General features: G+C 32.5%; 5 protein-coding genes and 1 long non-coding RNA gene across 6 annotated transcripts in view; 1 reads left to right on the plus strand and 5 right to left on the minus strand.

Annotated features, from left to right (window-relative positions):
* Positions 1-199, minus strand: part of LOC133778617 (phosphatidylinositol 4-kinase gamma 2) — a 3,202-nt gene extending 3,003 nt beyond the window's left edge. Inside the window, exon 1 of the mRNA XM_062218602.1 lies at positions 1-199. This exon is cut by the window's left edge and continues 1,731 nt beyond it. The gene's annotated coding sequence lies outside the window, so the exon portion shown is untranslated.
* Positions 200-14,297: 14,098 nt separating this feature from the next.
* On the minus strand, positions 14,298-15,519 carry LOC133834112 (uncharacterized). Its single transcript, XR_009893308.1, has 3 exons — positions 15,057-15,519; positions 14,647-14,702; positions 14,298-14,403 (listed from the first exon to the last, which is right to left on the minus strand). It is a non-coding gene; the product is annotated as an uncharacterized LOC133834112 (long non-coding RNA).
* A 14,602-nt stretch (positions 15,520-30,121) lies between these two features.
* Positions 30,122-34,028, plus strand: LOC133778618 (pre-mRNA-splicing factor SLU7-A). Its single transcript, XM_062218603.1, has 10 exons — positions 30,122-30,276; positions 30,598-30,761; positions 30,835-30,947; positions 31,287-31,712; positions 31,820-31,955; positions 32,060-32,359; positions 32,803-33,019; positions 33,213-33,316; positions 33,429-33,497; positions 33,586-34,028. The coding sequence occupies exons 1-10, from the start codon at positions 30,261-30,263 to the stop codon at positions 33,658-33,660; spliced, it is 1,620 nt and encodes a 539-aa protein (XP_062074587.1). The 5' UTR covers positions 30,122-30,260; the 3' UTR covers positions 33,661-34,028.
* Positions 34,029-35,253: 1,225 nt separating this feature from the next.
* LOC133834113 (cation/H(+) antiporter 15-like) lies at positions 35,254-39,256 on the minus strand. Its single transcript, XM_062263618.1, has 2 exons — positions 37,476-39,256; positions 35,254-36,621 (listed from the first exon to the last, which is right to left on the minus strand). The coding sequence occupies exons 1-2, from the start codon at positions 38,766-38,768 to the stop codon at positions 35,260-35,262; spliced, it is 2,655 nt and encodes an 884-aa protein (XP_062119602.1). The 5' UTR covers positions 38,769-39,256; the 3' UTR covers positions 35,254-35,259.
* A 1,101-nt stretch (positions 39,257-40,357) lies between these two features.
* Positions 40,358-43,581, minus strand: LOC133778619 (GDSL esterase/lipase 1-like). Its single transcript, XM_062218604.1, has 5 exons — positions 42,169-43,581; positions 41,944-42,065; positions 41,153-41,383; positions 40,808-41,063; positions 40,358-40,701 (listed from the first exon to the last, which is right to left on the minus strand). The coding sequence occupies exons 1-5, from the start codon at positions 42,512-42,514 to the stop codon at positions 40,463-40,465; spliced, it is 1,194 nt and encodes a 397-aa protein (XP_062074588.1). The 5' UTR covers positions 42,515-43,581; the 3' UTR covers positions 40,358-40,462.
* Positions 43,582-45,056: 1,475 nt separating this feature from the next.
* LOC133834114 (GDSL esterase/lipase 1-like) lies at positions 45,057-47,945 on the minus strand. Its single transcript, XM_062263619.1, has 5 exons — positions 47,656-47,945; positions 46,678-46,799; positions 45,885-46,115; positions 45,540-45,795; positions 45,057-45,357 (listed from the first exon to the last, which is right to left on the minus strand). The coding sequence occupies exons 1-5, from the start codon at positions 47,924-47,926 to the stop codon at positions 45,119-45,121; spliced, it is 1,119 nt and encodes a 372-aa protein (XP_062119603.1). The 5' UTR covers positions 47,927-47,945; the 3' UTR covers positions 45,057-45,118.
* Between the last annotated feature and the right edge of the window lie 24,144 nt (positions 47,946-72,089).

The raw sequence follows: 72,089 nt of genomic DNA on the forward strand, positions 1-72,089 counted from the left end.
GGAGATGGAAGGTGAGCTTAAATTACAAGAGTTGGCAAGGAAAGCTGGCATTGCGATCAGGTGCCGATGAATTGAGAAGTACTTTCCCAGATTGGACGGTCAGAGGTCTCCGCAGTCTTCTCGGCGAGTTTTTCTCCTCCGAGAAAATTGTACTCGATTAAAAGGGTAGTAAGCGTAAGAGAGAGAAAGAAAGAGAAGGGAGAAACTGAATTATAGCCGTTGGCTTTATATAAAGACCTTTTGACCCAACGACTATTACCGGAAAATATCGAAAATCTTTTTTTTTTAATTTGATAAATAAAAAATAAATTAAAATCGAAACGACATCGTTTAGTTTCGTAACGGCAGTTTACTTGGCTTTTATAGCGTGGCCCCTGTCTCCCTGTCGGACTAACTGTCAGGTGTTATTTTACCAAAATGCCATTGTTTTCAAAGAAAGTTTTTGAAAGTGATTTTTTTTCTTTTTGAATATTGTTATTGTACTATTAATTTAGACATTTAAAATTTAATTATTCTTTTAAAAAAGGGTATTTTTTTATTTTAAATAAATAAAATTTTTAAATGATTAGGGGACAATTAGGAGCACAAAAGAGGATTATGTATGATTAATCATTATTAACTTTAAGATACTTCCAAATAAATAAGCACAACCGTATAATCTTGCACATGTACACCGTCCACACGTGTATCCATTCAAACCTTTGTCAGAACTGTCACATAGTTAGGATAGAATGGAATCAATTTAAGCTAATAAAATGTATTTAGCTCATTACAAATACAATCAATGATCCAAGACTAATATTTATATTTTTGGATAATTATTTGGTAAGGGCATTTTTTATTTATGACATTTTGAAAAATTATAAATTTTTTTTATGATCGTGTATATTATAATTACAGTAGACATTTTACTAATTTTTAAGAAATTCTGAATAATTTACCGTGTTCAAATTCAAATTCAAATAATCAATTGTACGAATAACTAAGTTTTTTTATACGCGTAGAAAATAAATTGTTTGAATTCTGATTTGTTCACAACAAATTATTCAAAATTTCTTAAAATTTGTGGAATGTCTAATATAACTATAATATACAATGTCATGGAAAAATAATTGACTTATAATTTTTCCAAATGCCAAAAATAGAAATTGACCATACGGGGACTTTGTGTTTTGTTTCATTACCTGTTTGGACCCTGTATTTTGACAAAAAAAATTTTGGACCCTGTGTTTTGTAAAATAGTCAAATAAACTCATAAACCTAATTTTGATAAAGAAAAAAATTGAATACAACAACACAATTATTAGAAAAAATGCTTTTATTTTTGTTAGTTTGGTGAATTATTTCTAATTTTAGCTCAGAAAACTTTGATCAAAATTAAGTTTAGGGTTCTATTTGAACTATTTTACAAAATACAGGGTCCAAAAAAATCATTTATCAAAATACAATATCCAAACAAGTAATTGTACAAAACATAGGATCAAAAAAAATATAAACCCTTACAAAAATGATATCTTCAAAGTACTAAACCATGTGTTTAAGTACAATTTGTAAAGAGACCCTCTTTTTTATTTTTTATTTTTTATTTTTTTGGTTCAATAAATAGCCAATTTAATCGCCGTTGCACTAGAAAAGGGTCCCCAAATCCACATTACATATCTGCAAAAGCACCCACCATTGTCTTCTCATTGAGAAAATCAACTTCTTTGGTACTTTTTTCAAAGAAGGCCCTCATTTTTATTTATTTTATAAAAAAGACCCTTTTTCTTAAAAAAATAAAATAAATCGTCAATTCATAAAGAAAGAAATAATCAAGCTCCCCTAACCATCATTGGAACCATTTGAAGCAAATAAAAAAACATCAATAGTACATGCAATGAATCTTGTAGTGCTATTATAACGTATTAAAGTTTTTTAAAGTGATAATGTTATCGTTAGATCATTTTAATGAACGGTGGAGATTTGTTAATCTAATTAGATGATATACTACTATCTAGTCATATACACTGAACATGCATAGTGTCTAATTCATCTAACTCATTATTATTAAAGGGATGGAATTGGCTTGGCTTTATTAAAAGTTGTGTACATAAATATACTTAATAAAAAAACAGCATTATTGATTTGCTAAAAAATAAAAAATAATAAAAAGGTTGGGTACGTGGGGGTTACAAGTTAAGAACACGTAGGTTACATTATTTATTTATTAATAATGATATGTGCACTAAAATTATGCACAAAAATATTAAATTAACTAACGGTACATTATTTTTAAAAATAATAAAGGGTTTATACTTTTTTGGATTATGTGTTTTGTCTCGTTACTTGTTTGAATCTTGTGTTTTGATAAATTATTTTTTGGACCCTATATTTTATAAAATTGTTAAAATAGAACCTTAAACTCAATTTTGATGAAGAAAAAATTGAATATAACAACACAGTTTTTAAGCAGAATAATTTTATTTTTATTCTGAATTGTTAGTTTGGTAATCAGGTTTAGGGTTCTATTTTAACAATTTTACAAAATATAGAGTTCAAAAAGTAATTTGTCAAAACACAGAGTACAAATAGGTAATAGGAAAAAACACAGAGTCCAAAAAGATATAAACCTAATAATAAATCTCGTCTGAAATAAATATGATTGGCTAAAAAAATCTACTACGCCAGTTAATATAATATTTTAGTGTACATATCGTTACTTATTTATTCATTCGATCAATTTTGAAACCCTTTATAAAGAAAAGTTAGTGATTGCTCATCATATGCTTTCTAATGGGTTTTTTATAACATGGCTGGTCATGTGACAATTGACCCTACATCCCATACTTCAATCCATGGTTAGTAGAATTATAGATATCATGTTGTAATCATTTTAGACCTAAAGAAGATGAACATGTGGATTGCTATATAGGTTGACCGAGTTCAACAAAGTGATTTGTTCGGGTGGGGGCGGACCCAGGATTTTACTTAACCAGGGACGTACATGAATGATATATGAATTAATGAGTAAAAATACAAAAAAATGAACATAGTAATATAAAAATACACAAAAATGGCTAAATAATCAATTAATTTACATTAAAAAATGAGGGTGGGCAACTACCCCTCGAGGACCTAAGTAAGTTCGCCTATGTGCTCGGGTTCCTTATATGAAGACCAGCTCGGGTGATTCTTACTAAATATTCAACAATTAGGAAAACGACCATATAAGGAAGCTAGTGTTCATAGAAAGTCATTAAAATGCCTTAACTAATTACCCCAACTCGTGAAAATTCTAAATAGTTGGCCATACATTTAGAAAAGAATCGTCTTGATTTTATTTATTTTTATTTAAGTTATATGAATATTTTATATTAGACGAGTATAATGTACATTGAATGAGTTTATCCCTAATTGAGGAAAGTTTACCCTATTTGGTGGGATTTTAATTGCAAATGGTCACTAAAAAAAAAGTGAAAGTCATACATTCAATGGATGACACCTAATTGATCCTAAGAGAAACCCTTGCCCATTTGTACTCTCAAAAAGCTTACAAAAAAACTCAAACTTAGTATAATGATGTTGATTTGTAGACGTAAAATTCACTAATAAAAATCTTATTATCTTATTTCATCATTTTATAAGTTTTTGTTTTAAATATATTTATGTCTATATAAATGGAAATTTGGTGAATGAAGTTTGATTATATCATTGATTTTCATCAAATTCGTAGCAAAATAATTGAAGTTCTAAGCAAATTCAAATGAAACTTTACGTGAATCTTCTATTAATCATTGATAAGAATAAGTATTATTTAGGCTGATTAGCAATGAAGAAAACATATATATAAACATATAAAAGTGTGGACCAAGAAAGAATTGCTCATTGATGCTCCCATGTTAGTGTTCCTATCACAATTATGATGAGATAAATACTATGCATTTTGTTGGTAGGTAGAACTACATATATTTTTTTTACTCAATCAATTTACTTCTAAGACTACAATTTTTTTTTGGTCCCTTAGCAAAATTACCTATTTTAAATGTTATTTTGTATTCTAGCCTAGTTTTAATAATTATTTGCAAAATGGTCTCACAAAATTTAGATAGCTAGTCGAAAATTTAGATAGCGGTTGAAAAATTCAAACAGCTGGTCGAAAAATTTAGATAAATAGTCAAATTTTAGACAAATATCATTTTGCAAAATAATATCAAAAGTAAGCCAGAATACAAAATCACTTAAAAAAATAGGTCATTCTCACCAATTTCTCCAATTTTTTAATCCATAAGAAAAAATTTATTATCTTTTTTTTTTTTGTAAGATCAATAATGCTTGGGGACATATATATTTTGTTACATTTAAATATATTGATCTACAATAGTCTTAATTATATACAAAAAAAAATTATATAATCCTATCTGAAATAAAAGAAAAGTAGGTAACAAATTCTAATATGTATAAAATAAGAGCATCTCCAATATAGTACTATAAAAGTTGTGTATAATCATTTTTTAGCCTATTTTTATAAAATTGAACTCCAATAGTGGTCTAAAATATGTGACAAATTTGGCACATGCTAAAAGTTGTGCCAAATTTGGTACAAAATATAACATGAATCAAATTTGGACCACAATAAATATCACATTTTTAATTATTTCTTTGTCACTCATTAATATAAATTATTAAATTTTTAATTTTTAATTTATCTTTTAATAAAAAAATTAATTGTTTTTGTATATTTTTAATAAATTATATTGACATTTTTTTTAACTAGTTTGCACATTGTGCATTAGAGTACAAATATAAAAACTGGGCAAAATACATCATTGACACATATTTTGGCCAAATTTAGTATAAATTGTACATCAACCATTAGAGATAGTCTAAGCTTACAAACAAAATACATACAGTAGTAATCACAATAAAAACGCTTCATGCATTTGCTCGTTGCACACGTATAATTAACAAATTATGAGGTTGTATTCTTCTGGTATATATTTGATAATGTGTGCGAATTTGTAATATCATTGCTAGATTAAAAATTAGATTATTTAGTTGGAAGAGATTTTCACTTTAAATATACCAGTTTAGCTTTTGTATTTTTTTCGAATATGTGATCGACCCATACGTTGTGTTAAATGATAATTTGATCATGTGTTTGACAAAATATATCAATATATTACTCTATATCTGATTTTGATCAAAGTATTTTCAAATATAATATTTCATTCTTATCTCATCGACTATATTTGACCCAATAATTGATCTTAAACGTATTTTGACCGAAATTGGATTTATGATACTATTTTGATCTATTATGTATAACACATGTTCTGAATTAACTGATTGTGTTATCAAAAAACACAATGCACAAAATAATATTTTTTATACAAGCATTTGCTTAAAAAAAAATTCCTACCACTTTCGGTGTGCTCAACGATTTATTTCATAACAAATTTGTGCACTCACTCAAAAATAAAAAATAAAAAAGTAAAAATATTGCTACCAAACTCAATTATTAGAAAAAAAGACTCTTTGGTTTGTTATATATTATATTGTTTTGGAAGAAATGAATACGTGCCAGGTTCTGGCGCTCCTAAAGTGGAGTAACCGTTGGAATGGCAATTTAACAATACCAAATACTTTTAATTTTCAAATGGGCGGTGGGGGCACTTGTCAATATAGCTAGTAGCTTCTCTTCCTTCCATTATTATAATTATTGTTGCGGATATTTGCGCCAAAAGTATCCATGTTATTTTTTTGGCGACACAGTATCTAGGTTATATTTTTGGCGTCAAAAATACTTTTCGTTTATGTTTTGGTGCAGTTGTCTGTTTCGTCTTTAAGTCTGCGTACATAGTGTGAAATTTGCTTATAACTTGGGTACTTTCACCGCAAACATCAGTACTTTTCCTGCAAATATATTTTAAATTTAGTACTTTCGCCGTAAATATCTCTTTAATTAAGTATTTTTGTCTATGTTTTACAGACGAACTTAATGGTGAGAATTGAGAGTTGTACCAAACTGTACCAAAATATAAACAGAATGTACTTTCGCTGCCAAAATAACAATTTAGATACTTAATGCTACAAACGTAATAATTTAAATATTTTCGTCGCAAATAACTATTATTAGTATTAGTAGTAGTAATGATATGTGCACTAAAACATTACACCAGATGCATATACACATATCACTATTTTATTATTATTGCTTTACTTAATTAACTCTTAACATACATTTTCTCTCTCATTGCCACTCTAAAACTCAACCATCAAATTTGCCATATCCATATTCAAATTCATGCAACTAAATGGAAAAATGGGCCTTAATAAAAGATAAGGATGAAAAAGGGTGTTAGTTAAGTTGTAGTTATTAGTATTACTAACTGTGTTTTTTTAGAATTGATATACCACTAACAATTAGGTTAGGTGTTTAAAAGCTCATAAATTGGGTTATGTGAATTTGGGGCCTCACAACATTAGAAGCTATAGTCAAAGTTCAAAAAAAGTGCGACATATGACACACTACAAGATGGTCATGGTTATGTTCTTAGTATATTGTACAGTTAATGAGTCATAATCTTATGACCATCATCATCATCATAATAAGTTTAACTATGTAAGTGTTCTCATGCTTAAGTAGTCACAAGTGACCATTATCATTGATGAAAAATAATTATGTTTAATTATGTTCCATAATCAGGGTTTAAGATATCTTCAAAATCATTATCTTTATGGATGTTTGTTTTGAGTAGTTGAGTTGTCTTGGAAAGTATAAAAGAACTTAAAATGAATGTAATATTAAACTCTTGTGTACAAAAGAGTTCACTTTACCCTTAAAATATATGTGTGACTCACACAAATTATTAACTTTATCCCTTTAAAATTTGAACTAAACGTAGAAATAGATTTAGATTCTCATTCCCACATTTACTTAATTATAATAATTAAACCTAGTATAATCTATGTTCATTAAACATTCTCATACTTAATCCTCCGCATAGCTTTTTTCCTTGTTTCCAAGGCTTTATATGGTTTCAACCAAAACTAAGTAATATTTGCAAAAGTAATAAATCTAGATTTCTCATAATTGAATTAGTCAGTTTGCAAATTAATGTTTAAAAATACAAATATAATGAGCTCACCAATGTTCTATGAACATATAATTTTATATTCGTTTTTTACATCGTTAAATTAAGTTGATTTAATAAAATAAAAAATGCGTATTCATTAAGCCTGTGCTATATATACATTAGTATTTGTCCAAAAAAAAAATAGAATTTTTCATTTAATTTGGTAAGCCTAATCATATTTGATCACACATTATGTTATACGTACATATTATATTTAATATGTATTTTTTTTTATATTTACATTTACAATAATCTTTTTATTAAGAATTTTGTTTAAGTGATGTATTGAAAACTTTAATTCAACCTATCCAAATAAATGTAAAAATGGGTCTTAATCTTGAAACAAATATGGGTGAAAGTTAAGATGTAATTATCATTATTACTATTCTATTCTATTTTATATTTTGAAAAATTGATATACCACTAACAATTAGGTGTTTAAAAGCAATAAAATGGGAAATTTGAATATGGGGTCTTAACATTTAGAATCTAATTAATTAAGTTAAAAGGTTTGACATATGACTACAAAGATTATTATGTTATGTTCTTAGTATACAATTCAGTGAGTCAGTCTCTTATGACCTTATCATCATACTAATATGCGACCATTATCATTAATATAAAATAATTATTTTCTGAATAAGATATCTTTAAAATCATTATCTTTAGTTTGAGTACTTAATTATAATAATTAAACCTAGTATAATCTTAGTATATCAAAGGTTCTCACATTTTGGAGTGTTCATTGGATCACATCCATTATTTTTAGGTCTATCCGATCCGATCAAATTATCTAATGGATGTTGAATTTTTACAATCGATCCAATCCAATTAACTTGTCTCAACCGATCCAATCCAATCCAATTATCCATTGGATTGTATCGGTTTTATCTATTGGATGTGTTCCCTTGATTATGTATTTGATGGGACTGGATCCATCCAATATTTTTTAACATTTATTTAGCTCAAACAATTCATAATATTATAAATAGAAAGACTAATTTGTTCAAAATGATACAACAATAGACAAATACAACATAAATTATAAGAATAATTAGATATATTTTCGAAATATATATACAATTGGATTGATTTTATTTTATTAGATTTTTGCATATATCATCCAACAACTGATTCGATCTAATTTGGATCTTCAAAATCTGATCCGATTCGATCTAATCAAAATTAGATATCCAATTTTTGGCCGTTGATTTTAATTAAATTAGATAATTTTTTGCAGTTTTTAAGGCTATATATAGTTTCAACCAAAACTACTATGTAATCGAGAAAGAAAACTAATGGCAAAATATTTGTAAATGACTAAAGTTGTGAGATAACTAGTTTCTTTTTAGTATAAAGTAAAATACAGTGTGATTTTAAACACATAACAAACAAATATATAAATAAAAGCTCTGAAATAAAAAGGAAAGGAGTGGAATTTTCTCATACTGGAAAAAACTTTCAAGAAACTAATAACTCACCTCTCAAACTTAACACCAAGAAGAAACTACATATATTGAATAAATGTACTTATTTGCAATAGTTGGTGAGCTGAAATATTATACATTATTATAACTGTAGAGTCCAAGAACTTTACTTAGCAAATTGTTTAGTAGTATTATAGTATGTTTAGTGTTATCATTGTTACTTTGGATTTTTTGTTCAGACCGAGAATTATTTGGACACTCATAGTAGTACTTATAGATTTTCTAAGTTTAACCTATAGTTTAAGAATATTAAGTATAACCTAAGGTTTGATTAATGTGACTGATATTAAGGATTATATTATTATATTATAAGGTTTAGACATCAACCAATAGGATTTTAAGCACATGTTTTGAATGGTAATTAAGGATTAAGTATTTTTTAGGATTAAATTAAATAAGGGTAAAGTTTGAATGGTATAGGGTCAGTCAGCAGCTTTGAGTACGTTGAGGGCTTAGTCAAGGCTGTTTACTCCATTCAAACTTAGCTAAAAATGTGTAATTTCGTGTTTAAATATTCAGCGTGTGCCGATATATCGCAGCTATAGGGGGCGATATATCGCAGCACGTAGATACGGAAAACACGAGACGATGCACGGTCGCCTCGGGCATACTGGCCCAGGCGATATATCGCCTACAGGGGGCGATATATCGCCTCCTTCAGCATGGATTCAAACTCTTTTGAATTCATTTCCTTTCAGCCATTCAAACTCCTTCAACAGTCCAGCATCTTGTGAACGAGTCTTCAGCCTCTGCTGAACGATTATTCAAATGATTTTCACCTAAAAAGCCATTATTTTTATTCAAGTAAAATCAAGATATTTTCATTCCCAAACTCTATAAATAGGACCTAGTACCCAGCCATTATTCACCATTTGCTCTAAGTTCAGAGGCTGCTAGTGTTAAGTGAGTGTGAGAGTGTAAACACTTGGTTTGGGGAAAAACTATAAGCTTAAACATCATAAGCTTATCAAACACTTTGGGAAGTGAGTGCTATAGTATTTCGGTGGATGTTAGATTGATCTTGCAATCTTTGAGGTAAACCCAAAACTCTAGTTCTTTTCTGTATTTTTATGTTATTTCCTTTCTCAAAACCTTCTACTCAGTCCCCTAACCTTATTCTTATTTTGGTTAGGGAATCCAAGCTTTTAAGCATAGAAGTCGGTAAGTATGTTTTCTATGGTTTAGTCTTCCTATTCTCTTTCATTTCATCTCCTTTCTTAGACTCACTCTTTCTTATGATTTTAGGAGTGTTCCAAAAGTCCCAACTCAGTCCATAATCCCGGTAACTTTGGTAAGGAAAATAGGCTAGAATATATATGTTTATGTTTATGTTATCTTTTGTGTTATGATATGATATGGGTATGTTATGAATATGTTGTGCATGTGTATGTTGTAGGCTTGGGCATATGCCCTATTTGACTAACAAGACCCCAAAAAGATTGTGGGCATAAGCCTATTTAGCTGGTAGGACCCCACTAATCTCATGGGCATAAGCTTGTTTAGTCTATGGGACCCCAAGTAATAATGGCCATTATAATAAGTGAATTATGTGTTATGATATGTCTTTACGTTATTATGAAATTATGTTTATGTTTATGACTATGTGTTAGATTTTCCTTGCTGGGCATTAGGCTCACTCCTTTCTGTTTATGTGCAGGAAATAAGCTTTAGAGGTGGAAAGATTCGTGACGCTTAGAGGATGTGTATCGATGGTGAATGGAGTCAAGGGGCCGAGCGTTATTCGATTCGAGGATGTAGTCTTGTTTATGCTTTTATGGTTTTAAATGTATTTTCCGCATTTTCTATGTAACTCTTTTTAGTTTTTAAGTTATTTTTGTTTTAAAGACAATGGGTACCCATATCCTACGTATTTTATGAAAGTAACCTTTGTTTCCATAAGTTTTCAATAAAATTATGGTATTTCCGCAAAAATGTAAGTTTTATGTATAGATTCGTTAATGGTCCAAGTAGTCTTGATTAGTGGGTCGTTACAATAACATACTTGTATAATATGTCAGCTCACCAATTATTGCAAATAAGTACGATCGATTCTCACTAATTGTAATGAGGTTTAAATTATACCTTTCACTCGGGTTTGCCATTCTTAGGTTAAAGTAGTCTCTGATATTCAGTGAACTCCCCTATTAGAAAAACATGAGACATATCTCTTTTTATTCCACTTGTGGCTCTTGTAGATTCTTAAAATGGTATTGTTCTTGGAGCGAGACAATACTTACAATTTTCTTTTTATTTTGTATGAAAAAAGTACAATATTGAGTTAGCAATCGTCCTTGAGAGAATATCTCAGCTCACAAATTAACCATGGCAATAAAACATGATAATTGTCTAACGAGCAATTGATTAGTGTTTGAAAATATCATTTTATTAATCTTAAAGTTAAAAATAAATTAAGTTTTAATTAGTATTTTTATGAATTTTATATGATATATTTTTATATTGAAAATATTTGATTTTAATTTAGTTTGTGTTATTTTATAGGAAATAGAATGTATTTTGGTACTTCGAAAATGAAGAGAAGAGAAAAGAACTAATTTTGAAAAGAAGAAATAAAATATGACATTTTTTAAAAGAAAAGGCCCAAAATTAAAGCCCAGATAGGCGGCCCAGTCCTCTGCCACTCTTCTCACCAGCGCGCCAGGTGGCGGCATGTCCTCGCGCCACGCGTCCTCCAATAGCCCAGCCAGCCCGGACCGACCCGCCAGCCCGACCCGCGCCTGCAAGCCCTCCCCTGCAGCTGCGCCACGTGGAACTCAACAATTGGTTGCCCGCCTGCCAGCCGTCTCTGCCACCTGCCACTGAATTAATAATAACACTAAGACTAATATTAATTATAATAATTTTGATTTCTAAATCAATTTTATTATTAATATTTTAGTTTTTTTTAAACCTCAAATTTAATTTAAATTATATTTAACCATTTTTTAAATTCTCTAAATAGAAATTCATTTTAGCTATTTGATGTATAATTTTTAGATAGAGAAACTATATTAAAATTTATTCTCATTTTTTTTCCAATATTTCTTTAAAGAATTTTTGTAAGAATAATGTACATAGTGATCTATTCTTACTTGAAAATTTATGAATGATTATGCAAACTGATGTTATTTATATTTTTTATTCAATATATGTATTTTTAAAATTTAAATATTTGAATAATTGAATAATTTTTTTTCTATCATCTTCTTTATTATATAGAATTAGTCATGTTCTTTTTATGTATTTAACATTTTTATAAAATAATATTGATACTTATTTTTTATGTTCAATCTATTATTGCATGAAATATCCATTTTCTCGGAAGGGTAGTTTCATAATTTTGCCACTGAGGGTATTTTGTTATTTTACATATTTATGGATTTAGATATGTATGGATTTCAATGATAATAAAAATGTTTGATTTCTTATGTTTGAGAATCTGGAATGATATTTAAATCTCGACATGTGCATAATGTCTAATAAATAATTAATTACATGGATTAATTTAATTATTTATTTATATTATGAATATTATAATTATTATGAGCATAATAATATGATATGAGTTTATTTTATTTTATTATATGGTCTATTGCATTATTATTTAAATTGATTAAATAATGGTAATTAGATGTAATTATGAAATGACCATAATGTCCCCATGCTTGAATTTGGTCGAGGGCCATTTAGAGGGCTTTATAATGTGATTTAAAATTCAATTAACTGATTAAATTCAAAATTTAAAAGGATATTGGCGGCGATAATACCCAATTTTTTTCAAAAGCTACACTTTAATACCCAAATCTTTTTTTTGGTAATAATACATAAATCTACAATTTTGGTGCAGCTGTTAATACTCATCGTTAACTGCCAGCTAAGTATCAAGTGTAACTTTATAAATGATTTTGGTATTATCGCTGTCATTATCCCTAAATTCTATAAATACTATAAAAATCATTTAAAATTTTAAAAAATCTGAAAAAATTATTAGAAACTAATTAATAAAACTAAAACTTACAAATTCGAAACAACCCAAATTAAAATTGAAACTCAAAATCATCCCAAAATCCACATTATTAATTAGTTTTTAATAATTTTTTAGATTTTTTAAAATTTAAAAGTCTAAAATAATCCAAAAATCCATATGTGTCACGTAGATACTTAACGGGAAGTTAACAGTAAATACTAACAGTTGCACAAAAAGTGTAGATTTAGGTATTACTAAAAAAAATTGAATATTAAAGTGTAGCTTTTTAAAAGATTTGGGTATTATCGCCGCCAATTAGACTAATAAAATGTGTCGTGTGGATACTTAATAGACAGTTAACAATGAATACTAACAGATCCACCAAAATTATAGATTTAGGTATTATTTCCACCAAAAAAAATATATGCGTATTAAAGGACAACTTTTTAAAAATTTGGGTATTATCGCTGCCAATATCCCAAATTTAAATCAGTTACAATAAGATCTCCATTTCTTTAATTCAATTTTAAAAAGAAATAAAATAAATTCCTTAACCATAGGCTTAGAATTGGTCAACAACAACTAAGTGATTAAGGATTCATTTCTTTTTGTTTAAGCACAAATTAGAGGGCCTCTGAATAGTTCAAAATGGTGTTCAACAACCCTATATAGCAACATATAAAACAACATGTTCAACAATTCACGATTCTTATAAGCAACATATACATCATCCTTTAAAACTATTTTAGCAACCCCTTGAGCAACCTATTCAACAATCCATATTCTTTATAAGCAACATATACACCGACCTTCAAAACTACTTTAGTAACTCTTAAAGCAACCCTAGAAATTCTCTGCAACCCTTAAGCAACTTGTTCAATAACTCACAATTTTTATAAGCAACATATACATCAACAATTAAAATTACTTCAGTAACTCAGAATCCTTATAAGTGACACATACACCGACCTTTAAAACTACTTTAGCAACCCTCAAAGTAATCCTTGAAATCCCTCAGTAACCCTAATTATCAACATGTTACGAAACTCATTAAACTCCAAAGCAACCCTATATAACAATATATAAAAGAATCATTAAGCAACTTTTTCGGCAAATCACAATCCTTATAAGCAACATATTCATCAACCTTTAAAACTATTTTAGCCACCCCTTAAGCAATATGTTCAACAACTCATAATCTTTATAAGCAACATACACACCAACCTTTAAAACAACTTTTGCAGCCCCTCAAACCCTCTACAACCCTTAAGCAACATGTTCAATAACTCACAATCCTTATGATCAACAGATACATCAACGTTTAAAACTACTTTAGCAACCCCTTAAGCAACATGTTCAGCAACTTATAATCTTTATAAGCAACATATACACAATAGGGGTGGGCATGGGTTGGGTTGGTCGGGTTTAGAATGTTTTAATGAGTCAACCCAACTACATCGGCCAAGAGAAATAATAACCCATTCAAAATATATTCATTGTGCAATCCAACCCAACTCAACCTAACAAGATTGGGTTGGGTTGGGTTGGTTTGGGTAGAACCCAATTTTTAAATTCATGTTAAATTTAATTTTGAAAATCTATAAATCATATTCTGTCATCCTTCAACCTAATTAAGAAATTAAAACTTGTAAACATACATTCAATGAAACCTATCAAACATAAGTCATAACAAACATATTAAGCACAAGTACAGAAGATATTACAATCATCCATAATATTGGACATAAAAAAAAGTTGAAGTGAAATAAAAAAAAAAGTTTAGAATTTATCAATCAATAATTGTCTTGGTCTTCTCCTTTGTCTCTTTGTTCAGCCTCTACAATTAAAGAAACAAACATTATTAAATTTATTGAAGAAAAAAATAGAAACAATTATCAACTAAATCTACCATAGAGGATATAAAATACAAAAGTTATCAACAAATATCAACTAATAGAGTATATAGCATATCATATAGAGTATCAATAAGATACAAAAATATTTGTTTATCACATTAAAAATGGCTTATAACAACCAAAATAAAGAAACAAAAGGATGCATCATATTTGATGGAACCAACCCAAAATTTTAAAGAAGCACAGTCTGCAAAAGCAAAACCATACACGATTGACCCATCTGCAAATCAAAATTGCCAAAACAGAGTAAGACTTAGTGATCTTTGAAAACATAGAAAGAAAAAAAAAAATCCCATAACATGTATCATGCAATGAACATAACCAATATTACAGTATAAGGACAGAGCAACATTCTGTCCACTATTCGACAATATGACTAACTCATCCAGATGAAAAGATTAAGAAAGAGAAGACAGTGCACCCTTCAAGAATTAAAAACAAACCAGCAAAAGTTTATAATCTTACTTTATATTACTGCATTTCAAGCTTATTTTGTATAAAGATTAGAATCGGTGACTACTACAAACAAAACTTGATCAATGATAACCATTCATAAAAGGAAACTACATATTACCTCATTTAGCTTCTCCCAACCAAGTCAGGTTGATTAATGCACCCTTGGTCTGTAGCCAAAAGATAAGGCTCCCCCTTGAACTAGAAAAAAGTATGAAAACAATAAATACTTTTCTTAAGACATTTAGAGGCAATATATCACAAAAGCTAAGGACCAAAGGAAGTTTTTCTCATCTAATTCATAAATAGATACAATCAGTTTTCAATATATGAGAACACATATACAAAAAGAAAAGTGCAACTACTGACCTTAAACATGGTATTGAAGTGATTATTACGGAAAAAGACACAACTCATGCTCTTTAAGACCATCTTGTAAGCAAAAAAATCAGCATAAACATTTTTTTATAAAAAAAGGTAAATTAAAAAAGGAAAAGGTTGGGAACTTCTTGGACCCCAACATAGAAAAACAGTGGAACTCTTGCCTTTTCCATCTCCGTCGATTGCTTGGTGCCGCAGCCTGAAGCCTTGAACGCTTGGTTCCCGACCCTCTCCACCTCCGTCGCCTAGAGCCTCAACTACCTGGAGCTTTGCCTACAGATGGAGTTGCCTCCGTCTAGTAGTGGTCAAGACTCAATCGAGAGTGCAGAGAAGAGAGATGGTAGAGAAAGACATAGGTAGGCAGCGACACATATTTAGGGTTAGGTTAGAGAGATATCAGTAAATCAAAGTATATATTATATATGCATTAGGCCGGCCCGGGTTGGGTCAAATGGGTTGGGATTTGTTTGGGCCGGGCCAACCCATTCAAATGTGGGTTGTAGCTAAAATGGCCCAATCAGATTCAGGCTGCTCAAATTCGGCCTCTTCGGCCCATTTTGCGGGTTGGGTTGGTTAGTTTGGTCGGCCCAATGACATTAATGCCCGGCCCTAATACACAAACCTTTAAAAATACTTTAGCAACCCTTGAAATCCCTCAACAACCCTATATATCAACTTGTTAAGAAATCAATGAAACTCCTCCAAACCAACCCTATATAGTAAAATCCAAAGCAACCCTTAAGCAGCATGTTCAGCAACTCACAATCCTTATAAACAACTGTTGACGCGATTCTTCGCCAACAGGTAATTAAGAAAATAAGAGGAAGGGATTAGTGCTTAACAATGAACCGAAATAGATGAATACGTTTTTTAAATGGACTGGTGACACAAATACGTTTTTTAGGTGGTTCAAAAGTTAAAATTATTCTACCCCACCAGCCAATATTATTGCTATATGCTTGGTATTCTTTTACAGGGTGTTTCCTTACATAATAGAATCCAACCCTTTGCAACTCCCAGGGTCTCCATATTTATAGGAGAGGGCACCTGGGAGTTGGTAAGGGGGGTCATCCAGTGACCTTCTTACCTATCATGTCAATTCTGTGACATTCATGATTAATTCCAAAAACCTGACACATGAAGTGTGGTCTAATCAATAGGTAAGGGGGATAATGGGCCGCACGGCCCAACCCAGTCGTGGGTGCCTGAATACGCACGTTCATGCTGCGTGTCCGAGAAGTCAGGGATATATCAGACACGTGATGTCTGATATATGCACGAGCTGGATGCCTACTCGACCTGTGGCCTTTACAGACCTGACTTGATCCTTGAGTAATCCTGGCAAACCTCTTGATATCCCCGAGCTAGCGAGGTAGGACCTAACGACAACAACTCCGGTCATGGGGGATCCACGTGGCTGATATAATTAGGTCGTATCTCAGCTCGCTAATAGCCCATTGGAAAATTAGGGCGTACAACAACATATACAATAACCCTTAAAACTACTTTAAACGTTAAAACAACCTTTGAAACCCCTAAGCAACCATGTATAACAACTTAAGAAACCCATGTAACTCCAAAGCAACTTAAAACAATCTCCTTGAGAATAATTATTTTGAAAGTAATGCTTTGTTAGTTGTTTTAGGAAATTTACAAAGAAAAGCAAGGGTAGGATAAGAATAAATATATAGTTCATTGCATTTGCATAAAATTTTATGTCTACAAAAAGTTTATATTTTTGAATGAAGATGCCGTGCATCATGAGGTTTAAAGGTAGCCCAATTATTTGAAATCACATTCACATAACATGGTTAAAAATTCAATATTAATATTGGTTGCAAAACTTGCAACAATTTGTGACTTTTGGCAACGATTACAGCAAGAGCTACGGTGATGAATGATCTTGTTGCTTATAAAGAAAAAATGGTTAAATAATTTTCTAATTGGTGATGTAAAAATATATTTTTTTACCTAAATGAATAGTATTTATCTATATGTAGTGAAATATTATTCATCAAGTTATAAATATATATATTTTTATAAATTTTTGTATATATATGAGCGTAATACTATTATATTTAATTATTTTATTTCTTAAAATGAATAAAATATTTTCAAAAAATATAATATTTAAATGATGTAGATAAAAAATAGAGAAGCCTATGGTATAATGTAGGTAAATTATAAAAAATTATATTTTGGCGATGTATTTTGTAATATACTTTCTCTATAATATTTAACTAAAACTCACAAAAACATCTTTCATCAGCTCTTTTATACATATATTTATAATAGCTATGCACAAACTCTAATTAATCCATATCTACATTTACATATCATTTATATAATATTTTAATATTATTATTTTTCTTTATAAGTTTTCTCTCTCCCATTTAGTATATATTTATTATTTCTTTTTTCTTTTTCAATTATTTTATTTTACTTTAATTAATAAAATATGTTTAAAGATATAATAATTAAATAATGTAGAGAAATATATAGAAAAGCTGATGTATGGTATAATGATCCTGTTTGGCATAGCTTTGGAAGAGCTTTTGAAGTCTTAAAGTTATTTTTAGGTGCATTTGGATGAAGTCTAGAAAGAGCTTTTTGAATTTAGAAGAGCTTCTAAGAAAAGCAGTAACTCACCAGCTTCTTCACGAAGGACTTCCAAAAAAACACGGGAATTTATTTTCTTATTTTAATGAATCTTTCATACTACCTACTTTGCCCTTATTTTTTATAAAATATTTTTTTTACATATTTTCTTATTTTAATGAATCTTTCATAATACTTATTTTGCCCCTGTTTTTTATAAAAGAAAAAACAAATTACATCTTTATCATAAATTGTTCAGATAACATTTATAGAATACGATTTTTTTTTCTTAAAAAATATTCTATCTAATTTTTCTAAAAAAAACTAAGTACAATTCCTTTTAGTTTTTATTTTTCTTATTATTGTTTTATATATAGAATCTATTTCTCTAACTACATTTAGATTTTTATATTTGAACATTCAATTTAAATTCTAGATTTTTTGTTAATTACGTTTAGATTTTTATAATTTATTTATTTATTAATTAATATGAATTCATATATGTTTGCAGTTATATTTTTTTTCTTTGAAATAACGATTAATTTTCAAATGAGTTCAAACATAATATATACTATTGTTATTATTATAAACATATATTTATAAATAAATTTAATATTTATTTTATAAGATATTTTATGCAGTATATACCAAACACTCTAAAAAGCTCTTCAACAAAGAAATTAATTATTTCAAAATATAAATCCAAACATGAATTGAAAGCTTAAACTTTTACTTCTCTTTTTCTTATGTCGAAAAGTAAAAGTAAAAGTAAAAGTTATGCCAAACAGGTCAAATGTAAAACTTAGAGGTAAAATAGAAAAATGTGTGTTTTTGTATTTTAAAGGAATGAGTAGATCACCCATTGGGAGTGCTCTAAGTATTAAGTATATGTATTAGGAAAAAAACCCTTTATTTTTTACTAAAAAAATATGAACTAAAAAATTTTCTTTTCCCTAAATCATTATTTACTATATTTACCTAACCATTAGAAATATATTTTCCTTCGCTCAAAAGAAAATAAACTTTCATTTATTATTGATCTTTAGGTATTGTAAAAGGGACTAGATTTGGTAAAAAAAATATCATTATTAGTTTTCAAAATGGTTTTTTTCCTTACAAAAATGGATTTTTTTTTGAAAAATTTTCAAAATAGTATTTTAATATTAAAATTATAATTTTTATACTATCAATGTGCAAAAATATAAGAACTATACTTTTCTTAATTTGTATGGGAAAATTTATTAAAGACAAAATTAAAATATGAGAAACACAATTAGGAGCTAACTAAAATATGTAAATGCCACGTTTTTTTATAATAGTTATATTTTCTTTGATTTTCAAGGTGATTTTATTTTTAGTTTTTTAATTTTTTAATTTTTTTCCTTCGTTTTTTTAATTATTTTTTCAGTTGTTTTTTCTTTATTTTTTTCCTTACTTATTTGTTCTTCCATTTTTTTTTTCTACCAATCTTTTCCTTTATCATTTTTTTTCTCTCTATTTTTTCATTCTTCTTATTTTGTTCATTTTTATTCATTTATCTATTTTTTTATTTTATTTATATTGTTTTTTTTTTCCATATTTTTTCAGTTTTCTTTTTTTAATTCATTTTTGTATTTATTATTTTCTCCTTCCATTTTTTTTTTGTTTTTTTTCACACATAAGAGTTTTTTTCTCTTTCTTTTTTTCTTCTTCCATTTTTTCATTTTTTTTCTACCAATTTTTTCTTTCCATTTTTCCATTATCTTACTTCTTTTTCTTTTCATTTTTATTTATTCATCTATTTTTTTTCCTTCATCATTTCTTTTATTTTGTTTTTTTCATATATTTTTAGTTTTTTTCCCTTCTTTTTGCTTCCTTTTTTGTACTTATTCTTTTCTCATTCCATTTTATTTTTCCTATTTTTCACACATATTTTAACATTACATAATTATTTTAATATTTTATTTATTTATTATATTTTATTATTGTAATTTTTTTATAGTTTTTTCTACTATATGTAAAAAAAATCAAATCAATTTTTTAAGCATTTTCTTTTTACTGTAGCCTTTATAGGAACACCAAAATTTGGAAAGAAAACTAATAAAAATATAAAAATATGAATGGGTAACTAGTTACCCTGATGAGAATATTCAAATCTAGAAAAAAAAAATTATATGAAGATGGGAGAGAAGGGAAAGGGGGTGGATTTGATTTTTTTTTTTCTATCTTCAGATTTGTGGAAACTTGTATCTTCCTGTTCTTTGTATGTATATTTCTGAGGATAACTGATTACGTTCACGTTTTTTGTGTGTATATTTCTAGGGGTAAATGGTTATCTTTACGTTATGATGTGTGTGTATATTTTTGGGTTCTTTATGGTAACTGGTTACCTATGTTACTAAAATCATAGTTACTTCTTTCTTTTTTAATGAAGTGTTCTTCCTTTTTTTCATTCATATTTTATGTTTCTTTCCATATTTAATATGAGTAACTCGTCACCCTTCTTACGGTAACTGGTTATCCCTCTTATGGCAGAAGGTTACTCATCTTAGGGTAACTGATTACTCTTCCTGGTACATATTATTTAACCGAGCTTTAGGATTTTTTTTTACATAATTGTCAAAGATCAATCAAGTTACTCATTACCTTACACAAGATTTGAAAAAAGAAATATACAATATAAAAATAAAGAAAAAATGTTTATAATAACTAAAAAAATAATAAACACAATTCATATCAAAAAAAAAATATTTTGCAAAACAACCAATGAAAAATTTAATATAAAATTAGTTATATAAAAATAATATAGAAAAACAAATAAGCTAAGAAAATAATAATCAAATTATAAATATAACTTTTCAAATTAATAAAATTTAATTAAGAATAAAACAATAACATAAACTAACTTTTATACAAAAATATGAGAAAATAAACCTGTGAAAAATCATAAAAAAAGTCATAGATTAACCTTTTTTTTTTTAAAAAAACAATATTTTTGCAATCCCTATTAAAAATTTGCCCTTTATCCGACTCTTTCTTATCCTTTATTTATTTGTATACATTTTAATATAAAGCATATAAATCATAGTCGTCAACCTCTTTCATTCACAGTTCATAAATCATCAACCCAAATCGTATCGTAGGCACCTTAGAACTCAGCTCGAGACTTTTTTTGTGAAGACAAACCATGGCTACTGCAGCTGGTTCGTTTCAATTCCCTTTCTCATGCAATATAATTAATTTTGAATTAATTTATTTTTGGGATTTTTGTTATTTAAATAAGGGATATTTGCGGCGAAAATACCTAAGTTGTTGGTTTTATAACACTTAAATACCTAACTCTTGTTTTTTGCGGTAAATATACCTTCCGTCAACAATCCTTGGCATCCGTTGGTACCTGACCGTCAAGTGCCATGAAGAGGTAAATCTGGCGATTTGTAATTGGTCCACGTAATTTTAAATATTACAGGTCACCTAAATCCTTTTTTTTAAAAAAGTTTCTGATATAATAAATTAAAACTAATAAATAAAACTAAAAACTAATATAACTAAAAACTTAACCATCTTTAATTAAAAAAAAAAAAACTTAACCATCTGAATGAAAAAAAACTAAAAACTGGAAAAACTAAGTTGAAGACGAAAAGCATTCTTCTGAATGAGGAAGAAGGAAACGATTTCAAGTGAAGAAATGATTTCAAGCATTCGGACGAAGGAGGAAGACGAACTGAGTTGCAGACGTTGACGGCGATCATTATGGCGAAACGTAGGGGACTAACGACCCACCACCGGCGTACGGTAAGTTTGCTAGAACCCATTTCAATTTTTTTGTCGGTGTTTTGGGGGTTGTGTTTTGGGGGTTCGGTTTTGGGGGTTATAAATGAGTTAATTTTTTTTACATTTTTTATATCAAGTTTGTTGGGGTTCTAGTTGGTGGAGATGCTTTAAAGCATATTTAAGATTATACAGTGGGGTCCATACGTATGGATTTTTGTGGGAATCTCTATGTGACCATTTTGGGGTTTTGACATTTTTTGTGGAGTAAAATAGTGCATCTGATTCTTTGTTGACTATTTTATTCACTAGTACTACTTTTGACTTGGTTTGCTTCTGTGTACTGCTGTTTTGGTGTATATTGTACTTTAATTTACACAGGTGAAAATTGTGAGAAGTTTACAGTCAAATTGCATCATAGGGGGCATTGGTTCACGCCCTTTGGTAATAAAAGATATGAGAAAGGGCAAATAGACTACTTTGACAATGTTTCGAAGAGAAAATTCAGCAGGCTTGTGCTAGAGGATATTGCTAGCAAATTAGGTTATTCTATGCCTTTCAGGTTTCTATATAAGCCACATGGGAAGCATCTTAATGCTGGGAAGATGGTTGTTGGGCCTAAGGAAGCTTCAGAAATACTTAATGAACTGGATGTCAAGAGAATTTCAGAGGTTGAAGTGTATTTGGTCCTACCTGAGGCTACATTTGGTTTGGAATGGAGGGAAGACCCCACTGCAGTACCCCATATACCTGACCCTCCCCCTAAAATATTAAGGAGATGTGTGATTGAGGAGTTACCATCCGATACTGATGTGGTGCCTGATGTGGTGGGTATACCTGTAGTGGAATTGTCATCAGATAGTGAGAAAACTAAGTATGGTGATGATGATGAGTATGGTGATGATGATGAGGCAGAACAAGGGAATGGGAATGAGGATGATTTTTATGCCCATTTTGCTTCGGATAGTGAGGAAGCAGCTGTTGAAATGGATGCTGGGGATGATGCACCCATACCTCAAGCTAACACACAAAATGAGGAGGTCCTGCCAGATGAAGTGAATGATGCAAGACATGAGATGCCTGAAAGTTCTAATCAGAGGCAGTCAAGAGGGTGTTTGCAAGAGGAAGACTTTGAGTTAAACGATGAGGAGTATGAGCAAGAGGTTGAGGCAGAAAAAGAGATGGGTAGGCTATCTGATCCAACTAAATGGTGGGGCAGTGTGACAAACTTGTGCAGCCAAGGTGTTCAGGGAGATGAGTCGGATGGGGTGGACACTGAAGAAGACTTGAAAAGTCTTGGAAGTGATGGTGAAGAGGTTGGGCCTAGGAAGTCAAAAATACATTACAACCCTAGGTCCAACTTTAAGGATTTCAAATTTGTATTGGGAATGGAATTTGGGACTGCAAAACTACTGAGGACTGCTATTAAAGAGTACTTTATTGAAAGTAATAGAGAGTTTAAACATGTAAGCAATGACATGAGAAGAATTAGGGTCAAATGCAAAGCTAAACAATGTCCTTGGTTGTTGTATGCAAGTGTTTCAAGAGCTGACAACACTACTTTCAAAGTGTAGACTTTAGTAGATAACCACAACTGTGGTTTGGTCCTTAATAATAGTCATGCTGATGCTCCCTGGTTGTCTAAGTATTTTTTAGAGCAATTCAGAATCAATCCAGATATGAAGTATAAGACTTTTAGAGAGATGACAACTAAAACCAAGTACTCACATGTTTCTAATTGGGTATTCTACAGGGCAAAGGCTAGGGCAAAAATATTGCTTGAAGGTAGTGTCTCTGAGCAGTATGCTATCTTGGAAGAGTACTACAAAATGATATTGGCTACAAACCCAGGTAGCACTGCCATCATCAAATCAAATATGGTAGAAGGAAAAAGGATATTTGAGAGGGTATATATCTGCTTAAAAGCTTGTAAGAAAGGTTTCAGATCTGGCTGTAGACCACTCATTGGTCTTGATGGGTGCTTCCTCAAAGGGTATTGTAAAGGATTGCTTTTGGTTGCAGTAGGAATAGATGCAACAAACTCAATGTATCCTATTGCTTATGCAGTTTGTGAGAAAGAAAACACTAACACTTGGTCTTGGTTTTTAGAATTGTTGAAGGAAGATCTAGATATTGACAGGCCTTCTCAGTTTGCTATGATGAGCGATAGGCAGAAAGGGTTGGAGAATGCTATTGCTTCTGTTTTTGAGGGTGCAGAGGTGAGAAATTGTGTTAGGCACTTGCATTCCAACTTCAAGAAAGACCACCCAGGTTTGTTAGTGAAACAACAACTATGGGCAGCAGCAGAGGCAACCACTATTCCAGAGTTTCAAAAGAGGATGAGAGAGTTAAGGGAAACTAGTGAAAATGCTTACAACTGGTTGGCACTAAAGACTCCATCCGAGTGGTCTAGGTCACATTTTAGTGAAATGGTGAAATGTGATATGTTGTTAAACAACCTTTGTGAATCTTTTAATGCTGCAATAGTTGATGCTAGAGACAAGCCGATACTTACTTTGCTAGAAAAGATTCGTTATTGGCTAATGAGTTGGTTTTTCAATAAGAGGGAAAGTCTGAAGAAGTGGATACATCCCGTGGGGAAAAGAATATTGCAAGTAGTGGAGAAGAATAAGAGTATTGCCAAGAATTGTCTGACTACTAGGGCTGCAACTTATCAGTTTCAAGTTGACTGCCCAAATAATGAGTCATTTGATGTTGATTTGCAAAAAAGGACTTGCAGTTGCCGAAGATTTCAACTCACTGGTATCCCGTGTGGTCACGCACTGGCTGCCATATGGACAAGTGGGGCAGAGATAATGGACTATATCCATGAATGTTATAAGAAAGAGGCATTTCTGAAAGCTTATCCAAGAATCATATACCATATGCCAAGCCCAGAGCAGTGGTCAGAGACTGGTTTGAACCCTATATACCCACCTTTTGAAACTAATCTGCCAGGGAGACCAAAAAAGGCCAGAAGAAGAGAGTCTGATGAACCACTCCCAAGTTCAACAAAAACTCGAAGGTTTGGTCAGATCCACTTGTGCAAAAAGTGCAAACAGCCAGGCCACACAAGCAAAACATGCCCCAACCCAACAAATTCTCAGGTAATGCATTATTATAACAAATGCTCAGGTAATGCATTGATGAAAGATTACACCAGATTAACTCCATGAATTTTTTATTTGTTAGGTTCCTGCTAAAAAGAAAAGGGGTAGGCCACCGGCTGCAAATCCCACTGAAGCAACAAAGAAAAGAAAAGAACGATTTACAAAGCAAAAACAAAGCTTTTCTCAGCAAGGGGGTCCCAAAACTCGAGCCAGACACATGACCTTTCTCAACAAGGTGGTCCTTCGACTAGGTCCACATAACATGCCTAGACAACCTGCTAGAAGAATGTTCACACTTTTGACAAAGCTTTTGAAGATAGAGAATGAACTAATTTATGTCTAGTTAGAGACTTTTGATGTTTTTGTAAATACTTGACTTCACTAGATCTTATGTTTTTGATAGCTATGGGCAACATGGCCTTTGCACTTGATGTAAACCAAATAGGCATTAGATCTTAGTTTGTTTGCTAGTTATGGACAACATGACCTTTAAACTTGATGTCAATACTATCTGGTTCTGGTATTTTAATGAAGTACACTTGTTTATTTTTTTACTTTAGGAATTGCACAATACAAATATAAAACTTAAAACCACCAGATTAAAAATAAACCATCAAATTCAATTTGAACAAATAACACTTACAAAAGGGTCCAACAAATTGGATCATAATTTACAACAAAACATTACAATGATATCCCATAACTTAAAACCATTTGTTGATACATATTAAAACTACTACAATGGCTATAACCCATAATTTTTTATTACTTTTTACCACCCTAACTTCATCTTCATGCTGTACTCCATCCTTGCAATCAGCATCAGATACAAAAATCATATCCTCTCCCACAGATTGATCACTCAAAGCTTGTTGTGTGCTCCAATTGGCATGTGTGTTTCCAGAAACAAGTTCATCCTCCAACTGTTTAATTTTTCTCAACAGCCCAGGTATGACTACCTTGCTTCGGGCACACATATGAGGGTCTAACCAGGAGAAATACCCACAACCACCATTACTCTGTAAACACAAGAAATCATCAAACCAGTAGAAGTTAAGAAGAGATGAACAAACCCAAAATTTTCAAAAAAAAAACTACAAATTAACCACACTCGACCCACAACCACCATTACTCTGTAAACACAAGAAATCATCAAACCAGTAGAATTCAAGAAGAGATGAACAAACCCAAAATTTTCAAAAAAAAAAAACTACAAATTAACCACACCCGATACTTATGGCAGCACTTGAATCTTCTTCCAGGATTATCGTTGGTCCAAGAAGTCTTGATGACGACTGCTTTCGATGGCCGACAATTGCAGCTCCATTGTTCCATGGTCACATTCAAATTTTTATGCCCTAGACCTTCGTTTTCTTCAAATTGTACACGAAGGATGGGGTTTATAATTTTTAAGTTTTTTATTCAGATGGTTAAGTTTTTAATTCAGATGGTTAAGTTTTTAGTTATATTAGTTTTTAGTTTTATTTATTAGTTTTAATTTATTATATCAGAAACCTTTTTTAAAAAAAGGATTTAGGTGACCTGTAATATTTAAAATTACGTGGACCAATTACAAATCGCCAGATTTGCCTCTACATGGCACTTGACGGTCAGGTACCAACGGATGCCAAGGATTGTTGACGGAAGGCATTTTTACCGCAAAAAACAAGAGTTAGGTATTTAAGTGTTATAAAACTAACAACTTAGGTATTTTCGCCGCAAATATCCCTTTAAATAATAATAAAAATTGGGAAAAATCACATGCCATCACAGGCATGTGGTACACGTGTGGCACAGTGCACAGGCACTGTGCTACACGCATAAGAGAGTGTACTCAGTCTCTTGATTCCACAATTTTAGTTATTTAAATATTAAATAAATAATGAGATATTTTAATATGTTTAAAATATTATTATTTAAACAAAAATCTGATAACTGATCAATTATTTTGAATTTGTTTAAAATAACAAATATTTTAATATATAGGATATCTGTTTTTCACAAAACGTAACTTTTCAGGGATAGAAAAATATGTAGGAATCTCTCTCAGAGAAAGAGAACAGTGACATAAACAAAAGTCATTGTTCTTCACAAAACCTAGGTCCAAAACTTTATCAGATCTCATGTGTTAAGAACATCTGATAAATAGTTTATTGCCTATTATTTGTATAGCGAGCCCACACTCGTTCTTTGTGTGCCTGAGAACATTTTGGAAGATCTTGGTGTAAGATCTCGAGGATTTAGCTATACGAAAAGATAGCAGCTAGGAAGGACCTGAGGTAATTTTTCTGTTCATGTCCTTGATTCAATATATATATGCATTTGAAGAAGTAGATCTAGAAATCTTATGGGATTAATCTAACAATTTGATTGTTGTTCCGCTGCGCACAATCTCTGATTTGATCAATAAAAATCAACAGCAAATACTCACCGTTAACTGCCGGTTAAGTATCAATGTGTCACATTTTTATACTCGTAAATTTAGATATTAAAGTGTAACTTTATAAATGATTTGAATATTATCGCTGTCATTATTCCTAAATTCTATAAATACTATGAAAATCATTTAAAATTTTAAAAATTCTAAAAAAATTATTATAAACGAATTAATAAAACTAAAATTTACAAATTCGAAACAACCCAAATTAAAATTGAAACTCAAAATCATCCCAAAATCCACATTATTAATTAGTTTTTAATAATTTTTTAGATTTTTTAAAATTTAAAAGTCTAAAATAATCCCAAAATCCATATGTGTCACGTGGATACTTAACGAGAAATTAACGGTAAATACTAACGGTTGCACCAAAATTGTAGATTTAGGTATTACTACAAAAAAAATTGAATATTAAAGTCTAACTTTTTTAAAAAATTTGGGTATTATCGCCGCCTATTAGACTAATAAAAATGTGTCGTGTGGATACTTAATGGACAGTTAACAATGAGTACTAATAGATGCACCAAAATTATATTACCGGCAAAAAAAATATTTGGGTATTAAAGGGCAACTTTTTAAATTTTTTGGGTATTATCGCTGCCAATATCCCAAATTTAAATCAGTTACAATAAGATCTCCATTTCTTTAATTCAATTTTAAAAAGAAATAAAATAAATTCCTTAACCATAGGCTTAGAATTGGTCAACAACAACTAAGTGATTAAGGATTCATTTCTTTTTGTTTAAGCACAAATTAGAGGGCCTCTGAATAATTCAAAATGGTGTTCAACAACCCTATATAGCAACATATAAAACAACATGTTCAGCAATTCACGATTCTTATAAGCAACATATACATCATCCTTTAAAACTATTTTAGCAACCCCTTAAGCAACCTATTCAGCAATCTATATTCTTTATAAGCAACATATACACCGACCTTCAAAACTACTTTAGTAACTCTTAAAGCAACCCTTGAAATTCTCTGCAATCCTTAAGCAACTTGTTCAATAACTCACAATTTTTATAAGCAACATATACATCAACAATTAAAATTACTTTAGCAACATATTCAGTAACTCAGAATCCTTATAAGTGACACATACACCGACCTTTAAAACTACTTTAGCAACCCTCAAAGTAATCCTTGAAATCCCTCAGTAACCCTAATTATCAACATGTTAAGAAACTCATTAAACTCCAAAGCAACCCTATATAACAATATATAAAAGAATCATTAAGCAACTTTTTCAACAAATCACAATCCTTATAAGCAACATATTCATCAACCTTTAAAACTATTTTAGCCACCCCTTAAGCAACATGTTCAACAACTCATAATCTTTATAAGCAACATACACACCAACCTTTAAAACAACTTTAACAGCCCCTGAAACCCTCTACAACCCTTAAGCAACATGTTCAACAACTCACAATCCTTATGATCAACAGATACATCAACGTTTAAAACTACTTTAGCAACCCCTTAAGCAACATGTTCAGCAACTTAGAATCTTTATAAGCAACATATATACAAACCTTTAAAACTACTTTAGCAACCATTGAAATCCCTCAACAACCCTATATATCAACATGTTAAGAAATCTACGAAACTCCTCTAAAGCAACCCTATATAGCAAAATCCAAAGCAACCCTTAAGCAACATGTTCAACAACTCACAATCTTTATAGACAACATATACAATAACCCTTAAAACTACTTTAACCGTTAAAACAACATTTGAAACCCATAAGCAACCATGTATAACAACTTAAGAAACCCATAAAACTCCAAAGCAACTTAAAACAATCTCCTTGAGAATAATTATTTTGAAAGTAATGCTTTGTTAGTTGCTTTAGGAAATTTACAAAGAAAGCATAAGAAAAATATATAGTTCATTGCATTTGCATAAAATTTTATGTCTACAAAAAGTTTATATTTTTGAATGAAGATGCCTTGCATCACGAGGTTTAAAGGTAGCCCAATTATTTGAAATCACATTCACATAACATTGTTAAAAATTCCAAATATTAATATTGGTTGCAAAACTTGCAACAATTTGTGACTTTTGGCAACGATTACAGCAAGAGCTACGGTGATGAATGATCTTGTTGCTTATAAAGAAAAAATAGTTAAATAATTTTATAATTGGTGATGTAAAAATATATTTTTGGAAATTTCTTTGGTAGGGCCTTCAAAATTGTGTTCTCAACCTGTGAATAGTTTTTGGCGCGATTTTTTTTATGACCGTGTACATTGTAGTTATTTAGAGCATCATGCAAATTTTCAGAAAAAATTCAAATAATTTACAGTGCAAAAAACTAAGTTCAAACATGTTAATTTCCACGCGCATAAAAAAATTAGTCACGCGTGCAACAACCTGTTTTTATACTAGTTTTCGGCACTATAAATAACTGATTACTCCTCCTGGTACATGTTATTTAACCTAGCTCTAGGATTTTTTTTTTACATAATTGTCAAAGATCAATCAAGTAACTCATTACCTTACATAAGATTTGAAAAAAGAAACATACAATATAAAAATTAAAAAAAATGTTTATAATAAATAAAAAAATAATAAACACAATTCATATAAAAAAATATATTTTGCAAAATAATGAAAAATTTAATATAAAATTAGTTATATACAAATAATATAGAAAAATAAATAAGCTAAAAAAATAATAATTAAATTATAAATATTCCTTTTTCAAATTAATAAAATTTAATTAAGAATAAAACAATAATATAAACTAACTTTTATACAAAAAAAAAAAAAAAGATAAAATAAATCTGCGAAAAATCATAAAAAAAAAAAAAGTCATAAATTAACATTTAAAAAAAAAAAAAAACAATCTCTATTAAAAATTTTCCATTTATTTTAGATAACCGACTCTTTCTTATCCTTTATTTATTTTTATACATTTTAATATAAAGCATATAAATCTTAGTCGTCAACCTCTTTCATTCGCAGTTCATAAATCATCAACCCGAATCTTATCGTAGGCACCTTAGAACTCAGCTTGAGACTTTTTTTGCGAAGACAAACCATGGCTACTGCATCTGGTTCGTTTCAATTCCCTTTCTCATATCAATTTAATTTCTATTCGCACAGTTGTTTAATTTTTCTTACTTAGAAATCGATTTGGGAATCGACGCAATGTTTAGGGTTTTCTTTAGATTTGTGCAATGTGAATTTGACTAGAACGATTGTCTTTCTGTGTTAAGGCTATAATATGAATTTAACTAGAAATTTTCTCTCCATGTTTAAGCTAACAGTTTTAGGGATTTTTTTTTTATTGGAAACCAAAATCTCGAGGAATGATTCCCAATGATTTTGATTTTGTTATGATTATGTTTATTCATCATTCATTGTTTGGGTTGCAGTGGCATTCAAATCTAGGGAAGACCATAGAAAGCAAATTGAATTGGAAGAAGCTCGTAAAGCGGGGCTTGCTCCTGCTGAGGTCGATGAAGATGGAAAAGAGATTAATCCTCATATTCCCCAATATATGTCCTCTGCACCTTGGTATCTCAACTCCGAGAGACCTGTAAGTTGTCTCTTTTTAATTCCATTTTTCGACCACTTATTTCTCAATGCTTAAAACTTTTTTTTCGTATCAGAGTTTAAAACATCAAAGGAAGTGGAAATCGGATCCAAATTATACTAAATCTTGGTACGACAGAGGTGCCAAGATTTTCCAGGCCGATAAATACCGGAAAGGAGCATGTCAGAAGTAGGTGGAATATATATAAATATATCTATATATAAATAATGTGTATACATTCATGCGTTAATAGCTTGTTGTAAAAATCTAAGCACCATCTTAAATTAAAAGTTTTGGGTTATGCAGCTTTAGAATTGCTTAGTCATATCTTGATTATAAGTTTGTTGCCTTTTTGTGGATATATGCACTCATTTGTCGGATATACTAAAGTTGTTGGTAATGCATGCTGGAAATATTTAGTGATGCCACAAACTTTGATTTAAAGTTTGTAGCTAGTTTGTGTTAAATCTTTACACATCACTAATCAGTACTTTAAACAATGATTGACTGCTTCCTTGTTTGCTGTAGTTGTGGAGCCATGACTCACGACGCCAAAGCTTGTATGGAAAGACCTCGCAGAGTAGGAGCGAAGTGGACAAACAAGCATATTGCACCTGATGAAAAAGTAGAGACCTTTGAACTTGACTATGATGGTAAACGTGATCGTTGGAATGGATATGATGCGTCAACCTATTCTCTTGTCATTGATAGATATGAAGCAAGGGATGAAGCTCGAAGGAAGTTTCTGAAAGAGCAGCAATTTAAAAAATTGGAGAAGAATAATAACCAAGATGGTGATGGCGAGGGAGGTGAAGGGGAAGGAGGGGATAGTGATGAAGATGTGGATGAAGACAGGGTCGATGAAGCCAAAGTTGATGAGAGCAAACAAATGGAGTTTGCAAAAGTTGAAAAGCGTGTGCGGACAACTGGTGGTGGAAGCACAGGAACTGTCAGGTATGGGTTGTGTATGCCTGGGTAACTGGGTGGTTTGCAAATTGGCAATGTTAGAGTTTTTCCTCTGTTTGTCATATATTAATGTTGCTTGTTTTTTTTTGGGTAAGGAATTTGCGTATTCGTGAGGACACAGCAAAATATCTTCTTAATCTTGATGTTAACTCTGCACATTACGATCCCAAGACCCGGTCTATGCGTGAGGACCCTCTCCCAGATGCAGATCCAAATGAAAAATTCTATTTAGTGAGAGCCTTGCATTTAAAATTTAGATATATTCGGTAAACATTAGTTCTATTCGTGGCATTATTGTGTATTTTGTCCCTTATCAATTACTTCTAAATTTGTAGGGTGATAACCAATATAGAAATAGTGGCCAAGCTTTGGAGTTCAAGGAGATGAACATACATTCTTGGGAAGCTTTTGATAAGGGACAAGATATTCACATGCAAGCAGCTCCATCCCAAGCCGAGCTGCTTTACAAGAACTACCAGGTCATAAAGGAGAAATTGAAGTCCCAAACAAAGGACACCATCTTGGAAAAATATGGCAATGCAGCTACTGAGGAAGAAATTCCTAGGGAACTGTTACTGGGGCAAAGTGAAAAGGAAGTGGAGTATGATCGTGCTGGTAGGATCATCAAGGGACAGGTAAGATTTGCTCAACAATTCACTTTCATGTTCTGCTTAGGCTTTTTAATTTGCATTCAAAACTATTAATTAGCATGGCATCTTCCCTAGTTTCTCCAATTTCTATTTTCAGCATCATCTTGGTATTTGTCATCTATCATGTTATGCTACTGTTCTTGATTCAAACTTTTATCCTCTTGTGTATTATTGTTTAATGCTGTTATCGGAAGCTATTCAAATTATGATTTTCTAGATTTCTTGTTTTATTAATTTGATTATTTTATAACACATTGTTTCTGCTTATATTCTTCTAATGGGTGGTCCATACTAGTGCTTGAACATATGTTTTGTACTTTTTTTTATTAATATTAAATATATTTTTACGCTTGGTCCGCTAGGTTTATTTGTTGCTGAAGAAAACACTAATTGTATTATGACCAAGTGTGTCATTTTTCTTTCTATAGGAGATGGCCCTTCCCAAAAGCAAGTATGAAGAAGATGTTTATATTAACAACCACACGACTGTTTGGGGTTCATGGTGGAGGGATCATCAGTGGGGCTACAAGTGCTGCAAGCAGGTGATTCGAAACAGCTATTGCACTGGTGCTGCTGGAATTGAAGCTGCCGAGGCTGCTTCAGACCTCATGAAAGCTAACATTGCACGAAAAGAGGCTGGTGAAGGTAAGAGCTCACCGATACTAGTATATATGTGTGTGTGGGTGTTTGTATTAAATAGTTTGGTATTTGTCTCTTCGCTGTTTGAAAAATCATCACCATCAAACTGTCGATAGTTTGGCAACTGTCGATAGTTTGGCAGTTGTCATATTTAGTTCTTTCTTGTGATACTCTTTAACTGTATTATTTACATGAACAGAGCCACCTGCACCAGTAGAGGATAAAAAGATTGCTACTTGGGGAACTGATATCCCAGATGATTTAGTCTTGGACGAAAAATTACTTGCTAAATCTCTCAAAAAGGTTAGTTGGGCGTTCTGATCTCCGTTGTTGTAGTGTAGGTTGATTTTCTTGTTCACATAAATATGTCATATTCATAATTCAAAATCTGATCGCAAGTTTTTGGTTTGGACAGGAGGATGAAAGGAGAAAAGAAGAGAAGGATGAAAGAAAGCGCAAGTACAATGTGAAATGGAATGATGAGGTATTTTTTCTTTTATCAGACTTCAGGAATACCATTATGTTGAAATATGGAATAACTGATGTTTCGTTTTTCTTTTTATCAATTTCAGGTCACTCAGGAAGACATGGAGGCATACAGGATGAAAAGAGTACACCATGATGACCCAATGAAGGATTTCCTGTGATGTGTTGGAATAATAATGGACTAACCCAAATAATATGCACCTTCTTGACTATCGAAACAGGGACGTGAGTATTGAGTACAACGTCGGTTATGGTGGTAGACAAGGCCTTGGGCGAGATCTGGGAAATTTGTGGTGAAGATACCTGTTAGTTAAGCTGTAGTAGTTAGTATTATCAACTTATTTTGTTAGAATTATAGTAGCATTACCACTAACAATTAGGTTAGGTGTGACACATGACACTACAAGATTATGTTTTTAGTATACTCTAGTTGGATTCGTGTGTTATCAAAAAATAATAATAAAACTGTAAAAATAAATTGTGTATTATTTAAAAATAAATTATGTTCTTAGTATTTTAAGAATATAAATATATGTCCCTATATAATATTAATGACATTATTAGTAATGGCATTGCGAATTTATATAATTACTTTGTATGCCTATGAAATATTGATACCGCATATGGGACAATGCTCAATGTCATAGTTTTAACTTAGTGACATTCATGTCATCCAATGCGATTTTAACTTGCTGACGTTCATACTTTTCTTTTCTACACAAAAATTCTTATTATTTTGTTTATTTTCTGGCATAAGTCTTTATCATGAAGTTTGAGGAACTTGTTTGTGTTAATAATTTTGATCATCAACAAACTAGTATATTAATAAGCTCGCTTTCACTTAATCAAACTCTTTGTGCTACTATTATATCACCCTTCAACACAAGCCTTACCAAAAATATATAACTATATAATAATTACCCGTTAGTATTTCAAAAGCTAGATATATATTTTACTTTTGATTGGTTCGCGATTAGAAAATTGTATTTTTGAAAAGTGAAATTCTGAAATGAAAATCTGAATTTAGTGACTAAAAACATGTTTCTGAAAATGTGATTAGTTAAATGTTAGAAACTATTTTTGAGTTTTAAAAAACTGAATCTGTGATTGGTATTAAATTTGGGGTATGAATGTGGAGAGAGTTTTTAGGATTTTTGGAATAAAAATCATAAAATGAAGAAAACATCAATTTATCATTTTCTATTTTACAATTGAGAATTTGGAAACAGGTCTTAAATTTGTTTTGAAAAATAAGCTGCTAATCAGCTATTTATGTGGGACCCACAAATTTTAAAATTCCAAAATGATAAAATCCAATCCGGATCCCTTACCAATCAGTCCCTTAATCTCTTAAAAACAAATACACCAAACTATCTTTATATCATTACTTAATTTCTTAATTTCTTAATATCTTTATATCATTATAAAAAATACTATAACTATCATTACTTAATTTCTCTCTCTATTGTAAGGCAAAGTGAAATATATGAACAAATAATCTTTCAAATAAGCAATCAATTTATGTTGTATTCATGATATTGTTTGTCGGGATTCAAAATTCTCGGTCGAGAATGTCAGAATTCATGTCCAACTAATAAATACATGCAACATTATTTAAAATTAGTATTTACTAAATTAATTTTTCTTCTATGTATCATTTTCATTAAAATATATTTTAAAACGTGATATGTATTTATTAGTTAGACATAAATTGTAAGACAAATTGGATAAAAATTATTGATTGATTTTCTTCATGTACATTAAGAGTTACGAGACACAAAAAGCGCTAATTCAGGCGTTTCATTTAAAGAAGGTTGCCATGTCATATGGCCGCATTGTTCACTAAGTTTACCACAATTACTCAATTGCTCGTCTTTCAAACGAATATCACAACCACTGCCTTGCTGCACTACAAGAATCCAAGCATTAGAAGCGAAATTCGAGCACACCAAAGTATCTCCTAACAAACCCAACTCAGGATAGTCACTCCACTCCGTTTCAGTCTCCTCAAGCATCTTCGAAAGTGATCCTCTACCCCCTCTCCCTTTTCCAACTATGATCAAATCATACTCTTTCTCAATGGTCCCAATAGCTCTCACAACATCCTCTACATTGCTCACAACCGCTTGTGTAAAATTCACCAATGGGTTCTCATACATCTTGTGCCTAAACTCTTCAAAGTACTGCTCGTCTAGCAACTTATCTTTTTCTTCTTTATAATCAAAAATGAAATTGTCTTCGTCATTATCAGCAGCAGCAGCAACGAACCTCATCACAGTGAGAGCCACATTTCGACTCCCAGACATTCTCTCGACATAAGCCAAGGCCTCGCGGTCGTCGGGTCCGCCAACGAAGAGCACCATGAAGTTGTGCCCAGCTTGGACGCTTGCAGCCATGGGAGGCCTGCGACCACGGTCGACAAGTATAGCCACCGAGCACGATGATTTCGCCATAACTTTCTTGTTAATGTTTCGAAAATCAAGGTTTGTTTTCGAAAGATTGGTACCACCACCACTCCTACTACTACTACTACTAATTTTTCCAACGTTCGTTATAGTCTTCAAATGAAATGGAAGAATCACCATGTTGGTGTGATTCTCCTCCGCAAAGTCGCATATGTGCTCGTGCATGGTTGCTCGGGCTGACACGGCGGTCAAGGGTTGTATGAAGATGCCTTCTTTCCCATTCTTGAAGCCATTAAAGGCAGCAAACGCTGCATGTTGAGATGATGATGATGATGGTGATGAGTCGAAGTGTTTGTGATCCTTGTCGTAGTCTCCTCCTGACATGTTGATGGTTTTGCAAGCACCGTGGACGATGTTTATGGCGGTGGTGCGACCAATATTCTCAATTAGTTGGATGACGAACACTGATATTGGTGAGTCTCTGGTGGGGTTGGAGGCGTCGAGAAGGTTGATGATGCCGGTGACCTCATAGGAGGAGTGGAAGCATGTCAAGACTCGAAGCTCTGAGCTGGGTTGTAAGCTCGTCAAGGACCTCTGCATGCGCTTCGTGGATTGCTTGAGAGATTTTTTGTAAGTCAAAGTAAGAATGGGACACACGGCCATAGTCATCCACCATAGGGCGATGATGATCATTGTGTAGGTTTGGTTGTTCAAGACCTGTAATTAAAAAAAAAAAAGGGGAATGGATGTGATCATATTATAAAAATTATTATATTTATAAATGACTTTTTATATAAATATATAAGAGAATTTTGTGAAAATGAACTAAATTTTTTTTAAATGATTTTGTATTCTGGCTTCATTTTCATATTTTTTTGCAAAATGACTTATTTCTAAATTTTTGACTAGTTGTCTAAATTATGAGAAGTTATTTTGCAAAAAATTATTAAAATTATACTAGGTGCAAAATAACTTTAAAAAGTAGATCATTTTGCTAAAAAAACCCCTACATTCTATATTTTTCATGCACTACTTTTTTTTCAAAAAAATAAATTAATAAATAAATAAGATTGTACACTCCATTTATTGAGAATTAAGAACTAGAGTTTCTTAAATGAAAAAATTGATTATATTTTAGTTAAATGAAAAAATTATGATTGTTTAGAAAAAAAAAACGTGTAAATATAGAATATTATTGCTAGGTTAGCAATAATATAATTTAATATTATAAAGTATTATGAGGAATTTTTAACCAATCATAAAATATTACTTTATATAGTATTTGGACAAGTTAAGATATGATGTATTAATTTTAAGAGTTTTATTTTAATTATTATAAGTAAAAATGAATTTAATTTTTTTTTTTTAAAAAGGGTAATGAGAATTTTAAAAACAAAATGATAAAACTAAGTGTTTTTTCCTCTAAATTTTTATTTGTCCAAAAATTAAAGGGTGATTATTTAACTTTCAATTCTAAAAATTTGTTTATTATATAATTGTTAATTAAATCTTAATTATTATCATGCATGCATGCATGAATAGTGATTTTACGTACGTACGTACGTACGTACCTTGACGTTGCGGGCGGAGGTAACGACGATTAAAGATAACATTCCTTTGGTATTCATAAGAAATCCCAGAGCCAAACCATCACGAGGGCTCATCTTATTGAACAACACGGCAGCCATGAAAGTGCTTACGATTTTGACCCCAAAAGCAAGAACAATGACCCCAACAATGGTGGACATCCCAAACTGACCTTCAAACACATCCTGACGATTCGTTCTCAGACCAACAATCAAGAAGAACAGCGGCATCATCATGCCGGAGACGAAGTCCTCAACTCTCTCCATCAACACCCGTCTCAGCTCACCTTGCTTCGGCATGATCAGCCCGAACAAGAACGCCCCAATAATGGAGTGCAAACCCAATGAGTCAGTGATGTATCCGTACAGCAGCGCTCCGGTAACGACGAAGCAAATCTGACAATCATCGTCGTAGTAGTAGTAGTACTCGCCGTGCCGCCGCCGTCGCCGGAGAAGCCAATTCAGGGTCGGCCGCAACGCCGCGAGGCTGAAGACCACAAAGAAGGACCCAAATATTAATGTGTAGACATGCACACCCTTGACGATCGAACCAATGACGATGAGTATAACCCAAGTGAAGACGTCCGTTACGGCGGCGGCGGAAAGCGCCGTCCGGGCAATTTCCGAGTGGAGGAGCTTCGTGTCTTCGAGGATTTGGGCGAGATCGGGAAAATTCGTGGTGGAGAGAGCGATACCCCAAAAAATCGGGCCGTATTTGGCAGCGACGGGACCAAAATCCTCGGCGTTTCCGATGAACATGTAGTGTAAAGCGCAGCCAACCGGAAAAGGGAGAAGAAACCCAGACGCGGCAACGATTAAGGCCTTTTTAGGGGTTTTCAAGATTGGTTTAATATCAATCTCTAACCCTACCATGAACATGTAAAAAACTAACCCCAAATGAGCAACGGTCTCGAGAATCATCGTCCCTCTTTGAGGATACAACAAGCCAAAGCCTATCGGAGTTCGTGCGATTCCACTGGCACCCATTAATACGCCGCCCAGAATCTCGGCGGCGATATGGGGAAGGCGAAGGAGTCTGAAGAAGGAGATTAAGAGGCGATTAACGCAGATGATTAGCGCTAATTGGATGAGGAATGTCTTGAACGTTACATTGGTTCCGCTATCGGCTAGCCATATCCCATTGCTTTGGGGGATTAATTTTTGCTTGAAACAGGCGACGACGTAATTCAATTCTTTGCTTCTCAAACACCAATCCATATCCTGATCAAGCGTTGAACTGTTACACAGAACAATCGAGTCATTTACCATCACCACCATATTGATATATATCGAGAGAATCACCGATCGATGGACCGACGACGGCGACGGCGACCACCGACCGATGATCTCTGATCGGTTTGGCGAGAGGAATGGAGAAGGGTTTTATTGTTTGGGTTACTATAAATGAGGATTTTGATTGTGGTGAGCCAGTTGTTTTGGGTTGAATTATTGTGAGGACGAGCGATCGATTTGGGTGGTGACAGAGACATTTTTTATACGAATCTAGAAAATGGTGAGAGATAAATCTGACCAGAACAAAAAATTTATACAGGAGAATATTACTAAAAGAAGGAAAATGAAACTAGGTCATCACTCACATTGCAATCACAATATAACAATCATGATGATGATATACCCTTCTCCTGAAAAAAAAAAAAAAAAAAAACTAGTAATGTTTGTCGCTCTACGAAGAAAAGAGAATTGCTAAAGGAATCACATAATATTATTGGTGTAATCTAATATCGGGTCCCACTTATTTGAATTTAATAATTATTATGGGTTATCGCTAACCAATCACAAGATGACACGTGTTGAACACCTTAAGGTGCCAAATAACAACACTCTTATAAAAATTCCTACATATATTGGTAGATTCTACTATAGATGGTTCAAAAAGAGCCTCACCCATACAACTCTTGTGTATTTTCATACTTGTGATAGTTTTTGACTCAATTTTTTTATAATCGTGTATTTTGTAGATATTTGGAGCATCTACAAATTTTTCAGAAATTTCCAAATAATTTACAGTACCGAAAACTAGTTCAAAATAAGTTGTTCTATGCGTGACTAATTTTTTTATGCACGTGGAAAACATGTTTGAACATAATTTTTGGCATGAGAAATTATTCGAAATTTTCTGAAAATTTATAAATGCTCTAAGTAACTATAAAATACAAAGTCATAAACAAAATCGCGCAGGTCAGAAATACACAAGAGCACTAACAATTTGATATTTCAAGACATTGATATTAGAATTGGACTACATGCTATGATGAAAGAACTTTGGTAGTGTTATTTTACTCTATGAGTAATGATATGTGCATCCAAAATATGCACCCAAACATTACACATAGTGACATGTCACTGCTTTTCAAAACAGTGGGTCACAGTTTTAATAAATATGATTGACTAGGATAAACTGTCACATAACTGTGTGTAATATTTAGTTGTATATTTTAGATGCACATATCATTCCTCAGAATGCGCTTTTTGTTCCATTTTGTTGTCATTTTTTGAATTTATTGTCGTTTATCTTGATTAATGTCTTTTATAATGATATTGGTCGTTTTTTAAAACTATTGTCGTTTTAAAAACTTGCCGTATTTCTTAAAAAGTGTCGTTTTCTATTTATGCTGTTTTCTTTACAGATATCGTTTTCAAGGATTTTGTTGTCGTTTTATCAAATGATGTCGTTTTTTCTATTTCTGTCGTTTTCTGAAATGGTGTTTATTTAACAAATTTTGTCGTTTTCTTTGTTTAGATCTACAGCGGTTGTAGATGGATCATAAATGTTAATTTTCAAAGTTCGTTTGACCAGATTCCAGTCAAAATGTACACAGTAATAAAGATTGTATATGAGAAGAATAGAAATAAATGTAACATTTCAAGGTCTTTATTAACTCTTAACAATACATAAGAGGAAAAAAAATATACAATAGAATACATACAAAAACAACTAAACGACACACATTTTAGTTGGATTGAAACAACGCTTTGAGATTGTAAGGCCCTGAGAAACCAGGCTTACCATTCCAAGCTTCCCTGGTAAACTGCATGTTGATCTTTTCTGTGGGATGAGTAGAGTCAAAGAAGACATAGTCTGTGACATTTTCACACAGTTCATACTCTTTCACTCCTCTCCTACCTCCACAGCTGAAATATCCTCTATATGGACCACTTCCACAACATGCCTCCTTAGCTTCTTTAAACCCTTAATTTAGTATTGAACAATAGAACAACCAAGTCATATAAGAACTAAAGAAATTGACTTATTAAGAAAAAAGAAAAAACTCAATGCATTCATACATAGTACATACCATATTTTGAGGGGTTATTTAACCTTTCTTGAGAAAATGAGTAAAAGTCAACAAGTGAGTATCTGAATCCTTTGAGCTTTGTGTGTAGCTCTTTTAGTATCATGGAGAGTTGTGTGTTGTGTAATTTTACAAAGGGTGTGAATTTTTCAAAGCAGGCTCCACTGTTGCCCCCTTCAAGCACTCTACCAGATGGTGTACACCCTAAATGAGCCAAGTTTAGAAACCCAAATTTCCTTCCTCCAATGTTGTAAATTTCCTGATCATGAACTCACATAATTTTGAAAAATGATAATGATAAAATTTGAAATACACAGAAGTAGGTCTATTATTTATGAAAGTAAGTACCTGAGTAACTTGAGTTATGTTGCCTATGACCATTCCCACATACTGTTTGGTAGTGTAGGAATTAAGGATTGTGGTGTTAGTATCGAAAGGGAATAAGTAATCGTTGTTCCCAACACTGAAGACGTAAACTGCTCTTGAAAGCAGAGTCTTGGCATCTGCATAGCCCATTTGCTGCTTCAGTTGATTGCTAACGTTCTTGAAATAACCAAGTTGAGTTTTGAGATCTATCACCTGAAACAAGCATTAGAACACCCTTGTTGATTATCTGCATCATTATCATATTCCCCCTGTGACATGAGTAGCACACTCCAGTTTACACGCGCAGATAAGTTATGATCCCAATTTTTTATGCGATGGTGTTTATTGTAGTTACCATAAATCCTGATATGTTTTTGGGTAATTATGAATACTTTAGGATTTCGAATACAAGGTCTGAAGAGAATATTGTGTGCATGGTGATACCGAAAGTTTGGAAACTTGATTTTGGTACAATGTTCAAGAGGTTTGTTACGACTATAATGAACACCATTTTGTAAAAAAAAAAAAAAAAACTGGGATCATAACTTGTGTATGTGTATAAAAATTGTATAATTAACCATGATAATGCATACAAAAATGTACACCAATAATATTATATTCTAATTAATAAAGTGAAATTAAGACACTAACAAAAAAAATGCATTGCCCTATCTCTAACTTTACACACCTACTTCAAATCTTAATCATTATGAAGTATTAAACTAATTAAACATCTCCAAAGGAGAAGTGATCACGTTTCTATATTTACTTACAAATCCTTGTCTAGTTTCAGTCAGAGCACCAGATCCTGACGAAGCAAAGTTCACCCCATATCTAAAGTCATAATTTCCAGGGTACAAATAGGGTGGAATGAGCGGTAGCTTAGCACACTCAGCTGCATACGTACAAATCAAACATATAGCTTAACAATCATTATAGTTTATTTTCAGTAAAAATTTACATAATAAACTTAAGTAAACTATAACTTTATATCTTACCAATAAAATCTGGAATAATTCGACCATCACAAAATCTACCAGATGGGTACTTAAAGAAGGTTTCACCATATGGATAGTAATTGGCTTGACCTGGAGTGTTGATATAGTTATTATTTCCAGCATCGAATAGTGAATCTCCGAAGATGAACAAGCTTGCAATTACATCTTCTAAGGGCTGAGGATAGTGATGGTAACATTTTGTTGGAACTACAAGGCTGCATATACAATAGAATATAACCACAACAGTAATAACAAAGCTTGATTTTGCCATATGAGGACTTCTTTTTCCTTCAACTAGTTCAGATTTTATCAAGTGTTGTGAACATTTATATATAGAATTATCCATGCCCAAAATAATATAATTGTTTCAAAAAAGACCATAGACTTCTTGGATATAAAATGTATGGTCTAGTTTTGTTTAGTTATTATTATTGAAAAGTACAGGAATTTTCTCTGAAAGCTCTTCATATGAAGTTTCAATTTTTGAAGGTTGACTTTCGATTAACTAAAACAGTTGTATATCTAATCTAAGTTCAATGTAGCATAAATGAATATAATCGTATTTACATGATCACATAATTAAGGTCTTCTTCTTCTTCACATATCAACATTCACCAAACTCATCTCATATATCCATATAAAAATTATTAGGACAGGTTCTTTGGACACACTTTTTGGTATTATTTTTTAGAGTATATATTTTTGGACATTTAGATCAAATGAAATCCAAACACCCATATCAAAACATAATTAAAAAGAAGTAAAAAAAATCTAGAAAAACACACTCTCTAAACGTTACTGTATACATAACTATATATATATATCCATACAAAAGATTGAGTTTTTGTTCAAAAGCTTTTTGAGTTCTTAACTAAATGAACAAAAGTTCAGATGAACCTTACTTCAAATGAACAAAACTTCTAAGCTCGTTTCTCATATAGGGTAAGCTAATATTTTACAAACATAATACTCCAAAACACAGGAAAGATTTCTACAAACTCCATACAGCTTTAAACAATATAAATGGAAAATCAAAAAGAAAAAGGAACCAGTCAACTAATCCAAAGCTCAAAACAATATAAATGCCAAAAATATCATAAAAGAGCAAAACTCATAGAAACCCAAATCAGGAATGTGAGCAAGCAAAAAAATTGAAGGAAAGAGAAGGAATTTATCTGGAGAAAAACCCATTGCTTTATAGTTGAGTTTTGAAGAGGGTTACAGAGACTTCTGCGACGAAAGGCAGACGCTCAGATGGCTGTGATGGCGGCGCTCTGGCAGGAGCTCGTCGGCGAGAAGGGCTTCGTCGACGGCGAGATCTCGTGGCTGGGTTGTGCGAGAAAGGCGACGGGGGTGGCCGATCAGCTCTTCGGTATTTTAATTGTTGTGTTTGATATGGGCCGTTGGATTTGGATTCATTTGATCAAAGGGTAAAATAAATAGTATAAAAAGTTACTATTTTTTTTTTGATAAATTCAACCCACATGAGTTAACAACCTATTATTGGTTAAATTTAAATGTGTGCTAGTGCAACTATAGCAATAGCAATAGAAGTATGTCACATCTTTCTTGTAGTGTTACATTTTCTTTAATTAATTAAAAAAAATAGAAGTGTTAACGTGTACTAAGGGTTGGTGTTAGGGCTAAGCATAAAATCCGAAAAATCGAAAAAACTGAATACACCGACCTTTCAAACACCGAAAAAACCAAAACCAATTAAACCGAACACCGAAAAAACCGTTAGCGGCGTAAACCGCCACTGTTCGATCGATTTGAAAAATCCATGTGGACCGACCGGTTTGAACCAAAACCGACCAAACTTATAATTATGTATAGGTTATGTTATGCATATGGACTTTTAATTATATTTTCAAACTTTCAAATTTGTAAATGTAACTATGTTCTATGTATTTATGTTTTAAAAAAGCACCAAAATAGATTTCAACAATCCAAAAATTTTAGTTTTTTTTTTTAACTAAAACTTTCTAAAAAATTATGGAATTTTTTTTAAAAAAAAATTAACTTCGGTTTGGTTGGTTTAACCGACTAAACCGCGGTCCAAAACAGTCGGTTTTTTTCTTTAATTAGTTTGGTCAGCCGGTTTTTGGATTGCACCAATCCGAATCGAAAACCGAATTCTAGATTTAATAATATGAAAAAATCGCCCAAACCGACCGATGCTCAGCCCTAGTTGGTGTTGACCGAGACTAACTTAGTCAAAAGTCAAAACAAAAGGAACAAAATAAAAAAAAATGCTAAGGGCACCAATGGTGTCCAACACCACATGAAAATGACACGATGCAATTCAATACCAGGACCCACATAATTTAAATTTATAACTAATATGAAGTATTGTTAACCAATTATAGGAAGTCACCTCGTGTGATGTTGAACATTTTAAAATGTCAAATAGCAAAACTAAAATATATATATATTAAAAGTGCATTTCGAAAGTCACTCCGTAATTTGACGTGTTTGTCTGACTATATAATTACACGGTAACTATGTAATTAGAGGTAATTGAGGGGTCTCAATTACACTATCTCATAGCTCTCATGAGAATTGTGTAATTACACTGTATAATTACTAATTATTATCAATTTTAAATAGTATTTATTACATAATATTATTTTTCTGTGTAATTGCTAACTGTTTTGCCAAAAATAATAATAGGAATAAGTAATTAACATTTGACATCCAAACACACATGATTGTATATGAGAAATGTAAATGTAACATTTCATGGTCTTTATTAACTCGAATAATACATAAAATCACAAATAAACGATACACATTGAAAGTGATAGAAGGTCTCCACATATTTTACTAACACCACTTTAGAATTGATTAGTGTAATTAAGTATGTGAGACTCAATATTTAATTGCATCCATAACATTATGCTATTACGCTATATTGAGGATTACTAAGAACCCCTAACAATACTCCATTTTAGTTGGATTCAAATAATTCTTTGAGATTGTAAGGCCCTGAAAAACCTGGCTTACCACTCCAAGCTTCCATGGTAAATTGTTTGTTGACCTTTTCTGTGGGATGACTAGAGTCGAAGAAGAAATAGTCTGTGACATTTCCACATAGCTCATACTCTTTCTCTCCTCTCCTGCCTCCACAGCTGAAATGTCCTCTATAAGGACCACTTCCACAACATGCCACTTTAGCTTCTTTAAAGCCTTAATTTAGTATTGCACAAGAAAACAACAAAGTTATATAAATTAGTTAACCAAACCGATTATGACATAAACTGATTTAAAATTCTTATAACCCACCCAATGCTCAGCCCTACTATAAATAAGAACACAAGAAATTAACTTATCAAGGAACAAAACTCAATGCATTCATACATAGTACATACCATATTTTGAGGGGTGATTCAACCTTTCTTGAGAAAATGAGTAAAAGTCAACAAGTGAGTATCTAAATCCTTTGAGCTTTGTGTGCAACTCTTTTAGTATCATGGAGAGTTGTGTGTTGTGTAATTTTACAAAGGGTGTGAGTTTTTCAAAGCAGGCTCCACTATTGCCCTCTTCAAGCACTCTACCCAATGGGGAACACCCTAATTTAGGCAAGTTTAGAAACCCAATTTTCCTTCCTCCAATGTTGTAAATTTCCTGATCAAGAACTCACATAATTTTGAAAAATGATAATGATAAAATTTGAATTACACAGAAGTAGGTCTATTATTTATGAAAGTAAGTACCTGAAGAACTTCAGTTATGTTGCCTATGACCATTCCCACATACTTTTCAGTAGTGTAGGAGTTAAGGATTGTGGTATTAGTATCGAAAGGGAATAAGTAATCGTTGCTCCCAACATTGAAGATGTAAACTGCTCTTGAAAGCAGAGTCTTGGCATTTGCATAACCCATTTGCTGCTTCAGTTGATTGCTTACGTTCTTGAAATAACTAAGCTGAGTTTTGAGATCTATCACCTGAAACAAGCATCACAACGCCCTTGTTGATTATCTCTTGTATTATCATTATATATAATATGCTAATCAATAAGTCGAGACCAGGGTCAGTCTTGAAAAGGATTGAGCCCTAAGAAATATTACAGATTAGTAGTTCTTTTTGTATGGAGTTTCTAAACGTTTATGATATATTTTTCAAAAAATTCTAAAAAAAAAAATGAGCTATTGGGCTAAGGGGCCCTAGGCGTGGGCCTAGCCATCGTTAGCTCAAGGCTTGCCCTGGGTGAGACTAAGACACTAAGGTGATGTTTGGTTGGAAGGAATGAAAATGAATGAATAGGAATAAGAATGAGAAAAATAATAGGAATGGAATAAAAATTAACATGAATAAAAAAACTGATAAAAAATTATTAATTTTTTTTCAATCTTGCATTAGAATGATGTTTCCTCTAATTTTTAAATGGAATATTTATTCCACCAAAATAGTGTAAAAATCATTCTATTGGAATAACATTCAAATACTCTAAAATGCAACCAAATAAAGTAAAGTAATGGAAATTGATTCATTTCCATATCTACTTACAAATCCTTGTCTAGTTTCAGTCAGAGCACCAGATCCACCTGATGCAAAGTTCACCCCATATTTATATTCGTGATTTCCAGGGTACAAATAGGGTGGAATGAGTGGTAACTTAGCACACTCAGCTGCATACAAATTAAACATGTATTTTATCAATTATTACTTCATTTTAAGTATAATATTATATAACACAAGACTACATTAATCACCTATTTTCGTTACCTGTAAATTATAATCCATAATTTTTTCATATATAACATTATATATTGTAGCTATAACATACTTTCCACTAGTTTTCAAAAAAAATTAAATAATTTACTTTGCCAAAAACATGGTTCACATCGGTTTTTGCTCGCTTTTTTGTACGTGGACAAAACATGTTATTTGATCTTCTCGTGTTCAGCATAATAAATTATTCAAAACTAGTATGAAGTTTATTATACGTACAATATATATAAATCAACTCATTTCCCTATACATACATGGAAAAATAACTCCCCTATCAGTGGGGCTCTTCAGTATTCTCGACCCGTGAACAATTTTTTGCATTATTTTTTTTATGACCGTGTATATTGTAGTTGTTTAGAACAATCTGTAAATTTTCAAATTCCGAATAGTTTACAGTACCGAAAACTATATTCAAACATGTTGCTGAAAATTAGTCACGTGTGTAACAACATATTTGAACTTAGTTTTCGGTGCTGTAAACTATTCAGAATTTTATAAAAATTTGCAGGAAGCTATAAACGGTCATAAAAAAAATCGTATAAAAAACTGTTCACGGGTCGAGAACACTGAGAGCCCCTGGTAGGACTTAAAGTGAAGTCTCTATAAGAGAATTATCATATTCATATATATATATATATACACACCGGGAGATAAGAATTATAACTTATGCAAGTGTCGAAATCAAGTCATCTCCCTACATACATGAAAAAATAACTCTCCCTAACAAAAGCATAATATAACTTTATATCTTACCAATAAAATCAGGAATAATTCGACCATCACAAAATCTACCAGATGGGTACTTAAAGAAGTTTTCACCATATGGATAGAAATTGGCTTGAGCTGGAGTGTTGATATAGTTATTATTTCCAACATCGAATACTGAATCTCCAAAGATGAACAAGCTTGCACTTACATCTTCTAAGGGCTGAGGATTGTAACGGTAACATTTTGTTGGAATTACAAGGTTGCATATACAATAGAATATAACCACAACAGTAATAACAAAGCTTGATTTTGCCATGAGAGGACTTCTTTTTCCTTCAACTGGTTCAGATTTTATCAAGTGTTGTGAACATTTATATAGAGTTATTCATGCCCAAAATAGTATTATTTTATAAAGAATAATAAATTGTTTAAAAAAAGACCATAAACTTCTTGGATATAAAACAATTGTATAGTCTAGTTTTGTTTAGTTATTCAAAAGCATAGGAACTTTCTCCGAAAGCTCATCATTTGAATTCTCAAGTTTTGAAGGTTGACTTTGGATTAATAAACAGTTATATAATCTAAGTTCAATATAGCATAAATTAATATAATCGTATTATCATGATCACATAATATATTAATCTCTTCTTCTCTACATGCCAATAAAAATAAACACACATGTATATCCACCAATACTCATCTCATACATCCATAAAATAAAAATAATAATGAAAACTCACCATTCAATTATTTTGATCAACACTATCTAATTAATTAAAGAAAATATAAGCTTTTAACGTGTACTCAAGAGGGTTGGTGTTGATATGTTCCATTTTCTAAGAAATTATCTTTTAGAAGTCATCAAATGAACATGAAGGATAAAAAAACGGCACCTTTGGCAAAATAAATAACTTATTTTTTAAAGTTATTTTACACTCTAGCCTAGTTTTAATAATTATTTGCAAAATGACATCTCATAATTTAGACAACTAGTCAAAAATTTAGACAGGTGGTCGAAAGATTCAAACAGCCAGTCGAAAAATTCAAACAGTTGGTCAAAAAAATTAGGCACCTGGTTGAATTTTAGACAAATGTCATTTTGTAAAAAATTATCAAAAGTAAGCCAGAGTGCAAAATCACTTAAAAAAATAGGCTGTAGGGAAATCCCAATTCTGACCCTACACCAACTCACAAAACGTTAGACACACAAGGTTATAAATGACATTTTATACATATATTCAGATCACACAACAAGGAAAATGGGCTTTTACTTCGGTTTTTAAACTTGATTTACTTCGGTTTTCGCTAAAATTCGCAACTGCAGTAGTTCAAAGCGAAGTAAAAACTAGTTAAAAACCGAAGTAGAATCTCCACTTTCTACTTCGGTTTTTACATAATAACCGAAGTAGAAAGTGAATATACACGACCATCCTTGGCACTTTCTACTTCGGTTCTTAGGTAAAACCGAAGTAAAAGGGTTACTTTCAACTTCGGTTTTTACTAAGAACCGAAGTTGAAAGTCCCCTTTCTACTTCGGTTCTTAGTAAAAACCGAAGTAGAATGTGCCCGCCTTTTTATTTAATATATATTTCTGATTATTTTTAAATGGACGATTTCTATATATATATATTTTGGCCTAATTTTATTTAAATGGTCTAATTAATATATATATTTTTTGGCCTAATTCTTTTTCAACAATTTAATTATATGAATTTACAATTATATATATTTTTACAATTGAAATTGGTTAAGAATTTTCTTTGATTGAAAAAATGATAACTTTTATTAATTAAAAATGTTATACATGAGCATATAAAACCCAAGTACTTAAGTAAGATAACTAACCTTAATATTAATACATTTACAAAAAACTATACTTACAACTAAACGAACTTATAAACAAAATAGGCTTACTGATAAATGTATGTCATCAATTGACCTAACCATTCGTGTTGGATTGGCAAGAGGTCTACAATCTCACAATATTGCGTCTTCCCACCAAATTGTAAAATTAATAAATATAAATTAATTTTATAGATTATCGATACCAAAATAAGTTATAAAAAATGAACTTACTTTTTCTTTTAGGGTTTCTATTGCATTTGATGCCCGTACAAGATCTCTAATGTACTTCAACACATAAAAACCACATTCATGACTTTGTGGTTGTCTTGGACATGCAACATTGAATATCTTTGTAGGATTGCCGAGTAATTCATTGGAAGAAGCCTTATAATATGCACTATTTAAAAAAGAAAATTAACAAAAGTTATTAAAATGTAGTAACATGTAATAGTTGTTGCATATTAAGAAATATTTTTAAAAATTTAAAACTTACCTCATTATCATTGAATCAATTTCTTCAGGACGTTTGTGTGATTTCAGTGGATCCCAGAACACGATTTTTCCTTTTGGCATAGCAATCACCAACATCCAATGTTCCCTAAAATAAGAAGCGTGTTAAGTAAAATAATTAAATTTTTAATATATGAATAATCAAATAAGAAAAGTTTACACTATTTCTTACCGTATGTTCCAAGGTATAAAGTATAGTTGACCAACTCTATCCATGGTCATCAACCAATTTGCCAAGTCAATGGTTGATCGTTCTACATCGTTAACATTATTAATGCTAAGACGTTCAATGTCAAAAAACTTGTAAAAGGCACGCTGATTTGGAAATAGGGACTCCCAAATGCATCTGCAAAATTTTCTTTACTGTTAAATATTTTTGAAAATTTTCGGTAGAGTTTCCCCTATAAATAGGACTACCCAAACCTGTAAACATTCAATTTACTATGAAAATTTGCAACAGATCACAGAGCAGTACTCATAACTGATTCTAAATTCATTTCATTCCAAAGAATTAGTTGAAGGGATACCTTAATCCGAATATCATTGCTGAGCCTCCAATCATATGCAAAGTAGCAACTTGTTCCACATCCTTTGAAGTTATAAAGATTGACTCGCGATTCATGAATGATGGGTCCACTGGAATTGAGACGACTGTGTTCATTCCCTTAACTCTGCAAAATTCTCTCACCATAAACTGAAGGCTAACATGGATGCGATTCATGATGTGATCGGCAAATGGTTGGCCTTCGGTCAGAGTGTTTTCTGGATTGACGTGAGACCCAGCTGATGACAGATGTGGGCTAGTCAAAGAATTACGGTTCGTCTTATCCTTGGATGAACTTTTTGACATAGGAGGTTTCTTTTTTAGAGGACCCTACGCAACATCAAGTAAAAATAATATTAAAATAATGGACCAACAAATATTTTAATAGGTAAGAAATTAAAGAATTCGTTTATACCTGGTCAGTCATAATTAATTCTTTTGGCCAAGGAATGAATACGTCATAAGTATCTCGAACATAGCGTATCTCCCCAACAGAACATGGGATTTCAGCATCCTCTTGTAACATTTTGGTGACTCGCACCCTCGCGTATTCGTCTGTCAGTTGAACACCATGAATAGTCAGTGGACCCACCCCATCAATGATAACACCCTCTGCCACCACATTATGAATATTATCCGAACAAAGTAACACATCCTGCATGTATGGTGTGTCATCCTGCATGTACGGTGTGTGATATTCTTCGTCGTTCTGCTCGTCATCGTTGTCGTGTTCATCCATATCATCTATCCCACTTGCTTGTTTAGCTTTTTCCTCCTCTAAAGCTTTAAGTTCTGCTCTGAGCCTCACAATTTCTGCATCTTTCTTACTAACAACATCAGCCATTTCTGTTGCTATTTTTGGTTTTCTTCCAAAGATGGACGAAATCTTCGCAAACGACCTACAATAATCAACCAAATTTATTTAAAAAATAAAATATTATAGAATTAAGTTAAATGCAACAAATAAAAAAATAATATCATACCCAAGTGCTCTAACACGCCCTGGGTGCTCAGGTGTCCCTAAAGCTTGTGTTAATATGTCATTCCGACCCTTTGCAATGATTTCTCCACTACTAACTTTTTCTTTCAGCTCATTCTGTGGAACAAACCAGTGGTCACTTATATTAGTGACTTATAAGAACTTTATCATTCCTACATTACTTTAAAATACTTGCTTGAAACCACTTACAATTCTTGCTTCAATTTGTTTGTCCAAATCTGTGACAAGAACTTTCTTCTTTTCTCGTGCTCTTATCCAAACTTGGTACCGTTCTACATCTGCCACACATAGTTCAGTTTTCTACAACATACAACAATTAATTAAAGTTGGTGAGTGCAATATTCTTCATAATAGGTTGACAGTTGTAAAATAGTGATGTGAATTACTTACCAAGTCCTCTCTAACATTGGCAAGCCCTCTACGAGATGTACGATGCCTCGAAGTATATTTGAGAGCTCTTTCACGTTGTGCTACCCGCAAAGTCTACAAAAAATAAGTAACAATAAGTTTTTAAGCAATTATTAGTATTTCAAAACTAATAAATCATATACATAATAGATATGCATAATAGTACCATAAACTCAGGAGATAAACGGTGGCTAACAAATGTCCTCCAATCTTCTAGGTCAAGTTCTGGATATTTCTTAGGAAGGATTTGGAGTTCATCTATCAGACCGTCTTCTGCCAAAGGGTAGATGTAGTCACTAGTGATGTTGGTCTTAAAATCTCTCATCATTCTTCCCGCACATTTAATTAATTCTGGTTTCCAATTTTCTGGAATGTTAAAGGCACCCTGAAATAGAAAGAAAATGATTAATGAAATGCAAAGTAATTCATGAAAATGATCAATATATTAAAGTAATTAAAATATTTTCTTACATATACATCCTCCCATATTCTATTCTTCAATTCTTGTGGGACTTGTCTCCAATCCTTATAATTGAGAGAGACCGTTCTCCTAGTTTTAACTCCAAGGTACGATTGCATCTCACTATATGCTTTCCCAATAGGTTGACCTTTATCATTAAATTGAATATTTATCTTTATTCCCTTAGATTTTTTATTATTGATATTTTTCTTCTTTGTTGGGCCTCGCCTATTTGGTGTGTTCTCCCCTTCATAAATTGTCATCTGCACATAAACTCTACAATTCTGTAGGCAAAACTCTAAAAATTTGTTGAATCCATCTTGAAATTGTGATGTTTCTCTCCTCTCAAGCATCCATGATTTATCCATACTAATAACAATATTAAATTCCTAATAAGTTAGAAAAAAACTTATATTAGGTTCTACTCTTATAAATTTTTTAAAAAATTCGACAGAGTATCCTCTGTTTCTATAGCATACCGTAATTTCATAATTACCTATAAAATCAATACAAACAAACACAATAATCAAGCATAGATGAATCCATCATTATTAGGTTCAAGTCTTATAAATTTTTTAAAAAATTCGGCAGAGTATCCTCTGTTTCTATAGCATACCGTAATTTCATAATTACCTATAAAACCAATTAAAACAAATACAATAATCAAGCATAGATGAATCCATCATTATTAGGTTCTAGTCTTATAAAATTTTTAAAAAATTCGGCAGAGTATCCTCTGTTTCTATAGCATACCACAATTTAAGAATTTCCTATAACAACAACACAAACAAACACAATAATCAAGCATAAATCAATTCATCCTTATATCACCACAGCACGCAAATTTCTCAGATCCTACTTCACTAATTTTCAAACATAACTTTCACTAAATCTAATATGCATGATTACATTTGCCTTATCTTTATACATAAATCTTGTAGTAATATAAATAAAAAAAAATAACTAACCTTCAATATTACTCTTCAATGCACCCGAAATGAACAACAAAGTTCACCACTCAATCAACGACCCTACTAAAACATTACATAATTAGTAAACTACATAATTAATTATCAAACCAAATAATAAAAAAAAATCCAAACTTGTTAATGAAACTAATGAACAACACTTTGATCATCTTCAAGCTATTTATTTTTTTTCAAATATTTAAAAAACAAATTTATCTATTGTCACAATTTCTAAAATTCACTAATATACATATATATATTTATAATAAACCTAATTTTTATCACATTATTTAACCTAACAAAATAAACAAATAATTATAAAAGTTAACAAAATATTAATTATATTAATTATAAAATTTGGAATAATAAAAAAAAAACATAGAAAAATAAAAAATTGTCATCAAAACCATATTTTAGTAATCTATACCTGTTTTGAAGCTCAAAATCCCCTTGCAATGACAAAACTCCGGTCAAAATCCGGCAAGAAACACCAAGAAACAATGGAGAAAATACCCACGGCCAAATGCTTTTTTTTCTCTAAAAAACAAAAAAAAAAACAGATTTTTGGACTATATTTCGGTTTATAGTGTAGAAAAGCAGCAAGAAATAAAGAAAAAACAAAACAAAAAAAGGTGTGGAGAATGAAAATGGGTCTTGGCTCACGGTTGTTAATGGAGGTTTTTGGGATTTTTTTGCACAGAGGAGAGAGAAGGGCTTGAGGGAGATGACCGTTCGGGTGATAAAAAAGGGTTATAAAACCCTTTAACTTAGGTTTTTACCTAAAAACCGAAGTTAAAGGTGCACAAGGGAATAATGATTGTGCACATTTCACTTCGGTTTTTAGGTAAAAACCGAAGTGGAAAGTGCACTTTCTACTTCGGTTTTTACCTAAAAACCAAAGTGAAATGTACACAAGGGCTGTGTTTGGCTTGACCATTTTTTTGCATTTTTATTATCTCTAAACATAAGTCACGGGCTTGTGCAACCAAACATGACCCTCTTCACTATGAATTTTTCACTTCGTTTTTTTAAAAAAGCGAAGTAGTATGTAATTTTTTTCAGAGCGCCATTTTCAAAAGCGAAGTAAAAGAGTTTGAATAGGTTTTTACTTCGTTTTTTTGTATGCTCACTATAAAAACCGAAGTAAAAGCCTATATTTCTAGTGGTGTCACCTCAGCCACACACACGTATCACACATGCACAGTATCACATAAATCAATATTAGCCCTAACTTTTCTTTCTTCTTTCAGATTTAAACAAAATAACAAGAACACAAGCACCAGAGAAACACAATCGCAGAGGGCCAAGGCAACAGATCAGAATCAGAAAAATGGTAGAGAAGAAAAGAAAGAGAGACACAAAACTTATCGAGGTTCACCCCAAGAAACCAGGGCTACGTCCTTGTTGAGCTCGCCTCAGAGACTGCTCAGATTTGCACTATTCAAAAGCTCCTTTACAGCAACAATGGTGATTCCAAGTCACAGGTCCGACTGGTAATCTCAAGTCTCTATCTCTCTTATTTTCTCTCTTGATTTTTCTTACAAAAATCTCCTTTCTAACTCTCTGTTTCTCTCACTTTTTCATGTACATCAAAAACTCTCTCTGAGACTATATATATATATATACAAAAGGAGTTAACCGAAAAGAAAAGGAAAATAAAATACAGGTAAAAAATCTGAACCTAGTTAGTTAACTTTCTTGAGAAGTAGTTGGGTTTTCTGTTTTAAACATACTGATTTATTGTAACTGTTTTGTGTGCAGCTCATATGGGGATTTAAACAACAGAGGCAATTTTCACAAATTTCTCTAAAAAAAAGTGATAATTATTTTGAGTTGATAGAGAAATTGATTAGAATCATAAACAGATGTATAGCTTAGAAACACGCATACCCTTTTTAGGCACATGGTAGCACCCTAAAGACTATAGGTTGGCCCATTAAGCCATAGTGCACCATATCTAATAATATAAGCCCAATATACCCCTTAGGGTAAGAAGGCATACGAGACATATATATAGAACATATATGTTGTTGGGTAAAAAAAAAGCATGTGGTTTTGGTAAGGGTTGCTCTGTTGGAAAAAGCTTATACAGGATCTTTATTTATTTTCATGTATATCTAATATTAAACAAATTAATACGAGATAGCCTAAAACATGTTTCTAAAATTGAATTCAAAGAGAAACAAATAATAGAATACTTACAGTATACGCCGCGGAATTAAAGAGTCCTTCCTTAAGTTTCTCTAACTCTTGTATCCTCTCTGTTGCAGAGTATTATCAAGAAACTGAACCGATCTTCTATTTTCTTCACAATCTTCCAATGTATCCTTAGAACCACCTAGACTAGTGTGGGCAATTCTCAACACATGAGATAGATATAGAGAGAAGAAGAGAAAATAACAAAGAGGCTTAGAAAATGACTTGTGTTTAGAGAGAATATAAAACTATCAGAAAATCTGACTTGTGACTTATCAAACTTATTTTTGACTTCTCTCTAAGCACTCCTTTTATAGACTCAATTAGGCCATTTAATTTAATTAAAAAATCAATAAAATAATAGCCATTTTGAAGCCCTAGGTCGAAATTATCATGGGCTATAGGCCCGTGAAATTTCCCATTTGATTATAAGCCCATTGGACTTAAAATCAAGGCCTGTATTATTTTCTATTGATTTAATTAATTAAATAATTATTTAAATCCTTTATCAAATTAATTATTTATAATTTGAACCTTGATTTAAATTTATTTATTAATTTAGATACCAAGTTATCTTAATTAATAAATCTGCCATAATTTCTCTTTTCTTCTCAAAATTACACAACTCTGTGAAACTATCCAAAATTGACCTGGTCAACTTTGATAATTCTAATTGATGATTAAATCAATTAATTGAGACTATCAAGATGATTTTATCCAAGGTACAATGGGGACCATGGGCCTATGAAATCAAGCTCCAATAAGTTATCATAAATCTAACAAATAAATTTACTAACTAATTAATTCCTCGTGACTCCACTATAGACTTGGAATTGCACTCTTGAATTCATAGAACGCTCTATAAAAAAATATAGATACGCTATTAATTATCCATTGTTACAACCATAATTGTCACTCAATCCTCTATAGACGGTCTACAATGAGATAGGACTAAAATATCGTTTTACCCCTCATTGTATTTTATCCTTAAAACACTTAGTTCCTTGTAAATGATATTTCAGTAAACTAATTTAATTACTGAAATGAGATCTCTATCATTTAGCACCTTGAACCAAACTAAAAGGAAACCATCGTTTCACTTCTTCATCAGAAGCTATAGATGTTCATATCTATAATTAACACTCCCACTCAATTATACTACCGAGTTCCCAAGATATAAGTATGGCCTAGTCCGTAGGGTAAGCTGGTAACGAACAAGTCAAAGAACTCAAATAATATAATCAGTTAGAATACTAACCACTCAGAATTGAGATTGAATTGACCTATGGTCAACTATATGATATGACTAGAATAGATAATAACGGTATGTTTACTTATCTTATCAACTGTCAATATCGGTCCTGTCCGATGTAACAAATACATCCGATCTTATCTACTTTGCTAATGTTCTGGAAAGAACATAACACTGTAATGTGTAAGTAGATCATATCGTAGGTTGGCAAGTCAGTGTAAATCCGGTGCACTGACTAATCTTAGGACTAACTTATTTTGAACATATAATCATATTTATATTCCACTGTGATTACGTCACTATAAATAAGATTATCTATATGCTCGGGATTTAATAGAAGTTTATATTAAACAAATAATCATGAAAATAAAACATGTGAGCAAAGTGATTGACCAAGTCAAAAAATGATTTCTATTCTTTTATTAATAATAAAATGAGATTACAAAGAATTTGGGTTTTAATTAGGGCATAAAACCCCAACATGCTCTCCATAAGTTCTCTCTTGTATTGCGATTTTCTAATTTTGTTTGTGTAGATTGTGAGAGATTCAAAGATGAACATTGGAGACTTAATGTCAGGTATGTTTTATCTCTATATATTTAAATCAATGCTCTAAATAAAATGTGTTCTTGGATTGTTGTATGAGTATATAATGTTGTTTTGAATCTGATTTATAGATTTAATGCTCATAATATTGTTTACAATTTATCAATTGGTATCATGAGCAAGGTCTTTTGAGTTTTAGGGCTTGATTTTAGACAAAAAAAACCCATTCTTTCAAAATTTGATTTTTTCTCAAAATTTTCGAAATCATGATAACATTAGATTTATGTTTTTGGATGGGTTTATCTTTATTTTGGGATGATTGTTTCTATGCCATTAATATACCAAGCTTTCTTGAAACACGTTAATGGAGGAAAACCCATTTCAGGTTCATAATTTTTGGCCATTATTTAGTGTTTTTTGAGTTAAATGGATGTTGGAAATTGATAGAGGGTTAAAAATGGAACAAAACCCCTCAAACGGAGTCGGATTTGGTGGCCGGAGATGGCCTATCCGACCGGGTCACGAACCGGGTCGCGTAGACCCGAGAAGCAGACCCACGGGTCAATTTGGGTGACAGGGACGATGAAAAACGACATGTCGTTTTGCCTCTGTCAGGCAAAAAACGACATGTCGTTCGCACATAAGGCTCAGCCTCCCTTCAGCGCCAAACGACGCGTCGTTCCCTCCCTGCTGCACGTCGTTCGCCCGAAACGACATGTCGTTTTTGGTAAACGACATGTCGGACGGACATTATAAATTAAAAAAAAAAAAACAGAAGCCTTTTTGTGGCACGTGAGGGGTCTTTTTTTTTTTTTTGCCAAATTTTTACCATTTCACTCCTATTCTCATATCCTACTATTTGTATATGTTTATGCACAAGATTAATTCATAGATTTGGTTTCATAATTGTATTTATATTTAATTTTTTATGGCATAAATCTTATTATATAATGTCAACAATTATTGTTTATTTTCTTTCCTGTCGTAAGAATAAGCATGTAAATTGTTCAGTAAAAAGGAACATTTAAATAATTATTTATTTGAATTTTATGTTTTTTCCTCCAAAATTACATTAAGATCTATATAAGTAATTAATTATCCTATCGATAATAATTGCTTAGTAAGGATGCTTAATATGGTGAAGAAAATTTATTAAACATTATGAAGCACAATTTATCTATCATTTCGATAGTAAATTAATGTATTTGATTATAATGTTTAATAGATTGCTCTTACCTGTGTATGAGTTCTATTTTGTGTGTTTGTCTAAGAACTCTAGCATACATAATGATCATTTGTTATTTTGCGATCTTATATTGATGAGAAAAGAGCACAAATGACATGGTTTATCATAACATGTATTTAATAGTTATTGCTCTTGTTTCTCATTCAGCTGTAAGCATTCCTAGATCTCCTGCCGTCTTGACGCTGAATGCAACCAACCACAAGCAGTGGATTGAAAATATCACGATGAACTTGACCTTCATGGAAATGGACTTGGCCTTGAGAATTGATGAACCATCTAAGCTTGCTGATGATGCTACTGAGAAGGATAAGAAATCTTACGAGGACTGGGAACACTCCAATCGTTGTTGCTTGATGCTTATGAGATATCACATGGACGAATCCATTCGTGATAGTATTCCCAAGTCTGAAAATGCAAAGGATTTTCTTGCTGCCATTAAGGAAAAGTATAAGAAATTCTCAAAGAAATAGAAGAATGAACACTTGAACATGCTACATCACACTATTTATGATGGTTCAGGTGACATTAGGGCTCACATTGACAAGCTCATGGGCCACTATCATAAACTTAAGGCCATGGATATGGACCTCGGTGAGGATTACATGGTGTGGTTGGTGATGGAGAACATTCCATCTCAGTTTGATTCAATCAGATCAAGCTACAATGCTCAGAAGGAGCAATGGACTATTGGGGAGATGTCTGCTATTCTTGCCAAGGAAGAGGAGGACATGAGAAAGGGAAGGGCAAGAAGTATCTCCATGGTGACAAATCCCAATAATTCTCACAAGAGAAAATTCACTCCTAGTAACTCTAGTGACCAAAAGCACCATAAGAAGAAAACAATTAGTTCTAAAGGGAGTGGACAGTCAGTCTCATCTTCTACTGGTCATAAGAATGAGTTTTTCAAGGGAAAATGCAACTTTTGTCAAAACTTTGGGCACAAGAAAGCTGATTGTCGAAAGCTCAAAGCTCACGTAGAAAAGAAAGGTAATTATCATGTGATGGTTTGTTTAGAGTCTAATATTATTGATGTGCCCTCAAATTCTTGGTGGTTAGATACTGGAGCCACAATTCATGTTACAAATTCCTTGCAGGCAGTGACAAGTCGAAGAAGACCGAGTAGTTTGGAGCAGCATGTGTACATGGGAGATGATACAAAAGTCAAAGTTGAATTTTTGGGGACAGTCAAATTACAATTGAATACAGGACACTTCTTGGAATTACAGGATGTTGCTTACATACACTGTATTAGGAGGAATTTGATTTCTGTATCTATTCTGGATAAACTGGGTTATAGTCTTAATTTTGGAACTGGAAAACTTAATTTGTATCGTGACTCTCTTTTGGTTTGCAATGGAATTTTATGTGGAAACTTATATAAACTTGTTTTGCATGATGTTACTCCTATTGTTTCTACTTCTCTTAATATTGTTGTTGGTTCTAAACGTGCAAGGTTAGATTTAAAATCTTCTATGTTGTGGCACAAACGTTTAGGCCATATCTCTAAAGATAGAATGCAAAGGTTGGTGAAAGATGGGGTTCTTCAAGAACTAGATTTTTCAGATTTTACTGCCTGTGTTGATTGTATTAAAGGAAAGTTAACGGCCAAGGTTAGAAAAAGTAAAACAAATAGGTGCACACGATTGTTGGAGTTGATCCATACTGATATTTGTGGGGCTTTTGTTCTGCCTGCTATGGGTGGTTATAAACACTTTATCACCTTCATTGATGACTTTTCCCGGTATGGCCATGTTGAACTCATTCGTGAAAAATCTGAATCTTTAGATGCGTTTAAGATTTTTAAGACGAAAGTTGAGCTTCAAAATGGGAAGAAGATCAAGGCAGTTAATTCTGATAGAGGTGGAGAGTATTATGGACGTTATGATGAAAGTGGAAGGAACCCCGGGCCTTTCGCTAGGTACTTACAGGAATGTGGCATTGATGCAAGATATACAATGCCAGGAACACCCCAACAGAATGGAATTGTTGAAAGGAGAAATCGTACTCTTCTTGACATGGTGCGATGTATGTTGATTCATTCTGGTTTGCCAGAGTTTTTATGGGGTGAGGCATTAAAGACTGCAGCTTATATCTTGAATCAAGTGCCCAACAAGTCTGTCCCAAAGACGCCTTATGAGCTATGGTCAAGTAAGAAACCAAGCTTGCGTCATTTTCATGTTTGGGGTTGCAAAGCAGAAGTGAGGCCCTATAATCCACAGTCTAAGAAACTTGATCCGAAGACCATTAGTGGCTATTTTGTGGGCTACACCATTGGATCAAGGGGTTCCAGATTTTATTGCCCATCTCACACCACCAGGGTTATAGAATCAGATAGGGCTGTCTATTTTGAGGATGAATTTGGTTCAAGTCAAGGGTCAAGAGAAATTGTTTTCAGGGAAGAACGCATTTTTGTCCCTGTACCTGTCGCTTCCGCTCCTATTGATGACCCTGTGATTGAACAGATTCCGGTAGAAACTCATGATGAACCTCAAAATCAAGAACAAGATGAAAATCTTGATATTGGGGATGATGAAGCTATGGTGAGAAGATCACAGAGAACCCGCAAGTCTGCTATTCCTAATGACTACCTTGTTTATTTACAGGATCATGAGTTTGATGTGGAAGACACTTTTGAGCCAGTTACCTATCAAGAAGCTATGAATAGTCCTCAATCTGTGTTGTGGATGGATGCAATGAAAGATGAGTTGAATTCTATGTCACAAAATGAAGTTTGGGAGTTGGTTGAATTACCCAAAGGTTGCAGTCCCATTGGATGCAAATGGGTGTATAAGATCAAACGTGACTCGAATGGGCAAGTGGAAAGGTATAAGGCTAGGCTTGTGGCTAAAGGCTATAGCCAGAGAGAAGGTATTGATTTCAAAGAAACCTTTTCACCTGTTTCATATTACGCATTGTTTATATCTAGTATATATATATATATATATATATGCACCAAAGAACAAACTAGAAAGGAATTTTGTTAAATGTTTCCCTTGTTAAATTTTGTATTATTAGTTCTTAATTTATAGGGAATTTTACAATTATATATACAGAATCTAAAATATTTACAAAAATACCTTCAACCAAATTATTTACACAAATATCAGTGTCACATCAACATAGCATACCGAATTTTGAAAAAAAATAGGAAATCCCGCTTCCCAAATTTTTTTGTTTTTTCTAGGTTGTAAAAAGTTACATTTTGGTTGCTTACAATACCGATAAAATACCAATTGGTCACTTTTTTTATTAAAATTTTTATTTTTAGATCATATTATTTTAGTACATTTTGGTTACCTCCAAAATACATTGTAGACATCTTAATATACCAATTAGTTATTTTTATGTTATATTATGATATCTTATTATCTAAAATACATTTTGATAACATTCACACTTATTTCAAAAACTAATGAATTGTCATATAGTACAATAAGTTACCATATGGTTTATTAATAAAAATTAATTCAGTATACTACACGATAATTTTTAAATGAAAACTTTTAATAAACTTTTTTAGCCACTCGTGTAATCTATATGTCTTATTCTTTAAGATACTTTTAATATGTTACTTTCAAGACTATTTTAGAAACTAATTAGTTATCATATATTATAAAAAGTTACTCTTATACTTCCAAGTTATTATGAATAGCTTATTAGAAAATGATATTATTTACTATATTGCATACTTACTTTTAAAAACTACATTTTCATTACTTTTAAAATCATTTAAGATATCAATTGGTTACATTTTGATATGTGACTAAACTTTTTAGTATGCCACAAATTTAAAGCAACCAACAAACTTAGTGAATTACCAAAAAGAGTCTTCTCGTGTTCTATTTAAAAGTTACCAAACAATATCCTAAAGAATTTATTTTAAAAAAATTACTTGAAATATTTCTAAAATATCTTTAAAGTTGTTTAGAATACCATATGGCATCTTTCCAATGTAAAATAAGAATACACATTTTGGTGTGTTAAATTTTGGTTAAGTTTAAAGTTTTGTTGCTTTTTGGTTAACAAAATATGAAAAAGAAACTAAAATGTTGTTTTTTATTCTTGTCATCTTCTCCGACGACGGCGAAAACACATATGCTTCCCACATATCAAAATGATCGCCTTGAAAAGCAGGTCGCGATGGTACCACTCTTGAGCCCAACGGACTAGTAGTGTGGCCGAAAAAGATTTTTGAAGTTAATGAGAAGAGAGAGAAATAAATAAACATAAAAATAAAATAAAAAGTTAAAAGCATGTTTTAACTTTATGTACCGTGTATATATATAGAGAAAGTTCATAATACAAGACAAAATAAATTTATATACGGTATAAGAAAAATGGTAAAACTGTAAATATTTTTGCACTCGTTATTATTGCAAATAAGTTGATAAAAACGATACAAGATGTAAATTTTCCTAATTTATATTTGTGTTTGTAAGTTGTTCTCTAAATTTTTATTTTTGATAAATTGGTCCTTAAACTTATTGTTTTGATACAAATATGTTCCCTTTAAAAAAATGTTAAAAAAACTTGCAACAAATAAAATTAAGGGAACTTTTCATTTTTATGGGTTTTATAAAAAAATTATGGAGAAATATATTTTCTTAAATTTTATGGGAAAATTTTAATAAATACATTAAATTTGTGGGAAATAAAAATGGCAAGTAAAAAACGCAGTTAAATTGACCACCGACCAATTTCATACAAGGTAAAATCAATTGTTCGATCAATTCACCATCTTAGATCACGACTAGCTTTCATTGGTCCTACTTCGACAACCTCTAGCACTCTCCATAGACTTCGGCGGGGCTTCAAATTCGTACTGTGAATTTCTGAAAAATCAACTTGATTTGACTAGCGCTGCATATGACATCTTTGTAGAGATAAATGGAAGTGGAAAGAAACCTGGGGTTGAATATGGAGAGTGGAAGTGATGGGGACAACAATGATAATGATAGTAAAGGTTGTAGGGAAAACTTATACATGATATTATTTATTTTCATGTAAATCATATATTAAACAAATTAATATAAGAAAACCTAGAACATGTTTCTATAATTGAATTTAAACAGAGATAATGATAAGAACACTTACATTATATGCAACGGAATGAATAAGTCATTCCTTCAATTTCTCTAACCCTTGTATCTTTTATGTCGCAGGGTATCACCAAGAAGCTTAACCGATCTTCAAATTTCTTCACAGCCTTCCACAGTATCCTTAGAATCACCTAGACTAGAGTGGGCAATTCTCAACACATGAGATAAATACAGAGAGAGAAGAAGAGAAGAGAATATAGAGACTTTAAAAATGACTTTTGTTGTAGAAAGAGTATAAAACCCTAAAGCATCAAAACTAGACCTTTTGATCATTTGTTTTCAACTCTTACTTAGCATTCCTTTTAAAGGCTAAATTAGGTCACTTATTTGATTAAAAAAATCAATAAAAATAATAGGTAATATCAGCCATTAGGTCAAAATAATTATGGGCTATAGGCCCGTGAAATTTTCCATTTAATTACAAGCTCGTTGGACTTAAAATCAAGGCCCGTATTATTTTCTATTGATTAATTCATTAAATAATTATTTAAATTCTTTATCAAGTTGATTATTTATAATTTGAACCTTGATTTAAACTTATTTATTAATTTAGACACTAGTTTGTCTTAATTAATAATTTTTTCCTAAAATGTCTTTTCTTCTCTAAATTGCATAACTCTGTAAAATTATCCAAAATTGACCTGGTCAACTTTGATGATTCTAATTGATAATTAAATCAATTAATTGAGACTATCTAGATGATTTTATCCAAGTTATAGTGGGGACCATGGGCCTATGAAATCAAGCTCCAATAAGTTATCATAAATTTAACAAATAAACTTACTAACTTATTAATTCCTCATGACTCCACTAAAGACTCAAAATTGCAATCTTGAATTCATAGAACGCTCTATAACCAATATAGATACGTTATTAGTTATCCATTGTTACAACCATAATTATCACTCAATCCTCTATAGACGATCTACAATGAGATGGGATCAAAATATCGTTTTACCCCCTCATTGTATTTTATCCTTAAAACACTTAGTTCCTTGTAAATGATATTTCAGTAAACTAATATTGTTGTCCCCAAAATTTTGTTCGATGACGTAGCAATCGGATGGGACAAGTGGCAATGTATGGTCAGTAAATGACTCATTAATAATCAATAAATGTGTTGACTAAAGATCTGAAAAGGTTGGGAGTTGACCTGCGGAGTTGTGATATTACTGGTCAGAAGTGATTTTCCTGACCCGTGGTGTGCCATGCCTGACCAGAGATGCGACATTCCAGACCGGTGGTGTGCCATGCCCGACTAGCGGTGTGCCATGCCCGACTGGTGGTGTGTCATGCCCGACCGGTTGTGTGCCATGCCCGACTGGTGGTGTGCCATGCCCGACCAGTGGTGTGATTTGCCATGCCCGACCAGAGATATGACATTCTCGACCGGTGGTGTACCATGCCCGACCGGTGGTGTGCCATGCCTGACCAGCAGTGTGCCATGCCCGACCAGCAGTGTGCCATGCCCGACCAGTCACTTCTGGGAATGGATTTGGTCGATCGACAGATCAGAATCTCAGTAACAACTTCAACCCGAATGGCTCGTAACTACCGCGCAAATCTCTCAAATATCCCAAAGTAATAGCTATATTGTTGTAATTTGAATTTGTTTATTATTTATTAATTAAAGTTGGTTGAACAAAAAGACCCGGTCAAAACAGGATATTTTTCATGTACTATCCATGAGCCTATAAATAAAGAGCTCATGGCATCATTTTGAAGGATCTGATCTTTTTGAGACTTGGAAACTCACTAATTTTGAGACTTTGGGACTGTTACTTGGGGCATTCTTGGGGAATTTTATGAGGGAGCTTAGAGAGAGAAAGCTTGTATTCTCAAGAGAGAGAAACTCTATATTTTTCTACTTACACTTAAGAAACTCAGTTGACTCAGGTTCATCTGATCTTAAGTGTATGATACATATATCACAACTGCAAGTAGATTAGGCTATTACCAACAAATTGGGGCTGAACCACTATAAAATTACTTGTGTTATTTATTTTCTATTCAAGGTTTATTGTCGTTTTTGCGTCTACTCGCAGTTGGCCAAAATTGTGGTCAACAAATATTAATTACTGAAATGAGATCTCTATCATTTAGCACCTCGAACCAAGCTAAAAGGAAACCATTATTTTACTTCTTCATTAGAAGCTATAGATGTTCATATATATGATTAACGCTCTCACTCAATTATATTATTGAGTTCCTAAGATGTAAGTATGGGCTAGTCCGTAGGGTAAGCTGGTAACGAACAAGTCAAAGAACTCAAATAATACAATCAGTTAGAATACTAACCACTCATAATTGCGATTGAATTGACCTATGGTCAACTATATGATATGACTAGAATAGATAATAAAGGTATGTCTTCTTATCTTATCTACTATCAATATCGGTCCAGTTCGATGTAACAAATACATCCGATCTTATCTACTTTGCTAATGTTTTGGAAAGGACATAACACTACAATGTGTAAGTAGATCATATCATAGATTGACAAGTCAGTGTAAATCTTGTGCACTGACTAATCTTAGGACTAACTTATTTTTGAACATATAATCATATTTATATTCCACTGTGATTACTTCACTATAAATACGATTAGCTATATGCTCAGGATTTAATAGAAGTTTATATTAAACAAATAATCATGAAAATAAAACATGTGATCAAAGTGATTGACCAAGTCAAAAATGATTTCTATTCTTTTATTGATAATGAAATGAGATTACAAAGAAATTGAGTATTAATTAGGGCATAAAACCCCAACAAAAGCGGTATGAATAATTTGCACCAAAATTCGACATTTTATGCAAGTAGTGTACTTCAAGGGTTTCTTCGAAAGATCGGAGTTGGGCTTGTTGATCTACTGTCGTTATGGACTCATGGCCATGGGATCAACATCTTCATCAAATGAATATTAATAAATTTAAATGTCTTTGTAGCTACTCAACACCCCCACTTTTTTTTCTCTCTCTAATATATAGTTGTTTACCGAGTTTTTTGGAAACTAGAAATATGTTATGAATTAAGAGCTGGAAAGAAAGGATAAAAGATGGGCAATCATAGTTTTTATGTGGTTGTGGCGTTAATGAGTCTTAGTCCACGAGTCACTAGTATTAGGCTTTAGAGAGTTTTGACAATGGAGTTTTCCCACAAGTTTTAGCAGAGCTTTTGCTTACAAGAGAAATTCTGGTATCCCCGCTACAGTGCACAACTGATCCTATTTATAGGCAGTCAAGCAGCTTGGGTCAGACTAATCTGGGCCCAATAGGGATGTAATTACAATTTGCTCGCTAACAAAGCCACAATACAAAGAATGTAACGTAATTAGATGTTGTTAATCTGGGCCCATTAGGCCGGCTTAGGCGTGGCCAAGCCTTACAGCTGCCCATTGTACGTTAGCAAGGATTGGTCCGCGTGGGCTACTAAGGGGATCCTGGGGACATTATCTGTCAGAGTAATGGCAGTAGTGTTTCCTAGGAATAGTGTACGTTCCGTGCGTACCCTCTTTTGCAGGTTAGTTGAGGAGACCAACTGCTGGATTTTGTGGGGACAGATCAGCATCAGGGGAAACAAGGCTTGCCCTTTCTAGACGTCTAGTCTGGGTTCGTTTACTAATGTCCTGGTTCATTTATCGGAGTCCTGGTTCATTCACTAGGACCCAAGTTCATTTGCCAAGGTGGACGTTGTAGAGTCCAAGAACTTTACTTAGCTAATTGTTTAGTAGTATTATAGTATGTTTAGTGTTATCATTGTTACTTTGGATTTTTGGTTCAGACCGGGAGTTATTTGGACACTCATAGTAGTACTTATAGATTTTCTAAGTTTAACCTATAGTTTAAGAATATTAAGTATAACCTAAGGTTTGATTAATGTGTCTGATATTAAGGAATATATTATTATATTATAAGGTTTAGACATCAACCAATAGGATTTTAAGCACATGTTTTGAATGGTAATTAAGGATTTAGTATTTTTGAGGATTAAATTAAATAAGGGTAAAAGTTTGAATGTATAGGGTCAGTCAGCAGCTTTGAGCACGTTGAGGGCTTAGTCAAGGCTGTTTACTCCATTCAAACTCAGCTAAAAATGTGTAAATTCGTGTTTAAATATTCAGCGTATGCCGATATATCGCAGCTATAGGGGGCGATATGTCGCAGCACGTAGATACGGAAAACACGAATCGATGCACGGTCGCCTCGGGAACAAAGGTCCAGGCGATATATCGCCTATAGGGGGCGATATATCGCCTCCACCAGCATGAATTCAAATACATTTGAATTCTTTTCCCTTCAGCCATTCAAACTCCTTCAACAGTCCAGCATCTTCTGAACGAGTCTTCAGCCTCTGCTGAACGATTATTCAAATGATTTTCACCTAAAAAGCCATTATTTTTATTCAAGTAAAATCAAGATATTTTCATTCCCAAACTCTATAAATAGGACCTAGTACCCAGCCATTATTCACCATTTGCTCTAAGTTCAGAGGCTGCTAGTGTTAAGTGAGTGAGAGAGTGTAAACACTTGGTTTGGGGAAAGACTATAAGCTTAAACATCATAAGCTTATCAAACACTTGGGAAATAAGTGAGTGCTATAGTATTTCGGTGGATGTTAGATTGATCTTGCAATCTTTGAGGTAAACCCAAAACTCTAGTCCTTTCTGTATTCTATGTTATTTCTTTTCTCAAAACCTTCTACTCAGTCCCCTAACCTTATTCTTATTTTGGTTAGGGAATCCAAGTTCTTAAGCACTTAAGTGGTGGTAAGCATATTTTCTTTTAATGGTTTAGTCTTCCTATTCTCTTTCATTTCATCTCCTTTCTTTAGACTCACCCTTGTTCATTGTGGTTTTAGGAGTGTTCCAAAAGTCCTAACTCAGTCCATTTTATCCCGGTAACTTTGGTAAGGAAAATAGGCTAGAATTAATATGTTATGTGCTTATGTTATCTATATGTTTATGTTATTAAAAGTGTTATGATATGTATATGTGTATGTAGGCTTGGGCATATGACCCATATGACTAACAAGACCCCAAATGGGTTATGGGCATATGACCTACTTAGCTAGTAGGACCCCATTAACCCCATGGGCATATGCTTGTTTAGTCTATGGGACCCCAAGTAATAATGGCCATTATAATAAGTGTATGTTATATGTATTATGTTAAGTCTTTATGTTTTCTTATGAAATTGTGTATATGACTATGTGTTAGGTTTTTCCTTGCTGGGCATTAGGCTCACTCCTTTCTGTTTATGTGCAGGAAAATAAGCTTAGAGGCGGTAAGATTCGTGATGCTTGGGAGGATGTGTATCGATGATGAATGGAGTCAAGGGGCCGAGCGTTATCGATTCGAGGATGTAGTCTCCTTTTATTTTTTTTATGGTTTTACATGTATTTTCCGCATTATTATGTAATGTCTTTTATTTTAAATCTTATTTTGTTTTAAAGACAATGGGATCCCAAAATCCTTCTTAGTATTCTGTTTCTTTGTAAATAACTCTTATTTTCAAGTTACTCAATAAATTATGGTATTTTCGTAAAATGTAAGTTTTTATGTATAGTTTCGATAATGGTCCAATTAGTCTAGATTAGTGGGTCATTACAGTTGGTATCAGAGCAAACGGTTCCTTCGCATGAAGTTCTCCTCGATACACATGCTCAAAGCTCCGAATCGGACCGCCAAGTAAGTGTTTAAGTTACAAGTTACAAGTTACTTTGTCTATGTGTATAGCTAACAACTTTAGTGTTTATGTTTCAGTTAAAAATGAATGGAGCTTTAACCTACCAAGATATCCGAGCCATTAAGGCCTTAAAAAGAATAAGGGAGCCAAGAAACACCGTAGGAGCCTTAGAAAGGATTACACGAAGGTTGCTTTTGTTTCACCAAGCAATAGGTGGCCTTCAAGAGGCTAAACAAATAATGTTAAGATCAACAGAACAATATGTATTAGTGATTAGGTTGTTTAAAGATTTCCATCCTGTAATAGCAGCCTTAGAAGAAATATGGGAAGAAATGAATGATGAGGATGAATCACCATTAGCAATGAGATACTATTTCCTCTTAGTTAGGTTCACCGCAAAATTTGAATTTCAATTCACCAAGGAGCAAAAGAATAGGATTCTCACAAACCTTCCTAGAGGGCATTTTGATGCTCATGATAATGATGACTATGAGGCTATAGATGATGATATGTTAGATGATGGATCGGATGTAGAAGATCCCGATTTTTAGATTAGTAGTTTTTATTTGTTTTATTTACTTTTATGTTATGATTGTAATAAATGAAATTGTTTTCCAAATGAATAAACATGCTATTTGAATATCATGGGTGAGTTTGAAATTTTTTTCACAATCATAATAAATACTAAATAAAATGAATAATGACTGAGTTCGGTGAGGGTGGATACGAATCAATGAACCTGGTTTCCTTGTTGAGAGTTAGGGGGCCTTAGTAGTGGGAACGATTTTACTGATCCCAGCCCTCCCTCAATATGGTTAACTTTGGAACAAAGATAAGTTTCGAGCCTGAGAATTAAGTCATATAGGATGATTAGAAACACACTTAGAAAATAAATATGACTTGTTTTTCTAAGTATAGAAACCCACTCTAATAATAAATAAAGACCTATATAATTTTTCATAAAAAGTCATAATAAATAGGTCCGAGATATGTTTGTTTTAGAATAAGTTTTTGCCTTAGAGCCTATTAGGAAAAAGTTCTAACATGTTTCTTTTAACTGTTAGAACTCTGCTACGATGTCTCTCCGAAGATCTGCTCGCACCAACGGGAACGCTTCCAACGATGTTCCAGCGACCAATGCGGTCCCTACCGTTCGCCGAAGGAGAGTACGTGTTACTGCTCGCCGCAACGCACCGGCACAGCCAGCTGACAACACTGCAGAGATTGCCAGACTACGACAGCAAGTCGAGGAACTTCTGCAGCAACAACGCCAACAGGCTCAATCTCAGCCTCAGCCTCCGCCACAGCCGCAGCCGCAGCCACAGCCAATGGCCCCAGCACCCCAACAAGTTGGTCCGTATGGGGGATGGCCTATGACGAACTACGCTCCTTATCCTGTTCAGCACATGGAGCCAGTGTACGAGAGGTTCCACAAGCAGCACGCTCCGAACTTCGAAGGGACTACGGACCCCTTTGAAGCAGAAGAATGGCTAAGGAATGTGGAGCCGATCCTAGCCCACATGAACCTTAGTAATGCAGACCGCATATCCTGCGTCTCATCTTTGCTCAAGAAAGATGCCAGGATATGGTGGGACTTGGTCCAGCAATCCCACGATGCTGCCACCATGACGTGGACCCGATTTGTGGAGCTCTTCCACAAGAAGTACTACAATTCAGCAGTGCTTGCTACGAGAGTTGAGGAGTTCACCAATCTGAAGCAAGGGAATTTAACAGTGGCGGAATATGCTCGTCAGTTCGATCGCTTAGCGAAGTTCGCAGCAGAGTTGGTTCCAACCGACTATCTAAGGGTGAACAAGTTTGTTAGAGGACTTCGCCCGAAGATCGAGATGGGGGTTAAACTAGCAAACCCGGGAAACACTTCATATGCCGACGTTCTTGAGACGGCAATTGAAGTAGAAAGGTTGCAAGCCAACGTGAGCAAAGAAGAAGCCAGCAAGCCGGAACCTAGGCAGCAGAGCCAACCTCAGGCCAGTCGGAACAACAATCAGTCCAGCAACAGTCAGTCCAACAACAACGGTAACGGACAGAAGAGAAGGCATCCTGACAACAAGCAAGTCGACAACAATAAAAGGGCACGACCAAGTAATGGGGGAAATAGGTCGGGCTACGTGGAATACCCGCCATGTGCCAAATGTCAGAAGAAGCACCCCGGAGAATGCCGTGCCAACACCAAGGAGTGTTTCAACTGTGGTCAAGAAGGGCATCGTAAAAGAGACTGTCCTCAGCAAAAGCCGGAAGGAAAGAAGGACGAAAAGATGGTTCCTGCTCGGGTTTTTGCTTTAACCCAAGGAGAGGCGGATGCTAGCAACAAGGTGGTCACAGGTCAGGTTTCCATCCTCAATAAATTATGTCATGTATTATTTGATTCGGGAGCCACCCATTCGTATATTTCGTCAGGAATGATAGATAAACTAGACAAACCTAGTGAAAGATTTAGAACTAGGTTTGCAACCGAGTTGCCTTCGGGCAAAGTAGTTCTATCATCACGAATTGTACGAGGCGTACCAATCAAGATTGAGGACAAGGAACTAGAAGGAGACCTGATAGAGCTGGTGATCAAAGACTTCGACGTCATACTAGGCATGGATTGGCTAGCACGGCATGGCGCAACGATCGACTGCAGACGCAAGAAGGTGACATTCGATACTCCTGACGGCCAGAAACTGTGCTTCATGAGACAAGCTTCAGGACTACGCA

Source organism: Humulus lupulus, chromosome 5 (assembly GCF_963169125.1).
Source record: "Humulus lupulus chromosome 5, drHumLupu1.1, whole genome shotgun sequence".
Taxonomy (NCBI): domain Eukaryota; kingdom Viridiplantae; phylum Streptophyta; class Magnoliopsida; order Rosales; family Cannabaceae; genus Humulus; species Humulus lupulus.

Excerpts from the sequence above, each read along its gene's own strand:
- LOC133778619 (XM_062218604.1), bottom strand. The coding sequence starts at position 42,514 with ATGGATAATTCTATATATAAATGTTCACAACACTTGATAAAATCTGAA. Across the intron at positions 41,384-41,943 it reads CTGAAACTAGACAAGGATTT|GTGATAGATCTCAAAACTCA; the intron begins GTAAGTAAATAT and ends TGCTTGTTTCAG. Across the intron at positions 40,702-40,807 it reads AAATAACCCCTCAAAATATG|GGTTTAAAGAAGCTAAGGAG; the intron begins GTATGTACTATG and ends TACTAAATTAAG.
- LOC133834113 (XM_062263618.1), bottom strand. The coding sequence starts at position 38,768 with ATGGTGGTGATGGTAAATGACTCGATTGTTCTGTGTAACAGTTCAACG. Across the intron at positions 36,622-37,475 it reads CCTCCGCCCGCAACGTCAAG|GTCTTGAACAACCAAACCTA; the intron begins GTACGTACGTAC and ends TTTTAATTACAG.
- LOC133834114 (XM_062263619.1), bottom strand. The coding sequence starts at position 47,926 with ATGGCAAAATCAAGCTTTGTTATTACTGTTGTGGTTATATTCTATTGT. Across the intron at positions 46,116-46,677 it reads CTGAAACTAGACAAGGATTT|GTGATAGATCTCAAAACTCA; the intron begins GTAAGTAGATAT and ends TGCTTGTTTCAG. Across the intron at positions 45,358-45,539 it reads GAATCACCCCTCAAAATATG|GCTTTAAAGAAGCTAAAGTG; the intron begins GTATGTACTATG and ends TACTAAATTAAG.
- LOC133778618 (XM_062218603.1), top strand. Across the intron at positions 31,956-32,059 it reads CAAATGAAAAATTCTATTTA|GGTGATAACCAATATAGAAA; the intron begins GTGAGAGCCTTG and ends CTAAATTTGTAG. Across the intron at positions 33,498-33,585 it reads ATGTGAAATGGAATGATGAG|GTCACTCAGGAAGACATGGA; the intron begins GTATTTTTTCTT and ends TATCAATTTCAG.